Source organism: Zingiber officinale, chromosome 6A (genome assembly GCF_018446385.1).
Source record: "Zingiber officinale cultivar Zhangliang chromosome 6A, Zo_v1.1, whole genome shotgun sequence".
Taxonomy (NCBI): Eukaryota; Viridiplantae; Streptophyta; class Magnoliopsida; order Zingiberales; family Zingiberaceae; genus Zingiber; species Zingiber officinale.
Genome location: NC_055997.1, coordinates 62,272,275 through 62,344,363, shown reverse-complemented (window position 1 = coordinate 62,344,363; position 72,089 = coordinate 62,272,275). Strand labels below are relative to the sequence as shown.

General features: G+C 36.2%; 1 protein-coding gene and 1 pseudogene across 1 annotated transcript; one reads left to right on the top strand and one right to left on the bottom strand.

The window, feature by feature from the left end:
- Window positions 1–30,487: 30,487 nt before the first annotated feature.
- LOC121994006 (alpha-humulene synthase-like) lies at window positions 30,488–33,570 on the bottom strand. The gene is made up of 7 exons (XM_042548205.1): window positions 33,423–33,570; window positions 32,992–33,235; window positions 32,448–32,820; window positions 32,035–32,253; window positions 31,323–31,458; window positions 30,985–31,233; window positions 30,488–30,902 (listed from the first exon to the last, which is right to left on the bottom strand). The coding sequence occupies exons 1-7, from the start codon at window positions 33,549–33,551 to the stop codon at window positions 30,609–30,611; spliced, it is 1,644 nt and encodes a 547-aa protein (XP_042404139.1). The 5' UTR covers window positions 33,552–33,570; the 3' UTR covers window positions 30,488–30,608.
- Window positions 33,571–52,040: 18,470 nt separating this feature from the next.
- LOC121994845 lies at window positions 52,041–64,170 on the top strand (annotated as a pseudogene).
- Window positions 64,171–72,089: the final 7,919 nt, after the last annotated feature.

Here is a 72,089-nt window from a genome sequence, read left to right as displayed (position 1 = left end):
GAGTTTTAAGTACTGATAATTACATGTGAGCATCATTAGTTAAGACAAGTTAATAGCCCAGTAACGTCCCATTCTCACAGACTAGTAGAGAGTAGGGTGGGGCGTTACAAGTTCCTATAACATCGTTTCCATGCTTGCTTGGCCGGCCCCATTAGGATGGGTATAAAGGTGGGTAAGAAGTAGGTATATGGTGGGTATATTTCTCTATATACAAAAGGCTACGATAGGGACCGAGAGGAGGAATTGGTTTTGGTCTCCCGATGAAATTAAGCTTCCCGTGTTCGCCCCGAACACTCAACTTAATTTCATCAATAATAATTCATACCACTAAAGAATTATTATTGAACTATCACACTAATCCCAAATTACGTTTTGGACTCCTTCTTATTATGAGTGTGTTAGTCTCCCTATTTTTAAGATGTCGAATGTCCACTAATAAATGAATTACTGACAACTCACTTAATTAATATCTTAGTCCAAGAGTAGTAGCACTCAATTTTATCGTCATGTCGGACTAAGTCCACCTGCAGGGTTTAACATGACAATCCTTATGAGCTCCTTTTGGGGACATTCTCAACCTAGATTACTAGGACAAAGTTTCCTTCGATAATCAACAACACACACTATAAGTAATATCATTTCCCAACTTATCGGGTCTATTGATTTATCGAGCAAAATCTCACCCATTGATAAGTTAAAGAAATAAATACTAAATATATGTGCTTGTTATTATATTAGGATTAAGAGCACACACTTCCATAATAACTAAGGTCTAGTTCTTTTATTAAGTCAGTATAAAAAAAAATACTTACCTTAAATGGTCCTGCTCAATACACTCAGAGTGTACTTAGTGTAATTTATTAGTCAAGATAAACTAATACCTAATTACACTACGATTATTCCAATGGTTTGTTCCTTTCCATCTTAGTTGTGAGCTATTGTTTATAATTTATAAAGAACCGATAACATGATCTTCTATGTATGACACCGCACATCATGTTTATCTATAATATAAATTAATTGAACAACTTAGCATATAAATGTAGACATTTTTGACCGATGTGATTCTTTATTTCAAAATAAATGTTTACAAAAGCTAGGCTTTTAGTATCCATTCCAACAATCTCCCACTTATACTAAAAGACTATGCTGCCATATATCCTGTCATACATCTTGTAACGCCCCGGCCCGGGCGGGCCCCACCCGAACCGAACCAGGAACGACACCAGAATTACCTATCGGTTTGATGACTAGCTCCACAGACCACCGGAGGTCCTTTCAGCGTGCTTTGTCCTCACTCACACGCACCCTGGAAAACTTCCCAGGAGGTCACCCATCCTCAGATTTCTCCAAGCCAAGCACGCTTAACTTTGGAGTTCTTAAGTTTGGGCTTCCGAAAAGGAAGGTGCACCTTGGTGATATAGATAGTACCATCTAACCTTTTAAGTCATACTTAACCAGAATCTCAGAACCGGGGTATTACACATCTGATTCCCAACCCTTCAACATGCCCATAAAAAACTCTTGCCTTAAGGGCCTTAGTGAAAGGATCTTCCCCGTTATCACTTGATGCAATCTAGGCGGCAACAACTTCTCCTCGTTATACGATTTCTCGTATTGGGTGGTACTTGCGCTCTATTGTGTTTACTTACCTTATGGACTTATGGTTTCTTCGAGTTTGCTACTGCACCACTATTATTACAAAAATTGTAATAATTTTTGGTCTAAGTCCATCATGAAGTTTCTGAGCCATATAACTTCTATGGCTGCCTTAGAGGCTACCACATACTCAGCTTCTATGGTGGAGTCCGAAAAGCACCTATACTTAATACTCCTCCATAGTTATGGCTCCACCTCCTAAAGTAAACACAAAACTGTAACGCCCGCCCTTCTAGGGACACTCTGACTGCCCTTAGAGGGACGGGGTTACTTACATTCACCTAACATACTAATGCATATGAACTCATGGCAGCGGAAGACATGCTTAAAAAAAAATTATCATATGCATTTGATTGTCTTAAACATGGCATGTGAATCATAACTTATTAAACTTTTTACCATATCATAATAAGTCTAACATGGCAAACTATCATGAGAGCATAACATACTAGCTCAACCATCATCATAAACAAAGGGTCCAAACTTAGTTCACATGCACAATTTAGTCAATATAAATTTAACTTAATTTGATCTATCCACCATGCCACTTCCACACACATCATCATCGCCCTTCCTGCTGCGCCCCTTAGTTCATCCATTCCTTGCCCTTATCTGCAGTACAAGGAAACGTAAAACTATAAGCCCAAAGGCTTAATGAACTCCTTTCCTACTCATAAAACATAAGGCACGTAATACCACATAGCATGTAAAACATAGTATAACATGACATAGCATGGAGAATCATAACATAGAACCTAGTTGTCAAATATGAAGCATAACATAGCATAGCATAGCATGTGAGTACATATCATGGGAACATATCATATCCTGTAAGCATGTATCATAACTCATACCTGTTCATAATGATGCATAACTAATAATTCATAAAACATATGCATGTAAATGCAGGATGTAAATTTTCAAAACATGTATCATGGAATACACATACGCATCATGTCTCTTTTTAAAACATATCTTAATACATACTTGAACATAACATAATCATCATGAGGGCCCGGCTTGTACCACATACATACATAATGCGCGCAATCCCTAGGACAGGGTAGCTAGCCCCGAACCTATAACGACCCACCTTTCTACACTACTACTATTCTCTAAAGGTGGACACTACTTGACTACTAACTCTATTTAACCGGTATGATTTAAAAATCACATAGAAACTCTACCGAAAAATTTCGGCAGAGTCTCCCCTGTACCGGTGACCATATCCGTAAATACATACAGAGTATACTCAGCCATAGGCGGCTGGAACATATAATTTCACAACCACGCAGTATAATAACACAATAAAAATATGAAACTACTCTAGCAATGGCAAACAACCATATCACTCCAACAATAGGAGGAATCAACCTACAAATGCGGAAATAAACTTAATTTCAATATAACATTAAAAGAGAACTAAAAGAAAAGTCTTGACAATTTTGCAAGCTAATTCTGGATCTCTCCATAGTCCAGTCATCACACACCGTCACAGCATCTCCTTGTCGCCTTCTTCCTTATACTTTAGTTTTTCCTTTATCTGCAGTAGGAGGAAAATAGTATCTATAAGCTAAAAGCTTAGTGAGCGCTATCCTACTCACAAAACTCGATATGTATGTATATAAATAAAAACATGCTAAAACTGAATGCTAACATGTAAAGCAACTCATGCTCATAAATAGCAAAGAAATCAACTAACTGAAAAACTAACATGTATAGCTACTCATGCTCATAAATAGCAAAGAAATCAACTAACTGAAAAAAACTAAACATGTATAGCTACTCATGCTCATAAATAGCAAAGAAATCAACTAACTGAAAAAAACTAAACATGTATAGCTACTCATGCTCATAAATAGCAAAGAAAACAACTAACAGAAAAGCTAACATGTAAAGATAATCATGCTCATAAACCAATAAGGAATCATACTAACTGAAATACTAAACATGTATAGCTAATCATAGAACTATCCTGAGTATCAATAGGAAACTGAACTGATACATAAGCTGAACTAATTAATGCTAAACTGAGTCTAACTTGTATTCACCTAACTGATTTGTGAAGTTTTGAAAACTATTTACATAATAGATTAAAATAATAATCATGCTGCTGATGGGCCCGACTGTACTTGCTGTGCGTGCATCCCTAACTAAACCCGGGATTGCAAGTTCCGAGTCTAGTAGGGTTTACTAGGTTATCTAAACCTAGGGACGATTGTGGGAGCCCAACCCAATGGATATCTAATCCAGTACAGTGCAACTGAGATCATAGCTAATTTTCTTACCTTGCTTTAACTAGGTTATCTGAACCTAAAACTAGGTTATCTGAACCTAGAGGCGACTGTGGGAGCCCACCCATTGGACATCTAGTCCATAAAAGCTGTAGCAAGACTATATAAGCTGAATTAAATGCTTCTTACTGCATTCACTGTGCTATATAGATGCTTACTGTAGCATCCTACTGAGCTAAGCATTCTATCGAACACTTGGTGTGTACTAGAACACACCCTACGTACTAAAAATCTGTATACAAAGCTTAACATAAATCTGCATGCAAAGCTTAACAAAAAAATCTGCATATTAAGCTTATCCAAAATCTGCATACTAAGCTAATAAAATTCTGCATATTAAGCTAACACAATTCTGCATACTAACTTAATTAAATTCTGCATTATAACTTGCTAAAATCTGCATTACAAGTTCCACTAAAAATCTGCAAATCTAGTTAAGCTACTAGGGATCTAATTGGATCTTCCAATGCTAAACCATCAAAACTGCAATGCTAAACAAATCCATGACAACTGGTTTAACAGTATGGTAACCACATCAGTCGTTCCTACTAAAAGGTTCATTAGAAAACCAAAACTTCGTGTATGGATTAGCTACTAAGGATCCAACTGAAACTTCCCTAATTAAATCTGTTCATTGTTGTTCATTTACAAGCCGATCATGCTTAAAAGAAATAAATCTATTTAACTAACTGTTCTTAAACTAATAGCAGGTTCCAAAGGCAAGGAAGGACTAAATCCCTAGCAACCATAATCTGTTACAGCAGGTTCCAAAGGCTGTTCTTTTCAATGCATGGCACAAACAAAGCTAAAATCTGCTGAAGCTTAAAATCTAATTAAAAATCTCTTCTCCTCTTCTTTATCAAACTCACGGCAGTAACTAAATGGTTCTAAAACTGCACACTAAATCTGAAACAGGAAACACTGAAACACTTGCTGTACAGAAAAATCCAAGCATGGAACAAAGCATACTAGAATCCTGACTGTAACAAGCTCTAAGAGGGGTTGTTCTAAGCTCTAATTAAGCTGTTCATGGTTACGAAATGCAAATAAAACTGCATGTACAATCCGGAACCAACAGCAAGGGCTGTTCTTGCCCACTAGCAAACTAACAGATCCAAGGGTTTCATAGAACAAGCAAAGCCTCTTTACACATACTACAACAGAACATAAAGGAGCAAATAAAACTAAGTCCACATTCTATCAGACAAACACATTGAACCAACACGCTGTGCTACGCAGGAAATCCACAATCGTGGCAAGAAATCAAACCAATCGAAGGGAACTACTCCTACTGCAGGTGAGTAGCAACTCACCTTCGTTTCCTTGACTCACAGCCAAAGGAGAAACCTCCTAGTGCTTCTAGGGTTCGGGTGAGCTCCCAATCCCGGCTCTTCTTCGTGCTCCCGACTTCCTTCTTGACGAGAGGGGCCCGATGGTACGAAGACTCCACGGAGAGGGGTGCTCGTCGGAGAAGCTCTAGCTTCCTCGGCTTCGTTTTCGCTCACGAAGATCGCCGACGCCGTCGCCCGAACAGCGCTGTCGCGCGCGCGAGAGAGGAAAGGGCGAAGGAATTAGGTCACGGGAGAGAAAAGAAATAACTTAACCCCCTCTTAACTTGTCCTTTTATAACTTAACAATATTACATGTTCTTGTCTGTTCACGAAATAATCGCGGAACAGTTGGTCAGCCATGTTTTGACCAAATCAAAGGTCTGGGTTTCGAATCCTCAGCCGCGCATTTTTATTTCCAATTTATCTTACTGTTCCTAACTACTACTTAAATATATATCGCTCCATATATGATTAACAAAACGAGCGTAGCTCGGTTGGTCGGCTGCGTCCGGTTAAAACCTGGTTTGGGTCCGAGGTCTTGGGTTCAAAACCCGGCTTCAACATATATATTTTTTATTATTTTTTTAAACTTCTTTCTTTTGGTAAAAATATCAAACGAACTCCAAAAATAGCATAAAAATACTCTATAAATTCCTAAAAATACCTAGAATTTTTCTAAAGTATTTCTAGATTTTAATAAGGTCTTTTAGGACTCCAAATCATAAAATTTTGGGTGTTACAATCCTCCCTACCTTATAAAAAGTTCGTCCTCGAACTTAGACTAATTCTGGATATTTCTATCTTATACTATCCTTTACTTAGTGGTACTTCTTTGTGTCATAATCTCTTAACTGCTCGATCCTCTATAATTCATCTCGCATCGTATCCATTAATGGTCTTTGGAAGACTTGATATCTTCCCTATCCTTTCTAAACATACTTATGTATATGAATATAAGAGAAACAAAACTAAAATTGTCTCTATTCTTTCTAAGCATATGTATCAAAACATAGAAAATTAAAACATGAATTGTCTTCCTTCCTAAGCATATATAAGCAGGTACTCTTATACTGCAAATAATAAAGAAAGCATAAAAGGAAATTAAGAACTTTCTTACTTGAAGACGGCAAGGATGGTGCTGATGTGTGATGCTGGAGAATGGGAACTGCTCTGATACCAACTATAACGACCCACCTTTCTACACTACTACTATTCTCTAAAGGTGGACGCTACTTGACTACTAACTCTACTTAACCGGTATGATTTAAAAATCACATAGAAACTCTACCGAAAAATTTCGGCAGAGTCTCCCCTGTACCGGTGACCATATCCGTAAATACATACAGAGTATACTCAGCCACAGGCGGCTGGAACATATAATTTCACAACCACGCAGTATAATAGCACAATAAAAATATGAAACTACTCTAGCAATGGCAAACAACCATATCACTCCAACAATAGGAGGAATCAACCTACAAATGCGGAAATAAACTTAATTTCAATATAACATTAAAAGAGAACTAAAAGAAAATTCTTGACAATTTTGCCAGCTAATTCTGGATCTCTCCATAGTCCAGTCATCACACACCGTCACAGCATCTTCTTGTCGCCTTCTTCCTTATACTTTAGTTTTTCCTTTATCTGCAGTAGGAGGAAAATAGTATCTATAAGCTAAAAGCTTAGTGAGCGCTATCCTACTCACAAAACTCGATATGCATGTATATAAATAAAAACATGCTAAAACTGAATGCTAACATGTAAAGCTACTCATGCTCATAAATTGCAAAGAAATCAACGAACTGGAAAACTAACATGTATAGCTACTCATGCTCATAAATAGCAAAGAAATCAACTAACTGAAAAAACTAAACATGTATAGCTACTCATGCTCATAAATAGCAAAGAAATCAACTAACTGAAAAAAACTAAACATGTATAGCTACTCATGCTCATAAATAGCAAAGAAAACAACTAACAGAAAAGCTAACATGTAAAGATAATCATGCTCATAAACCAATAAGGAATCATACTAACTGAAATTCTAAACATGTATAGCTAATCATAGAACTATCCTGAGTATCAATAGGAAACTGAACTGATACATAAGCTGAACTAATTAATGCTAAACTGAGTCTAACTTGTATTCACCTAACTGATTTGTGAAGTTTTGAAAACTATTTACATAATAGATTAAAATAATAATCATGCTGCTGATGGGCCCGACAACTGTACTTGCTGTGTGCGCATCCCTAACTAAACCTGGGATTGCAAGTTCCGAGTCTAGTAGGGTTTACTAGGTTATCTAAACCTAGGGACGACTGTGGGAGCCCAACTCAATGGATATCTAATCCAGTACAGTGCCACTGCTGAAAATAAAATACTGATTTCATAGCTAATTTTCTTACCTTGCTTTAACTAGGTTATCTGAACCTAAAACTAGGTTATCTGAACCTAGAGGCGACTGTGGGAGCCCACCCATTGGACATCTAGTCCATAAAAGCTGTAGCAAGACTATATAAGCTGAATTAAATGCTTCTTACTGCATTCACTGTGCTATATAGATGCTTACTGTAGCATCCTACTGAGCTAAGCATTCTATCGAACACTTGGTGTGCACTAGAACACACCCTACGTACTGAAAATCTGTATACAAAGCTTAACATAAATCTGCATGCAAAGCTTAACAAAAAAATCTGCATATTAAGCTTATCCAAAATCTGCATACTAAGCTAATAAAATTCTACATATTAAGCTAACACAATTCTGCATACTAAATTAAATTCTGCATTATAACTTGCTAAAATCTGCATTACAAGTTCCACCAAAAATCTGCAAATCTAGTTAAGCTACTAGGGATCTAATTGGATCTTCCAATGCTAAACCATCAAAACTGCAATGCTAAATAAATCCATGACAACTGGTTTAACAGTATGGTAACCACATCAGTCGTTCCTACTAAAAGGTTCATTAGAAAACCAAAACTTCGTGTATGGATTAGCTACTAAGGATCCAACTGAAACTTCCCTAATTAAATCTGTTCATTGTTGTTCATTTACAAGCCGATCATGCTTAAAAGAAATAAATCTATTTAACTAACTGTTCTTAAACTAATAGCAGGTTCCAAAGGCAAGGAAGGACTAAATCCCTAGCAACCATAATCTGTTACAGCAGGTTCCAAAGGCTGTTCTTTTCAATGCATGGCACAAACAAAGCTAAAATCTGCTGAAGCTTAAAATCTAATTAAAAATCTCTTCTCCTCTTCTTTATCAAACTCACGGCAGTAACTAAATGGTTCTAAAACTGCACACTAAATCTGAAACAGGAAACACTGAAACACTTGCTGTATAGAAAAATCCAAGCATGGAATCAAAGCATACTAGAATCCTGACTGTAACAAGCTCTAAGAGGGGTTGTTCTAAGCTCTAATTAAGCTGTTCATGGTTACGAAATGCAAATAAAACTGCATGTACAATCCGGAACCAACAGCAAGGGTTGTTCTTGCCCACTAGCAAACTAACAGATCCAAGGGTTTCATAGAACAAGCAAAGCCTCTTTACACATACTACAACAGAACATAAAGGAGCAAATAAAACTAAGTCCACATTCTATCAGACAAACACATTGAACCAACACGCTGTGCTACGCAGGAAATCCACAATCGTGGCAAGAAATCAAACCAATCGAAGGGAACTACTCCTACTGCAGGTGAGTAGCAACTCACCTTCGTTTCCTTGACTCACAGCCAAAGGAGAAACCTCCTAGTGCTTCTAGGGTTCGGGTGAGCTCCCAATCCCGGGTCTTCTTCGTGCTCCCGACTTCCTTCTTGACGAGAGGGGCCCGATGGTACGAAGACTCCACGGAGAGGGGTGCTCGTCGGAGAAGCCCTAGCTTCCTCGGCTTCGTTTTCGCTCACGAAGATCGCCGACGCCGTCGCCCGAACAGCGCTGTCGCGCGCGCGAGAGAGGAAAGGGCGAAGGAATTAGGTCACGGGAGAGAAAAGAAATAACTTAACCCCCTCTTAACTTGTCCTTTTATAACTTAACAATATTACATGTTCTTGTCTGTTCACGAAATAATCGCGGAACAGTTGGTCAGCCATGTTTTGACCAAATCAAAGGTCTGGGTTTCGAATCCTCAGCCGCGCATTTTTATTTCCAATTTATCTTACTGTTCCTAACTACTACTTAAATATATATCGCTCCATATATGATTAACAAAACGAGCGTAGCTCGGCTGGTCGGCTGCGTCCGGTTAAAACCTGGTTTGGGTCCGAGGTCTTGGGTTCAAAACCCTGCTTCAACATATATATTTTTTATTATTTTTTTAAACTTCTTTCTTTTGGTAAAAATATCAAACGAACTCCAAAAATAGCATAAAAATACTCTATAAATTCCTAAAAATCTCTAGAATTTTTCTAAAGTATTTCTAGATTTTAATAAGGTCTTTTAGGACTCCAAATCATAAAATTTGGGATGTTACAGAACCTACTAGGGATCTAGGTCCGTTCATAGTCCGTCGACCTAGGGGCGTACTAAGGAGCCCATCCCTTTTTACGAGGCCTGTTTCATAGACCATCGAACTCGGGGCGCTTATGGAGCCCACCCTTGGTACGAGCCATACAAAATAAAATATCATGTCACACATATCATGTCATCATGCATATCATAGCTTATCATTCATGTCATAATTTCTTGTCATATCATGAAGAGAGCTCTTGATCCCATCTTAAGGGAAGCATCTCTTTGACATACCATGAAGAGTGCTCTTGATCCCAACTTAAGGGAAGCAACTCTTAAGCTTTTCTTCTTACATAAGCCTTTCATACATATATCATAACATGTTCATATCACAACATAAAACATATCATGTGACCTTCATAGCACTAAGCATGGCATGTCATATCATGAAGCATAGCATATCATATCATGGGCATGGCATATCATATCATAGCATAGCATATCATATCATGAGTATAGCATATCATATCATGGGCATGGCATATCATATCATAGCATAGCATATCCTATCATAAGTATAGCATATCATATCATGGAACAAAGCTTATCTCATAACATAAGGCATAACATATCATATCATAACATAACATATCTTATTATGAGTATAGCATATCATATCATGGAACAAAGCTTATCTCATAACATAAGGCATAACATATCATATCATAACATAACATATCTTATTATGAGTATAGCATATCATATCATGGAACATAGCATATCTCATAACATAAGACATAACATATTATATCATGAACATGGAACTTAAACTAATCACTTATCAAAGACCATACATCATGAGTAAACATAAGCATGCTTAGTTAGATTTACTCTAGACCTAATTATCCATCTTGGCTGAACCCTACTAATTGGGTTTCCCATTTTGTTTCCACTATAAGAAGCATGAAACTAAAGCCACCTATAGATAAGTAACCATATATCATCAATGGGCATAAACAAGCATGGTTAGTTTACAAGACATGGCTCTAGGCCTCTACACTTGCTTGGCCGAGCCCTAAAGTGAAGTGCTAGGTTCCATTTGTGTAACATGTAGCATAAAACTTATCTAACCATAAAAGATCATGATTAGATTTCAAAACTCTACCCTAAGCTTGGTATTCCTTCTTGGCCGAGACCTTCATTTAGGGTTTTAGGTTTTTTAATGCAACATGTAACATAGTCCTTTAACCTTACCATATACTAGATATCATACTTCATGAACAAGCATAAATAAGCATGATTGGGTTTCAAAACTCTACCCTAAGCTTGGTATTCCTTCTTGGCCGAGACCTTCATTTAGGGTTTTAGGTTTTCTAGTGCAACAAGTAACATAGTGCTTTAACCTTACCATATTCAAGATATCATACTTCATGAATAAGCATAAATAAGCATGATTGGGTTTCAAAACTCTACCCTAAGCTTGGTATTCCTTCTTGGCCGAGACCTTCATTTAGGGTTTTAGGTTTTCTAGTGCAACAAGTAACATAGTGCTTTAACCTTACCATATACAAGATATCATACTTCATGAATAAGCATAAATAAGCATGATTGGGTTTCAAATTTTTTGACCCTAAGCTTGGTATCATGTCTTGGCCGAAACTTTACACTAAGGTTTCCATCATTTTTGTTATCACATGAAGCATAAAACCTAAGTTATCAACATATAAAAATTTCATATATCATGAAGGAGCATAACAACATATTTCTTTTCTTCAAAATCTTGCCCTAAACTCTATGATTCATCTTGGCCGAACCATTAGATTAGGGTTTCTAATTCTTTTATTGACATATAAGGTCTTAAACTTAAACTATCAACACATGAAGGATCCTACATCATATAAGAGCATGGATAAGCATGATACCAAAAGAAACTTTGCTTTAGATCTTCCCTTTTTGTCTTGGCCGAAACTTCAAGATGTGGTGAATATATATATTTTTCTTTCTACAACATAAAGCATAACTTGTAACTTGTAAATCCTAAGTGACTACTAATCTATCTTGTCAAAAACTTTCAAGGAATTTCATAAGATTTCAAAAACGTTTTCATCCAACACAAATCGAAACTACTTGTACTGCAGTGAGGGGATACTCACATCTTTCGCTTGATTTCCTTAGGGAAGTAACCTTGATTTGTGGAGCTTTCCTAGAGGGAAGTTTTTCCTTTGCTTGGGTTTCGGCAATGAAGGTGGGGAGAAGAAGTTTGGTCACGGTGAGAAGAAAAGAGGAAGGAAGCAAAAATGAAGAGTTTCCTTCATTTTCTCCTTTTATTCCAAATGAGAAGAGGAAAGGAAAAATGGGTTTTTACCTCCTCTTTTCCTTTACTTCTCCCTTAATGAAAAGAGGAAGCAAGAGTCCTCTTCTCTTTTTGAGAGAAAGAAGGCAACTCTAACTTGTCCTTCTAAATGAAAGAAGTTCTTTCTTACTCTTAACTATGATTTCCCTCTCCTTTTTAACAATAATTACTCTTGGTCTATTGGTTAACACATACATGTATCTAGTAAGAGATTCAAGGTTCAAACCTTGGTCATCTCTTTTTGGTTCTCTTATTTTATTGTTTTTGAAATTTTACATATAAGGCCTATTTATTTTTATTCATAATAAAAATATCTAAAATCTTGCTAAGTACCCTATGGGTGTTACAAAAACTCCGAGGTCGACTTACTATTGTCCCTATCTGATTGGAAGTCAAAATCCGTGTAACCCACAGGGATCAAATTATCTACTTTGTAAGCTAGCATATAATCTCTAGTCCCTTTATATGCTTTATGGCAGTCTAGGTTCCTGGTCTTGGGTTACTTCGACATCTACTAACTATGCCTTGAGTAAAACAGATATCCGGTCTCGTGCACAACATAGCATACATTAGGCTTTCGACAGCCATAGCATAAGGAACTGCCTTCATGTCCTCTATCTCCTTTCATGTCTTTGGAGACATCTCTTTTGATAAAGTTACTCCATGCCTGAAAGGTAGAAAATCTTTCTTGGAGTTTTGCATGCTAAAATGAACTAGGAACATATATGAAGTTCGGGATAAGCACAACATTCTTTTCTTGTGATCTTTGATCCCGAGAATATGTGTGCATTCTCCCAAGTCTTTCAAATCAGATTGCTTGGACAACCATACCCTTACTTACGACAACACTTTGATATTGTTTCCAACTACCAAAAATGCTATCTACGTATAGTACAAGAAAAACCACCACATTTCCATCACACTTCTTGTCTACACAACACTCATCCGGACACTGAATAAATCCATAGGTCTGGATTGCTTCATTAAATTAGATGTTCCAAGACTTTGAAGCTATTGCTTCAGTCCATAAATAGACCGATTGAGCTTACTTACTAGATGCTCTTTGCCCTTTCCAATGAACCCCTCTGGTTGCTTTATATGGATGCTTCTTCAAGACTTCCTTTAAGGAAAACCGTCTTGACATCCACTCGCCAAATCTCATAATCCATATGAGTAGCAAAAGAATCCGGATAGACTTAAGCATGGTTACCGGTGAAAAGGTTTCCTCGTAATTGAGACCCTTTTCAACAAGCCTTGCTTTGAAAGTTTTCACCTTCCCGTCTGTCCTTCCTTTTCTATTGTAGACCTATTTAAACCTAATGAGTTTTACACTATTTTGTAGTTCTACAAGCTCCCAGACTTTATTAGAATACATAGATCCTAATTCTGTATTCATTGCTCTTTGCAAAGATGCTGCATCTTTATCTTGGAGCGCTTCGTCATATGTCTGGGAATCAGGTTCATGTTCACCAAGGATCAAGTCCAAAAACTCTCCCTAAACATGAATCTTTTCAGGTTGCCAAACAATCCTCCCATTATGACAAGACACTGTCTGTAATTGTGCATCATTTGTGACATGTGTTGCAATTTCTTGTGGTATCACATCTTGTACAGTTGGTACTAGTTTAAACGTGTCTTCTCTAATTTTCTTAAGAATAATTTTACTCATGGGCTTGTGGTTCATAACATAATCCTCTTCTAAAATCAGGCATTTGTGCTAACAATGACCTTATGATTTTAAGGACTATAAACCTTCTTCCGTTTCTCTAGGATAATGCACAAACAAATGAACTCTTATTCCAACTTATCAATGTCTCCCTTCAGCACATGTGTTGGACTACCCCAAATCTGAATATGCTTTAGACTAGGCTTACGCCCATTCTACAATTCTATGGGAGTAGAGGATTCTGACTTAGAAGGTACTATGTTCACTTCCGTTTCTAGAGTATATCCCTAAAACGAATTTGGTAATTCTGAATAACTCATCATTAATCTAACTATTTCCATAAGAGACCTATTCCTTCGTTCTACTACATAATTCTATTGGGGTATACCAGGTGCAATTAGTTGGGATCGAATCCCGACTTCTGATAAGTGATTCTTAAACTCTCCTAAGAGGTACTTGTCACTACGATCTTACTGTAGTATCTTGATACTTTTACGTTGACGTTTCTCCACATCAGTCTTGTACTCTTTGAACTTATCAACACACTTAGACTTGTGGCGCATCAAGTAAATGTACCCGTGTCTCAAATAGTCGTCTATAAAAGAGACAAAATATTCGAGACAACCTCTTACCTGGATAGTCAAAGGTCCACACAAATCAGAATGAACCAATTCTAACATACCTTTAGCTCCATACCCCTTAGACTTAAAAGTTTCTTGGTTATTTTTTCCTTCTAAGTAAGACTCGCAGGTTGAAAAGATTTCCACTACCAATGAACCCAAGAGTTCATTGGTTATTATCCTTTGAATCCTACTCAAGTTAATATAACCTAGTTTTAGATGCCAAAGATAAGATTGGTTCATCTCCAAAGGTTGATTTCTCTTATTAAAGTTAGAAGATGTGTTATTAATTTCCATTAATTGTATCGTGGGAGTTATTGAATTATAAATTATCAACCAACGCACCAGAATAGATAACTTCCCTATTTTTCTTGATAACAAGTTTATTATCAAAATAGACAGAATATCTATTCTTTGATAGTTTAGAAATCAAAATCGAGTTCTTTCTAAACTTGGTACGTAAAAACAATTTCTCAAAATCCAATTTTTATTCCTATCATAGGATAAACATCTCCCACTGCAATAGCTACTACTTTTGCAGCAGTGCCCATGTAGTCGGTGATTTTCCCTTCATATAGTTGTCGGGTTTCCTGGAACCCCTGCAATAAATTGCAGACATGATCAGTGGCTCCCGTATCTACACATCAAGTACCGGTAGATAACACCACTAAATATGTTTCAACAACTAATGAATAAATACACCTATATTGTTCTCAGTTCTGAGAGGACAGTCCACCTTAATGTCTAAGTTTTGTTTCCAATCATTATTCGGACTCCTAAGTCTATTCTATAGTATAACAACTAGGGGATTGACAAACATGTGAAATCCTAAGAATCACAAAATATTTGGTCAAGACCAACACCTCAAAAATTCTCATGAATTTTGTATGCCACGATAGTGTGCACGTATACAAATTCAAAGAGGAGATTTTATCTATTAATTTTATTATCTTGTCAACCTAACTTTATGACAAATAAAATTAATAGTTGGTTTATCTTTGATCAAATATTTGGTCAAAATTTTGAATTTAAAATAATATTGATTCCTCAAATAATATCATTTAAATTCACCAACACCTCTTTCACCGGGAATTTTACATGCCACGATAGTGTGGACGTATATGTAACACCCACAAAATTATAAGATAAGTATATGGGTGTTAGTTGCTTTAGAGCATAAAGGTTAGAAGAATCAAAAAGAAAAAGAAATAAGAGAAATAAAAGAAGAGGTGAAGGTTTGAACCTTGAACCTCTCACAAAGGATAGAAATAAAATTATGTATGATAACCACTAGGATAATGAATAACATATGAATGGGAAATGATGGAAATTGTAGTTAAAGGTAAAGATATAATTAAGTGAGGGAACAAGAGAAAATCAAGTAACTTTCTTCCCCTTGTTTACCTCTTGGTTAAGAAAAAGGAGTAGCAAAAGACAAGTTGTCTTTCTTCCTTTTTCTTCTCTATTTTCCTGGAGTTTAAGAGAACAATGAAGAGAAGAGTTAAGGGGAAGGAATGAGGACATATTCTCATTAGAAAAATACATGCATGAATTAAGGAGGAAAGGAAGCAAAGTTCATCTTTGTAACTTCCACCCACTTAGCATAAAAAGGAAAGGAACTAAAGGATTCCATTTTTTTTCATTCTCCCTCACCCTTGCCGAAACTAGAAGCCTCCTCCCTCATTTCCACAAGCCAAGTTTAGGTTTCTCCCTAAGATAAAACTAAACTACAAGAAGGAGCCTTCAAGGTGTACCCTTCCAAGCAAGAGAAATCAAAAGGAGTGCTAGAAGAAGAAGCTCCCTTCTTCCTCTTCACCAAGGGTACCAATTCTTTAAAGATTTATAAGTGAACACTAGGTAAGCTTCCCCTCACCTGTGGTACAATAGTTTATATGGTTTTCCATGAAGATAGATCGCTTAAAAACCTAGGACTTGCTTTATGAAAAATTCGGCCAAAACAAGAAGAAGAGCCTAAGAAATTTGTAACTAGATATGCTCATTATTTTTCTTGTGACATGTATTTTTATGTAAGAGGTTAATCTAAGGTTTCCACGCTAGAATAAATAATAAACACTTAGATCCATAAGCCTTAGACTCTCGGCCAAGCATGAACAAGAAGACTAGGTAAGTTTAAGACTCAAACTAAGCATGTTTCCTTATTCTTGTGTTACGTACCCTATGATAATGAGGTTGTTAACTTTTTCTCTTACTTGTATGTTGTTTGAAACTCCATTTCCATGCTCATGAATATTTGGCCATGGAAGAAGTAAAGGCCTAGGAGAGTTTTAAACCTAAAACTAAGCATGCTAAGATTTCTCCTAAGACAAGACATGAAGCTAAAATGTTATGCCATGATTGTATGTTAGTTATGAATCTTATTTCATGCTTATGAAGATTCGGTTATGATGAGATTTGAAGTCTAGGAAAGTTTAAACCAAGGCTAGGAGGCTCATGACCTTCTTGATAAATGATATGAAACTAGTTGATGTTTTTATGGTTGCTTGTTACATAGAATTTTGGTTACATGTAACTTTCGGCCACACTAAGTTTTAAAGCTAGGATGTGTAGATTTTTAACTAAGTTTACTCATGTTGTTCCTTGTTATGATGCCATGAGAATTGGGTAGGGTTTCCATGCTTTTAGGCCATATGAAAAACAAAACCAAGCTCACATGTTTCGGCCACCTTTAGATTAAAGGCCTAGGAAAACTTAGAACCCAACTTACATATGTTCATGATGTTTCTTGTGATAAGTACTATGAAATGTTGTTGTGGTTTCCATGCTCTTATGCCACTAGAAACTTAGTTTCATGCTTGATAGGTTTCGGCCAATACTAGTGTAAAGGTCTAGAGAAATTTTGAAACCAACTTATATATGTTCATGATGTTTCTTGTGATAAGTACTATGAAATGTAGTTGTGGTTTCCATGCTCTTATGCCACTAGAAACTTAGTCCCATGCTTGATGTGTTTCGGCCACTACAAGTTTAAAGGCCTAGAGAAAATTTAGAACCCAACTTATATATGCTTATGATGTCTTGTGATGCATGCTTTGAAATATAGTTGTGTTTTCCATGCTCTTATGCCACTAAAAACCTAGTTCCATGATAGGTATGGTTCGGCCACTACAAGTTAATGGGTCTAGGAAGTTTGAAATTTAAAACAAATGTGCTTATGTTGTTCCTCATGAAATGTATAAGATATTGGCTTAAGGTTCAACACTTCCATGCTACTTGTAACCTAGAATGAGACATGCTAGGGTTCGACCATGATAAGATTAGGAGCTTAAGGAACTTAGAACCCAAACTAAATATGCTTAAGTAGTTCCTTATGAAATATGATATGATATGGGTTAGGGTTTACATGTTTGCATGTTGCTTAGAACTTGATTTCTCTTCATGAAAGGTTTCGGCCATGAAAGAATTGGAAACCTAGGAGGGCTTAAAAATTTAGGTTAACATGCTTATGACCTTTCTTATGCTAGTATGTGAAGATAGCATGAGATTTTTATGTTTGTATGTTGTCTAGAGATCATGCCTCTACTCATGACTTTCGGCCATATGGGTTTATTGACCTAGATGTACCTCACATGCTATGAATGAATCAAGAGATGTTATTTAATGATTCCATGAATGGTTATGTCTTTTTATGATAAGTGATATGCTCTTTTATGTATGCTTATGATCCATGTATGTGCTATGTGTTCAATCATGCATGCTTTAGGATATGATAAAATGATATGTTCATTATGCAAGCTTATGATTCATGCATGTGCTGTGTGCCTAAATATGCATGCTTTATGATATGATAAGTGATATGTTCATGTTGTATGCTATGATTCATGCATGTGCTGTGTGCCCAAAAAAATGCATGTTTTATGATATGTCAAGAAACATGATATGCATGAAAGAATAAGAATTATGATATGTATGACATGCTACTTTACTTTATGTATGGCTTGTACCAAGGGTGGGCTCCATAAGCACCCCGGGGTCGATGGACTAAGAAACGGGCCTCGTTAGGGATGAGCTCCTAAGTGCCCCTAGGTCGATGGACTATGAAACGGGCCTAGTATGTATGCCTTGTAAGGTTCAAGACTTGCTACCTTGGACCTACATAGGACGTGCGCATTTATGTATGTGGTACAAGCCGGGGCCCCAATCATGTTGAGATTATGTTTAAGTATGTATTGTATAAGTTTTCAAAAGACATGTTGCATATGTTGTATGATATATGTTAGGAGTTTACCATGCTTATACTTTATGATTATGCCATGATAGTTATGATGATGTTATGCTATGACAGGATACGTTTGATGATTATGTTATGTTATGCCATGATACTTTATGTTATGTTACGATATGCCATGATATGCTCTTGACATGATACATTTGTCTTTATGCCTTATGACATGTGATTTTAATATGCTTTATGGTTCTTGTGAGTAGAAAAGGAACTTACTGAGCCATGAGTGCTCACAACTTACTTTCTTGTACCACAGATAAAGGCAAGGAATGGATGTACTAGGGGAGCAGCGGGAGGGGCTAGAAGGATGTGTGCGGTAGTGGACTGGCTAAAGGAAAAGACCTGCTTTTGTTTAATAAGAAATATGCCATGTTGATGTTTTCATTTTATGACTCCATGACCTTAAGTATGTGTTTGGGTATCAAGACTCAAAAAAATTATGATAGGTATGCTATGTGGTTTCTTTATGTCTATGGTGATTTTTAAGTAAGAAAAGGTTTTTTTAAATTCTCTAAGTAAGACTTCCGCTGTGTTAAGTATGTATGTGTCGCAAGTAACCCCCCGTCGCCTTAGCAGGAGGGGCGGGGAGTTACAGTATACAAATTCAAACATTTGTAAGAGGAGGTTTTACCCATTAATTATCTTGTCAACCTTTCTTTATGAAAAATAAAATTACCTCAAACACCGTGAATTTTGTATGCCACGATAGTGTGGACGTATACAAATCCAAACATTTGTAAGAGGAGTATTCACCCATTAATTTTATTATCTTGTCAACCTGACAAATAAAATTATCTCAAACACTGTGAATTTTGTATGTCACGATAGTGTGGACGTATACAAAATCAAACATTTGTAAGAGGGGGTTTTAATTTTATTATCTTGTCAACCTATCTTTATGACAAATTAATAGTTGGTTTTCCTTTGGTCTCACAAATAATAGCAGTGACTCCGATAGGGAGGATACTATTAAATACGCCTAAGTGTATACCATTACTTGATACTTAGTCAATTAAATAAGATTATGCCCCTTCCGATGGGGAAGATCACACGCTCTTAATTAATTTCCTATAACCATCCAAAATGGAAGTTTGATCTAGTGATCCATAAATAAACTCACCTAAAATGGAGGAAGGCACTTAAAGCCAACGCGCAAGTTTGTTTGCATCACTAACAAACTAGTAATGGAGACCATGGAATTTATCTACTAATCACTCTCCCACTTAGTTATTTAGGTTGAGGAATTTTAACTATGCAAGCAAACAACACATGCATACATACATAACAGTAAATAAAGCAATAAATATGAAAATTAATTTTCCAACTATTATGGCTTCTTCCATCACTGTCCTTCATGTGCTGCCAACCCTAGGGTTCATGCCGTCGGGTCCATTGAGCTTCCTTTTTCCACTGCACCTCTGGTCCCACTTAGTTATTTAGGTTGAGGAATTTTAACTATGCAAGCAAACAACACATGCATACACACATTACAGTAAATAAAGCAATAAATATGAAAATTAATTTTCCAACTATTATGGCTTCTTCCATCACTGTCCTTCACGTGCTGCCAACCCTAGGGTTCATGCCGTCGGGTCCATTGAGCTTCCTTTTTCTGCTGCACCTCTGGTCCTCCAATAGCACCACACCTCGCAAGGATATGATCCGCGATAAAAAAAAAATAAAATAAAATTTTACATACATCGATCCTATATTCCCGAGGGAATGTACATCAAGTCTAGATCGAACATAAATGTAAAATCCTAGGGCTAATACAACTCCTGCTGTATTAGTTAAATATAATCATGCACATACAATAAAATGCCCTTGACATGTCCAACGGTCCAATCACACACAAAAAATCATAAGCCATAATAGTTGGAGCCTGCAACCAAAGAGTTAGCATATCCTACTATTATCCTGCCTAAATTATGTATGACATGTGCATAATTAAATTGAAACCCAAACACACAGAGGCAAACCTTAGCTCTGATACCAATTGTTGGTTGGTCCTAGGAAGATCGTACCGATTCCATTGTACAAAATTTTATACAAGTGTCAAACCTTTCCTAAACAACCTATTGTGTTCTTTAGAAATTAAATTAGGAATCACAAACGGAACTTAATATTATTGATTCCAAATTTAACTTATCTGTTCTTAATGGTTTAGATTTAGATCGCAAGTGGAACTTAACACTATTGATCCAAATCCACCTATGTTATAAATTCAATTAAATATTAATTTCCAAAATTAGCTTCCAGGACTACATGGCAAGACACATGACATTCTTGGGTATAGGAGCATCGACCACTGCCTAGACAAAGCCTTTTAGGGAAAGCTAATATTTAATTTCCTTGTATAACTCTAAGTTTAATCAAAAGGAACAATCAAATCACAAATTCAAAAAATAAAAAAAAAACACAAACTTGAATAACAAATTCGAACAACCAAAATCTAATGCCTCTTGTGTTTGGAATTCTTACAAAGAAAAACTAATTTAATGCGGAAAATAATTACTAGTTATACCTTCCTTTGTATGTAACGACCTCTTGATCTTCTACCGTATTCCTCTTCTTTTTCGGACGTTGTGTGGGCAACGATTTACCGAGATGAGAACCACCCAAGCCCTTTTTCTTCCTCCTTGCAAATTTCGGCTAAATCATTCTCCTTGAGATGATGAGTTTCGGCCACCACAACCAAGCTCCAAGGGATACTAGAAACAAAGCCTCCATTCTCTCCTTCTTCTCCAAGCAAGATCCGGCCACCACCATAAAGCTCCAAGGGATGATGCCGCCGGCCACCAAAGAAGAAAAGAAGAGGAGAAGCAAAGGAGAAGGGTCGACCACCACCAAGGAAGAGACTAGAGGGAGGAAAAATAGAGTAGAGTTATATCTCATGAAGGCACCCCTACCCCCTCTTTTATATTCCTTGGTTTTGGCAAATAAGGAAAATTTAAATAAAACGTTACTTAATTTCTTTGCCATGAAAAGGAAAATTTAATTGATTTAAAATCAATTTCCTTTTCTTAAACAACATGGCCGACCACAACCAAATCTCCAAGCAAGGAAGGTTTTAAACACAAATTAAAACTTCCTTATTTGTTTCCGGAAATTTTAAAAATAAAATTTCTCTAATAATTTATCCCTTCATGGTTTGTTATAAAAGGAAATTTTATAAATTAAAATCTTTCTTTTAAACATGTGGATGATTTCTAAAAAGAAAAGTTTTCTCTAAAATTAAAATCTTCCTTTCAATCTACAAATAAAGAAAAATATCAAATCTTTTCTTAATCTTTTGTAAAAACTTATAAAAGGAAATATTTAATTTTAAAACTCTCTTTTTAAATCATGAACATGATTACAAAAAAGGAAAGTTTTCTCAAAATTAAAATCTTCCTATCAATCTACAAATAAGGAAAGATATTAAATCTTTTCTTAATCCTTTGTAGAAAGCTATAAAAGGAAAGATTTAAATTTTAAACTCTCTTTTTAAACCATGGAATCCACATAAGAAAAGATTTTAAATAAAATAAAATCCTTTTAATTTGATGTGGCCGTCAACACCAAGATTGGGTTCAAGCTAGGGCCGACCACACCATCTTACTCATCCTAATTGATTTGGCCGGCCCAAGCTTGGGTTCCAAGCTTGCATGGCCAGCCCCATTAGGATGGGTATAAAGGTGGGTAAAAAGTGGGCATGTGGTGGGTATAATTCTCTATATACAAGAGGCTACGATAGGGACCGAGAGGAGGAATTGGTTTTGGTCTCTCGATGAAATTAAGCTTCCCGTGTTCGCCCCGAACACTCAACTTAATTTCATCAATAATAATTCATACTACCAAAGAATTATTATTGAACTACCGCACCAATCCTAAATTACGTTTTGGGCTCCTTCTTATTATGAGTGTGTTAGTCTCCTTGTGTTTAAGATGTCAAATACCCACTAATTAAATGAATTACTGACAACTCACTTAATTAATATCTTAGTCCAAGAGTAGTATCACTCAACCTTATCGTCATGTCGGACTAAGTCCACCTGCAGGGTTTACATGACAATCCTTATGAGCTCCTATGGGGGACATTCTCAACCTAGATTACTAGGACACAGTTTCCTTCTATAATCAACAACACACACTATAAGTAATATCATTTCCCAACTTATCAGGCCTATTGATTTATCGAGCTAAATCTCACTCATTGATAAGTTAAAGAAATAAATACTAAATATATGTGCTTGTTATTATATTAGGATTAAGAGCACACACTTTCATAATAACTAAGGTCTAGTTCTTTTATTAAGTCAGTATAAAAAAAAATTACCTTAAATGGTCCTGCTCAATACACTCAGAGTGTACTTAGTATAATTTATTAGTCAAGATAAACTAATACCTTATTACACTAAAGAACCGATAACATGATCTTCTGTGTGTGACACCACACACCATGTTTATCTACAATATAAATTAATTGAACAACTTAGCATATAAATGTAGACATTTTTGACCGATGTGATTCTTTATTTCAAAATAAATATTTGCAAAAGCTAGGCTTTTAGTATACATTTCAACAATTTTGTGCAAGATAGGCGAATATCAAGATGCCAAGGAGTTATGGAATAAGTTGGCCAAGCTCCACGAAGATTCACCCAATGTAAATGAAAAAGGAAAAGAGGGAAACTCTTTATTTCAAATACAAGAGGATTCAGAAGTTGAGAGATGCTCAACATTCGAGGAGAAACTTAAAGAAGCATCCACCTTAAAGATTTAGGGAGAGAGGTCATTGACATTGAAATGAGAAAAAGTCTCTACATACAAAACCATTGAAGAAGGATCTTGTGTCACCTCATAAGTAAAGAAGGCATATCATATGCTTTGAGTGTAGAGAAAAAGAAGAAGCCAAGAGAAGGCAGCTTCTTATTATGTGAAAACACCATTTTTTACACATTATTTCAACCTTATTTTCCACATTTTAATCCTCTCATATAGTTAATTATTGATTTATATCATATTATTTAGTTCGATTCATTTTAGGGCTTTGGTATAATTCTTCCTATTTTTATAGATTTTTTATATACATTTGTGCAATATTATTTGTAGAGAATCAAGACGACAATTTGATTGAACCCAAATTAGGCTTAAAGCTGAGCACAAGAGAGAGTCAAATATGATTTAATCTAAGTCATTGGATCAAATCTAAAGCCAATTGATCAAGAGAACAAGACCTACTCGATCTTAGCCATTCTTCAAGATGTGATTGATTATGTTCCATTTGATTAGAAATGGGATGATCTGAGTCATCTACTGAGATCCGGCCATCTTGACCTTCCATGGGGACTTGCTTGATCTGGGCCATTCATTTAGATTGAAACTCATCCACTCGATTAGATATGAAGTAATCGAAGTCGTTCAATCAGATATAGAACAAATTTAAAAGAAACGGAAAGTAATAGTGTTCATGATCGTGATTTTGGGCGACGAAGTTGATGAAACACAGTGACAAGGCACGCGAGAGCAGAGGAGGGGGGCGATCCGATCATCTTCACTGTCGCCGGAGCTCCATCCACCGTCGGGGATTAAGGGTTTGCCTTTCCAATCCACTCCATCCAGCTCTGATGATCCATCTCCCATTCCATTCCATCCGTAGACATCATAGCTCCGCCCAACTCGATTGTTGTCCACCACCATCCATTGCGAAAGAAGGAGGATTTTCCTTTCATCTTCAGCATGATTCATGATTGCATCCTTCTTCTTTTCCATTGATTCCATTTCTGACATACATCCTATCCACATCAGATTGCCACCGATTTCCTCTGTTCTACCTCTCTATAGATCTGATCCGAAACAAGCTCAGGAATGCCCTAGTTTGGTTTGTGAGCACCTTCTTTATTTAGATCTTCTCTTGTTATGATGTGTAGATCATTTTCTATGAGATTGAGTTGTTGAACATGCTTAGTTAAATTCCCTTACACACTTTTATTTGAATTCAAATTCAATTCTAGTTTAGTTACTTGTATTTGATATTTGGTTGTGTTGTTGCTCTTGTTTTATTCCCATTCAATAGTAGATTTGGCTAGTTTAGTTTACTTGCTCTTTAACTTCATGAGTTGATTTGAATTCTTAGTATAGTTTGTTTTTAATCTTTTGTCAAGTTTATGATCTTTAGTTCCTTGATTAATACTTTCGGGAATTGTTTTACAATATAGTTTATCAAGTCTCAATTTCATTAGTTGCATTGCTTTGTGCTTCCATTATGTTCTTCGTGATCTTAGTTTAGTGAATTCCCATTTTGATCAATTTCTTTTATGTCCACTCTTAGTTCTTAGGTTTAGCACCTTAAAACCCAACCCCCAAACCAATAAGAACTCAATCCTAAGATTCATCATACATTGATTACATTGGTTGGGAGATGATCCGTGCTACTCCCTATGCTATCTTAGTGTAGAGAGGGTTTAGTACTTAATTAATTTTGATACACCCATAGTTGCGACATACGAGTGTTTATCAATGTGAAGGGGAAAAGAGCACATTGTGTGCTTCTTATGCTCCAACAAAGGATACTATCAAAATCAATGTCCAACAAGGAGGCTCTCAAGCAAGAACAAAGGAGAAAGTTCAATTCAAGGGGGAACTTCTAAAAATAAAACTAAGATATCATTAGTTAATGATTATTCTTTATATTATGATAACAAGCATACTAGAAATAAATGTTATTATTTTACTGCTATTTATCATGAAAATACAAAATATGACAATCCTAAGGAGTTATAAATCATATCATGCTAAACTACCTTACCTAAGGATAGGAAGGTAGAAAATAATCTAGGCAAGAACCATAAGGAAGTTAGACCCATTCTTAGAAAAAGAAATGTCCAAAAGAAAAATGAAAAATCAAAGTTTAAGGACTTAAGGTTTGAAAATCAAGTCTTGAGGTCAAGACTTGATAAATTGGAGGAGAAAATGACAAATAATGTCAAAGGGTCTAAGAAGTAAAGCTTAGGGTTAGGAAGATAAGAACCATTTATGGACAAAAAAGATTTGGGATAAAAATCTAAGTCGAATGACAATGTGTTCTCATACGAAAGTTGCATATAGCCATGAAACTAACCATAGGTCTAAGAGTTAAGCTAATGTTACAAGGAAAGTTATTCTTAGAGTTGACATTAATTAAGAAGACTAGTATGACTAAAGCTTCTAAGAAGTCTAGGAAAGTCATTAGAAAGACATTTAGGGAAGTAATCCCTAGTAAGTACCTAGTACACCCAAGGAGTATCAATAGATATTAGATTCCTAAGTGTGATTTCTTCACATTAAATGGGTTTAGAGTATGTCAACTCAAATTGGAAGGGTAGTTAACTCAATCATGGTAAAGTTGACACTTTAGGACATTTTCAAGGTATTATGACACCTAAAATTAAGAACTTGATTTTCACTCTTAAGGAGTTTGAAATGTGCCAATAAGAAACTTGAAGTTTTGATCTTAAACAAATTGGTACAAATATAATAGAATTCAAAGGAATGTTAAATTGGGATTTTTGGTATTTTCTAGGGAGCTAGGGCCATCTATGTCTAATTATTAATTTGGCCTAACAATTAGTTATTGAAACTTAGATAGCAAATCTAGGTATTGTTCTTTGTGTTAGGTATTTTCTCTTGTGTTAGAACTACCATATTTATGTGCCCTATCACATACCATGACATCCTATCATACACTCATATTGTTATGAAAAATGTTACATGCCATATTATACATGCATCATTTGAATATAATAAATTTTCTTTTGAAAAGTTGTGTATTGGATATATGACATACTCATTTACATGCATAAACTTTGAATTCCTTATAATTAAGAATAATGATATTAATTGACATCCTAGATAGCATGATCAAAATTAAAATATCTAGATAGAAATGTATGATCTCTTAGTTTAGGGAAACCCAATTTTTATATTTTCACAAGACCATAAGATGACTTGTATATGTATTAAGACACATTAGATAGAAGTGAGATGTTAGGAGGATGAACAAAACTCAAGATATTAATTTAGTACATCTATTTGAGTTTTAATTTCATCAAAACACATAGATTTTGTGAAGTCTAATCATGGAAAAAGCTAATGTGTAAGTCATGCGCATTTAGCCTAAAGATAGTTGTAGGATATTATTTTTGAAAATTATTTCAAATTATTTTAAAAAATCTTGGTGAAATATATTTATTGATAGAAATTACCAAAAATTAGTTAGATGCAAAGTTAGAGTGAAATATTAACATTTTCAATGGTTTCCAATTTTGTATCATTATTTGAAAATGAGATATATTTTTATAGAAAACTATTTTTTTCTGATAGTATATGACATAAATAATGTCTATATGAAATTTCATGATTTTTAGAAAATCATAGAATTATTTATGGATTTCTGAATTTTGGTCTGAAATTGAAATCAGAATTCAGATATAGCAATCGATTGGGTTAATTGATTGCTACACACCAATCAATTGGGTCAATCAATTAATGGTGAATTTCCACGAGTACAGAAATTTATGGAATCAATCAGTATTCGACACCAATCAATTGGCATAGGCGGAAATTGATTGGTAACTGAAACCAATTGATTAGCTGTGACTGATTTATGTCGAAATGGATTTATTTCATTTGATTAAGCCACATTTAGGTTATTTAACTATTCCTAACAATATGAAATGCTTGGACAAGTATTTGTGGGTATTTTCTTGATAACAATGAGAAAGGAATGGTTAAAGAGGACTAATGTGGAGTTAAGGAGGAGGCTTCAATTCAAGGTTGAATGTTTAACCTTATGACTTCAATTTTGGGTATCCTAAAGGTTTAGGGACTTCACATCATTTTTGGTGCAATGATGAGGATGGAGCATGTTTTGAGGGGGAGGTCTCTCAAAAAGACATGATTTGAGTATGGAAGGGGAAATTTTGAAGGAAAATAGTTGAATGCTTAAGGTAGAGCATTAAACACAATGAAAGGCGTGAGACTTTCATTGAGATGGTTGGAAGTTAAGAGGAATGAATCTTGGAAGAAGATTTTTGATGTGTGTCAAAGGGGAGAATGTAGAATTTAAATTAGAAGAAAACCTTCATTCATGCTTTAGCATGGAAAGAAGATGGAAGTTAGACTAATGGGTCAGCCTAAATTGAATATATTGTCAAACATAAAAAATAGAGAGATTGTTGGTATAATCATCCTCGAGTCAAGGTTAAATAGTTTGACTAATCTTGGGTTGGCTTGAGTTTGAGTTTCGATATTTGATAATATGTGAGAGAAAGTCAAGTAAGTCAAGGGAGGACCGAATACTTGATTGAGAAAGTCCTAACTTGGTGTTAGGCAATGAAAAGTCATAATTGGAAGTTAGTCAACAAGAAGTCTTAATTGGAGGTTAGGTAAGCGAGAAGTCTATCGAGTGACTAGTCCTAACTAAGATTAATTAGGCAAAGGAAAAGTCTTAACTTGAGGTTAGGTAACGAGAAGTCCTAACTGGAGATTAGGCAGGTGAGAAGTCTACCAAGTGACTAGTCATAACTACAGGTTAGGTAAGGGAAAGTCCAACAGGAAGGTTGGAAAGAGAAAAGTTAAAGTCGGTAAAGGAGGACTGGACACTTAGTGATCGAAAGTCTAACGAGAAGTTGGCAAATGAAAATCCAAGTGGATTAAAGGTTGACCAGACACTTGGTACGAGATGGAAAGTCCAAGTGAGTCAAGGAGGACCAGACGCTTGGTGAGGAAGCCTTGGTAGGCCAAGGTTGGTCGGATGCTAGACAACGAGAAGTCTCAATAGGTCACGGATGATTGGATGTTGAGAAGAGGAAGTCCTGGTAGGTTAAGGTCAACTAGATACCATGCAAGACGTGGATTCAACCTTGAAAAGGTTGAAATTAGGGTTAACAATCGATTTGTAGGCTACACCAATTGATTGACAAACCCTAAATCCAAACTCTTGGGTTTTGCTGCTCAAATTGATTAACTTAATCTATTGAGCAGCACCAATCAATTAGTGAGGGAGGTTAATTTATGAAAACAAAATGCTTGAAATTGATTAGGGCAATCGATTAAGGGTCAAAGTAATCGATTAGATTAATTGATTGGTAGGTTTTCACGAGTGCACAGTAGGTGCTGAAATCGATTAAGACATTCAATTGGTAGGAGTTTCGCAAGGAAATAGAAATCTACTGAATCGATTAGCCTAATCAATTCAGCCTTGTCAATCGATTAGACTAATCGATTGGTAGTGTTTCGAGAGAACAAGGGTTTCAGAATCGATTGACTTAATCGATTAGAAGCCAGTAATCGATTGGTATGACTCACCAATATATTGGTTGGGCGAAAAGAGTCATTCTACAAGTTTGAATGGTTGGATCTTACATGACAATCGACTGAGACTAAGACCAATCAATTGGGAGACTTGAGAGAAACCTTAGACAAGGGGGTTTCATGATGTTTTCAAGCAATTTATTCTTAAGGTTTTGTCAATAAGTGTCGTTGCACTTTCGAAGCATCAAGAGGCTAACCAAAGCAAGAAAAGAACAAATAAAGCGAGGTTCATTGTTGTAAAGTCATTTTCAATTTCATTTGTAATATTATTTGTATTTCTTGTTGTATTTTCTGGTTGTACGAGGCTTTTCCGCCTCCGGGAAAGAAATTTTCATAATGAAGATGTGAGAGAGAGAGAGATGAGCCCTTAGATTAGTCACTTCAAGAAAATGGATACCAAGTAAATTGAAAATGTTAGCATTTTAGTGAATCTTCACTTCAAGGTTTCCACTGCAACTCAAGTTTAAAGAAGCGATCGAGGCTATTGGCCCCCTCTAGTTTATAAGTGTCTTAACATTGTGAACCCTCATTGACGTGGCTTACATGCTTATTAACCTACACATAGTATCAAAATAAAATTGAGGTGCCAACTACAATCGGGAATATAAGTTCCCATGTTTTAGTTGCACTGAGCATGGCACATGGTCGTGCCTAGCATGCCCACATGGTCATAAGTACAATCCAAACAAATCAACCCACTTTTCAAATGATTACAACCTTTATAATTTGACTAAAATACCTTTTAAAACTTTTAAAATAATAGCTAATTTAAATGTATTTTGGTCAAATTAATCTAATCCTTTTTAAAAATCTAAAATTCTTAAAATTTTATTTTATTTATAAAGTTCTTGGTTCTTAAATTATTTTTTACATTTAGTTTATTAATTAACGGACTATGAGCACAAATTGGCTTGTGCTTATGTTGAATAGGACAAAGCCTTTCTCAAGAATTGTAGATTAATTAATCTCTAATTATGCAAAATCAATTTTAAAAATTAACCTCAAGCATTTGGATTGTGAATTTAATATAGAAAGATTTTATGAATGATGAATAACTTTGAAAGTCATGATGATAAATTCCAAAAACCTTAAAAAATTGGTATATCTTAAGTCGTGTGAATTTTAAAAATTAACCTAGAGCATGATGATTGAGCTTTATATTGATTTGTAAGGATATCAAGAAGGACATTTTAGAAAACCAAATACCTTATTGTCATTCAATAAAATTAGATTTAATTTCTATCATTTTCCAAAGTTATTTGGTCACAAATAACTTCTCTTTTTTTTTACTCTCAATTCTTCCATTTCCAAACCAAAATATACAAATTATATCAACTGAACGATATATAAATACTACATAAATTTAAGTCTAGCTCTCTAAATAATTCTTGATTTTTAGATTGACAATAAAATAAAATTATTATAGACTATGATAATCAAGCACTTAATTATTTTATTTAATACAATGTTACATGCATGTTACAATATAAGCCTTATACTTAAGGCATTCCAGTACTTCAATAACATACTATAAATCATCCAAACTCGATTTTCACTTTATTCAAATGCAGATTAAATGGCCTTAAATTGTGATTGGTCTGGCCTCTGATTATCGTCACTGGCTAGGATTTGTAGGGTGTGACGCTCTTAAATAAGAACAGATTCAACCAACAATATATTGACATTATCTTTCGTTGTAGTTTTGGAATAGGTGTATGTGTCAATGTACTTGTAAAATTCTTCTATTACTCTTGAAAAGTTTACTATTTTTTCAATTAAAAGTCGAGGTACTTGTATTGGATTGAGGCATTCTTTGTTGTGATCCTTCCATGCATCCTCCACCATCTCCATAAGATTCTTATAAGCCTCTTTTTTATCTGTGGCAAACTCTTTCATATAACATTCTACAGTTGAAGCTGCATGTCCTCTTTGTTGCTCAAGCTGCAAAATTCCAAAAGAAAATCATATATATATATATATATATGAACATCTACCAAATAAATTAATTATCTGAAATAATCACCTCATGTGAAGTTACATCATCCATGAGTCTACCAATCATAGAGCTGACTTTAATGATTTTGGGGAAGCTAGCAACCCACTCAAATATCTCCTTTGATGCCACCTGATCCATGCCTACATAAGATGCACATATAAGGAAACGATATGCAGCGGTGACTAGTGAGTTACTTAGATGCTCCTCTAGTGGGGGCACATATTTTTCAATGCCCCATTTGGCTTCTATGAAGTAAGACCTTGATAAAGCTTTTATCTATATAAAAGGAAATGATAAACTTAATTAGTTTATATTTGACAAGTTAAAAGAGACATTAATCATTTTTACACTGTACTTAAATATACCTCATCTTGGAGAAATGATATGCGGTATTTCTCATCACTTTCTAGTTCATTTTCAAATTCTTTGAAAGTCCTTAGTAACTTGAGATAGAAATCCTTTAAGTATTCTGGTACTTCATCAATGGCTTGAGGTTCCCACCTGAAATGAGCAAACTTAACATTGCATAATTGACTAACTATATTGTGACGATATCTTAAAGCTTTATAAAGAATATCAAAATTAGTTTGAAATAAATTATAAATAATAACTATATACTTATTTGATGTTATATTGTTACATGTTTGTTGTTGATATCTAAACTTTAGATAATGATCAAAATATTAGTTGACTTACAGGTATTTTAAAATTGTTTTGACAAGACAGAAGATGTGTTCATATCTCCTTTAATTGAGAAATAAAGTAGGTGCTAATGTGTTTTTTTAATCAGAAGTAGTCTTCATTGTTTTTTATTTTAAAGGAACATCAAGAATGCATTTTGCTATTTGTTATAATAACTTACAATATTTAGCTCATAATTTTTTTTCCTTTTCTTATGTTTTTAATTATTCTTTTATAATTAGATCAGTAATTTATCATTTTATAACTTTCAGTTTTTTGTTGATTTTGAGTTGAATTTATTTTTTCTATGATTCTTTATCATCTATGTAGACTACTCAACTAATTGCAATATTAAGCAAAATAGAAATGTAGCAAAGTAATGAATACAATAGGTACCTTTGAATTGCCTCAGTTAATAATTGGCTCTCTTGCAGTGTGCTATAATTATCATATATGTCATCCAAAAGTGACAAGAATGAAATAACCTTGGTACAAATTAATCTTGCACGAGAATAGTGAGGCTCAAAGTGCACAGTATGCATCCAATAATAACATTCCACAATTCGATCACGGGCAAAGTTTAGTGATTTAGCAAGTGCTAGATCATTCCACCATCTTCAAAAGATAGATAAGGCAATTAGTTTAAACCACAATAAAACATTTATTTAGACAAATAAATCATGTGAATTACTATAATATGTGAGTTTGAAATCATTTATTCAACTTCTTTGTCACTCACACAATTAATTCATGTAAAAAGATTTAAGTACTCTAATATTTCTTTATAAAAGAAACTTCAATGTACTTACATTGACATTTCCTTTAGTTCCTCTTGATGAAGAGATTGTAGTAGATTAAAATCCAACTTTGCAAACTCTAATATTGCATCATTTCTCCTTTCCTCCTCTTGATAAATAGGGATATATTTTCTTGCCAAGAGCCGTTTATTTCTCCGGCATAGTGGTGTTTCAAGGAAAAGAGACACCAATATCACTAAAGGCTGTTTAAGTTCGTCCAACAATGACACTAGTTTATTCTTTGTAAACAATATGGCTTCATCAAGTATATACTCCCCGTGTATCCTAAGGTAAGCTGCATTGTATAAGCTTAATAATCCCTTCACATCTTCATTCAAGGTTGACATGAAGTTTCCTTCCTCATCCTTGAACTTGTTAAAAACATCTACAATAGTGAGAAAATACTAATAATTATCTCACAACAAATCAAATAGTACATTGTAATATAGACCAAACTATTTGATTAGTTTTTTTTCATGAGCTTGTATTAGGATAATATATATATATATATATACATATAGTGTAATAATTTTTGTTTATTTATATTGTTAACTACCTGGAGGCACATAGAAACCATGTTGCCTAAGTAATCGAAACCATAGAGAAGTTTCATAAAGTTCATAGTTCTTAGCATCATGCTTAGAAATTAAACTCAGCGCCGCATCTATTTCTTTCTCAAAGTGATAATCCAATCCGAGCAACTGAATTGCATCAATCAAATTCATAATTTGCAATATGTCACTGGTTTCTCGAAACAAGTTCTTTATTTGCTCCTTTAGCTCTTCCGCTCTAACCGACACCTACATCATGAAACATGAAACATGAAATTCAACAACTATATATATTACCTTTAAATAACTAAAACAAATAATTCAATGCTTTTCAATTTCCTTTAAGACGATTATATATTTTATGAATAGGTGTTTATTAATGAAAAAATTTGAGTGAGAAATAATGATTAAATGTGGAGAGAAGTTAATAAAATACCTCTGTGAGAGCAGGAGAAGTAGTGTGGTGGATGAAATAATCGCCCCAAATAGTCGGATGATATTTTGATGTTTTACGAATTACTATATCTTCATTGCTAGTAACCGGGGTGGTTGATTGCTTCTCCATCTTAATTAGAAACTTAGGAAGATCAACTGATCAAGAGGTTTGTGGCTGATGCATAGCTTTCTCTTGCTATTTATAAGCTTACTTAATGCACGTGGAAAATTTTTTAAAGCTGGTGCAAGAGCTATTTAATTAATTAATTAATTGCTTTATAAGTTAAATTCTTTGACGATTTACCCATATAAAAAATATTATATTTCATATATAGACGGATTGGACACAGCAAATGACATAATAAACTGGCCGGATTGAGTTAATGATACATTTATAATGAAAACGGCATAATAAAAATGATCAATGGCTATGGTTATAATGCATGATCCATATTCACATAAATAAATATTAAATAATCTATACGGTGTCCAGTTGATTATAGGGTTATAGATTTACTATAATGAGACAAAGATCCATTTTTTATCGATATATGTCCTTGGAAAAAAAATTCCTCCCATTCGTTAACTATTTGACGGTCGGCTATAAATTGATCATGTGATTTACTTGTCTTTATATAATCTAGAGATAAACTGTGGGAGATGTTTGAGATGAAGATAAGCACTTTCTTTATTATGATAAATAAACATTAAATGGGTTGTTCCTTCTACAGGAATGAAGTCCTTTGAAGCCCTAACTTTAATTAATCAAATTGTTCCTTCTACAGGAATGAAGTCCTTTGGAGCCCTAACTTTAATTAATGAAATATTTTTCTAAATGTTTTTTCTATGCATATGATATCATAATCATTTGTTAAACATTAGTGTGACGCATGTGGGAGAGCTATTTAATTAATTATTTAAGTTGGTACCTTTTTCATAAATGTCTTTTTAAGAATTTATAATATTAGAACCATTTGTTAATAATTGTCGGGATGCCTGTGTGAGGGTTTTTTTTTTTTAAGAGAAATGTGTGAGAACTATTTAATTAATCAAGTATTTAAGTTATTGTTTTGTCATGAAGGAGCAAAGAAGTTAATCGTTCAAATATTTATGTGATCACTTGTTTTTATTAGAATCTTCGATAGTGATTATTATGATATATCTCCTCCTTAAGATAGTTTGAACATGAAAATATTATATTCATAAAATACCATTAGACTCGAGAAAAAAAATTAACATAATGCAAATGACAGATTGACATAATAAAACTTGATATATATATATGCGTGTGGTTATTTTAATAAATTTTAAGATCAATTTTCAACTAATAAAAAATACCTTATTAGATGTCTAATTTTTTCATACAAAGAATCATTGTGATAGGATAAAATACTTTCTATAATTTATCTATCTATACCTAACTAGACGATATACTAAACTATCTCAGATGAATATTATCACTATTTGCTCCAATAAAATGCATTTACAATATTAAATATATGATGATAATTTTTTTAAAGCACGTAAGGATATTAAATTGTTTATATTATGATTTTTGTAAATTAAATTTAATTTATTTACTCCCTAAATATTTTAAATGCAAAATATCACTAGATTTAAGCAGTTACAACATTCGTCAAATAATATTAGAACTAAGTGTTCCTCGTAGCCATCTATATCGAGTAGGTAATGCCTATTTAAATTTTAAAAAATTATTTTTTAAAAAAATTGGTATATAAAAAACTTTAATTATTGTTGCTGATATTAAATATGTGATATGTTTAATTTGATAAATACAAAGAGGTTGATTTGTTGTTTGTAATAGATAAAATTAACTATAGGTTTCTAAATTAATTATTATATTTAATATTTTCTAATACATGCATGTTCTCTTTTTTCTAAGATCATCTGCCAAGTAATATTATTCAAACAACTTTTTTTTATTTAGAAATTGAATTGAATAATCTTAATTATTTCTTTTAAAAATTAATTGAATAAGCTTATAATGTCATAATACTAGAGGGAAGGACAGTAATTATCCTATGGACTGATGAGAAAGTAGAATTGAGGAGAATATAAGTGAAGAACGTAACATGGAGAAAATAAAGAGAAGATTTGCCAAAAAAAAAAACAAAAGGAAAAAAAATCTCAATATATAAAAGTCATTTCCTATATTATACAGAAAGAAAAGAAATCCTTTCATAAAAATAAATTTTTTAATAGAAATCTAAATTAATAAAATATGAAACTAAATATTTAAATTATCCCAAATACCATAAAAAATGAAAATGACTAAAAATAGCAAAAAAAAAATCCTCAGAGACTCTAAAAAGGACCTAAACGTTACTTTTTAGACTCGAAATTTAACGGTTATGAGTTCCACTGTAATAAAATAAATCATAAAATTTTACATACGTGACCACTAACAGAGTCTAATTCAAATCCCGAGTTAAAAATTATGATCATTTTAAATTTAAAGAATCATATTAGATTGATCGTCCTGCATCACATAAAGAATATTGTTAAGGTAGTCTCACATACTCCACATATACAAGAAAATAAATTAAAAGAATTGATTCCTTGACATATAAGAATTTGAATAGAAAGTATGGATATCTATTTATTCATTTGAGATAAGATTATACGCGCGATGCTTTGTGTATAGAAGAAAGGCTCGCGTGAGCATCAAAATGTATCTAAAATATTCATAAAAAATTAATATTTAAAAATAAATACTTTTGGTATATTTATATCTTAAAATTGTGCTATGAAGTTTTAGCATATCCCTAATGTTGTACATGAGTCGACAAATGTGTCAAACAAAACACCGAATACTGAGGGGAATTCTCTTTCTTCATAGCACATCTCTCATATTGAATTTACTATAAAGCATAATAACTTACCAACAAATACAACATTGGTTGGCCATCAAAATAGCAATAAAAATATTCCGTCACAAATTTCATTATCAATCAGCATCAAAATTTAAAATCTTTTGCAATATTTACAAACTCTGTGACAAAACAGAGTTCATCGTAGATGCATGAGACATGATGCAGCCAATGCTACAACGAAACCCTAGATTCGTCGCAAATTGGCGATGAATCCATAGATTCATTGTAAATTGGCACAAAAATTAAGAATAAAAATAAATGTGTCCAAAATTCGGTATATGGACCTAAAGAACTCAGAATGATATGAAATCAATTTTTCTGTGTTCTTATCGATCTCCTAATAACATAAATGATCTCAAATATTAATTTCACCCAATATATTAAGATTAGTAATTATTTTAATAATAAATAGATTTTTCAAACTCATTCATGTTATAAAAATTATAGAAAAAAATATATTGGGTGGAATTGATATTTGAGGTGATTTATATCATTAGGAGATCGTGAAATTTATTTTATGTCATTCTAAGATCTCTAGGTCTATCTTCCCGATTTCGTAAGTATTTATTTGTATTTTAAAAAATTAAACTTTTGTGACGAATCTATAAATTCATCGCCAATTGGCGACAAATTTATAGATTCATCGTAAATTGGTAAAATTTTAAAAATACAAATAAATGTGTCTTAAATTCAAAAGATAAATCTAGAGATCTTGTAATGACATAAAACTAGTTCCTATGTATTTGTATTGATCTCTTGATGATATAAATGAACTCAAACGTGAATTTCACCCAATATACTAGGATCAATGATTGTTTAATATCAAAATGACCTTAACATTTTCAAACAATAACTTTTTCCACTAAGTCATTTGATTTATAAAGTCATCTAATTGATTTAACTATGAAAAAATATATATTAGGTGGAATTGATATTTGAGACGATTTATATCATTAGTTGATCAATGTGAATAGATAAGAACTTGTTCATGTCATTCAGAGATTTTAGGTCAAACATTGCCTAAAAACATATATAACCTACACATATCACATCCTCAAACTTAAACCTTTGCTTCTCGTCAAGAAAACACTGCAATAGATGTTTGTGGTTAAATAGTACATCGTAATCTCTAGCGAATTAGTTTAGTCCTATCAATAAAAAATTTATTTGAGTATGACCTAAGTAATAGTTCTCCATGCTCAGTGCAATAGCAACCTAAATTTATTAAGTTTCAATTCATAAGCCTAGTTAAGTCGTCTTAAGACCGTGTTTCTTGTGATCCCAGCGATAGACACTTACTTGCCACTCACATGGTTCATCTTTCTCAATCTACTAAGGGTCTCAAAGGCGTGCTCGATATCAAGATAAACATAGTAGTTATTTTTCCAATAACCTAACTCGATCTCAAAGGGATAACTCACTAGTTTCCACTCAAGATAACTAATTTTTTTTTAATCTCTTATTCATTTTTTCATATATTTTTTCTCTCTAAGTGATTGCTAGGTGCAACACTTGAACACAAATGCACATGAATGTAAATGTAGAGATATTTTGATTTTTTTCAAATGAGCTGACAAGATTCGAGCCTCATCTAGTAATCAAAATGTAGTTTGAGAAATCACCACAGAGACACTAGTACTAATCAAGTTCTATGAATCATGACTATTTTCAGAGTCATTAAAACACATAGGAGCAAGTTTAAGTATAGGGAGATCCTAAAATAAGGCCAGTACTTAAACTTTTATAGTAAAAACATTGCTCACTTCATACTAACATGGATAAAAAAAGATAGATCACTAAACATATTAGCACTATAAGTAACAATAAACCACATTGAATCTAGAACAAGCATGCTAGAATTTTGAAGTGAGGAACAAACAATCATGATGTGATGTATGGTGTAACTAGAAAAATTTTATTATGTGAAAAAATAAAAGAAATATGAAAAAACTAATCTAAACCCCAAAACAATACTAATCTAAACCTAATACATCCCCCATACTTAAATATTTCATTATCTCAATGAAAATAAGAAATATAGTATGGAGGAGGTTTTGAAATAAGTGAAGTTACCAAGTGATGAGCTATAAATGGATGAGTCATTCATATGCTTAAGATACCTCTCTATCTGGCATTAGTATTCCTCCACAACATTGAATCCTATAAAAAGAAGATAAACAAGAAAATTTATCTAATGGATTTGGGTTATTTATGAAGAAAGAAAAGAAACTAGAAAGAAACTAAAAAATTAAATGAAAATAAGAAAGAACTTGGTTTGCCTCCCAAGAAGTACTTGTTTTAGGTCATTAACTTGACCCCTTATTTGGTTTTTTCTAAATCTTGCTTTGGCCGGAGTAAGATACTTTCAAACTTTTATTCCAATGACCCATATTATTATGAAGACAGTTGTCATCATAAGAATAATATAGTGCAGTATCACTCTCTCCATCTTCATCTCCTTGAAAGTTTTGTCTGGTAATCGGATATAGCTCAAATTGAACTTCCAATTTCCTGCCTTATGAAAACCTGCACACCCAAAAGAAAATCACACCTCCCACAGGCATGTTATATAAGATAGAACTATAATCATTTTGAATTTGACAGAGAATGTATCAACAAATGAATCACACCCAACAAAATTAATTACAGATACCTCTATAAAATTTTTTAAAAGATCACAAGAAATACTAACTTTGCATTGCTGAAAGGTACCTGAAAATTCTAAACAAGCGGATGAGTCTTCTTCTAGATCAAATAATGGTCCTAGCTCTGGCTCAGGTGGTAGTACAACTAAAAGTGATATTCTTAGGGTTCTATCATCTCTGTATAAGTCCCTACACTTTTATCCACAAATTGTTCAATTCTTGCCACTCTCATAGTATCAAGGGGTTGTGGGAACAAAAAAAAGTGATTCTTAAGATACTGCTTTCACAATACAACTCCTTACACTTCCTTCTAAAACATTAACATCATCATATACATCAAAGAATATATCAATATCAATATCATTAGCAAGAGAGTCAACAACTTGACTGACAGTTTTGAAATTATCATTCTCAACACACTCATCATCAAAAAATTTTATTTCATTGTAACAACCTTTAACCCCAATAGGTAAGTCTAAAAATTTATAATCAATTCCATCATCACAATCATCATTAGAAAAATCTACATTTTCAAGTACGTCAACAAATTTGCATTCAACTAAATTATTATCACAGAATTTGGAAAAATCTTTATCGTTATTGGCCCCCACTAACCTTTGTGGAAAAGAAATATTTAGGGTTTTTATGTTTGTGACAGAGATTCAAATTGCTTGTCCAATGTTGGTGTGATCAACTATTGAGGGAAAGGTACACATGGCCTATAGACACTTACTAGAGTATTGGAGTTGAGTTTTTGTAGTCCTCCTTTGTTCTTCTCCTTACTTCTATATACATCTTTCTCCAGAAGTTCATTAAGATTCTTGTCATTTCTCAACTTGATAACATTATATTCTGCATTGGACTTCTCTATTCTTTTCGACTCCTCATTTTGTGATTTGATGAAATTTCTGTGAGTTGATAAAGTTTCATCTCTGTTCATGGGAAGTGGTACAAACTCTTGTATGATAGTTGTTATTTCATCCTTAGCTTACAAATCAGGAATTAAGGGAGGAGATTCCATCCAATTTTTGTCTGACAATTCTTTGAGATTTAGTGCCACTTGCTCAATTAAAATGCATGCTTCAACTATTATTCCCAACATATTATGCTTTGAGGACAAAGAAAATAAAACCAAGTACTTGCTCAATCCTTGGTACTAAAAAAAATGTCATCAACTGAATGACATCCACTGAGACTACCTCATAATTCACCATGTTACAAAGTCCTCGGAATGTCTCAAGGTGTAGTTTGTAAGTACCCCAGGTTTATTTTGATGTGGTCAACTGAGTTAAGTTAGGTATTACAGTTTTGATACCTTATGTCTGAGTGTATAGGAACTTAGGAATACAAGAAGTTGAGCAAAAGGAACAGCTAGCGAGAATGATGACATGAGAATCGAGTCAACGGGCTCGGTGCATCCGAGGGACGGGGTACTATAGAAGAGTACACCAGTGAATAAGAAGGATGCGAACAACATTTTCTGGGGATGAGAATCTAGGGAGGAAAACTGTTCGAGGAGAAGACCGGAGATGGGTTCGGGTGAACTCAACTTTGGATAGCTAGAGAATCACCCAAGCGACTGAAAAAGCAATCGAACAAGTTAATGTGATGTTGATTTTATCCAGGTGTCTGAACCAAGTTTAGGTACCTAGAGTCTAGGAATTCGAACTAGGTCTGGGCGCTCAAATCCATTCAGGCCAAGTTAGGCGCCTATTTGAGCTGTTGTAGCAAGGATCAACTTTAGAGTGTACGACAACAAGACTCTAGGTGCCTGGTCCGGGTCCAAGTGCCCGAATACCGATAAGTCATTGATGAAAAATCGTGACGAAGTTGATTTAGGCCACCACAACCAGGCCCTCGAACTGGGTCCAAGCGCCCGGGAGCTGGCACATCAGGAAACGATTATTTTTTATTAGTGGGTTATAAATAGTGCCCAGGTCCTCATAGTTCAGTATAACATACACTGTATTTGAAATTCCTTTCTATTTTTATTCATGCTTTAATCTGTGTACGAGGCTGCTCCGCCTACAATGAAGGAGAATCTTAGTGAGCTATTATTTTACTTAGATTAACAACCTTCTTGGTTGTAACCAAGTAAATTTCGCTGTCTGTTACTCTTTTTTTTGCATGTTATATTTGTCTAATTAATGTGTGTTTGATCTTGCTAATTAAGTAGTAAGAGATTAGTTTTAAATTTATATTGCAAGCTATTCCCCCCCCCCCCCCCCCTCCCCCTCTAGCTAGCCTACCAGGACCTACAAATAATATCAGTGTGAGGTGTGCCTTCGAAGGACTAACTACCAACTAATGCAAAAGAAAGATGACCGAATCTAGTATTTACCCGCCAAAATTTGAGGGAGAGTTCGTGCTATGGAAGCAAAAAAATGAAGGTATACGTTAAAACTAATTTTTGATATTTTACTAACTATGAAATATGGTTTTGAATTGCTTGTAGATGAGAATGGAGAAGAAAAGGAAGAGCATCTCTGGAACAAAAAGTAGCAGACCAAGTTCATGGCAAATGGTAAGGCCAAATTCCACCTTCTAAGCGTACTACCACCTCAAGATGTCAACTAAATCGACACTTACAACTCAGCAAAAAAATTCTGGGAAAAATTCCTAGAGTTGAATGAAGGAACCTCAGAAACCAAGTTATCAAAAGAGATGTGCTCCACAACAAGCTCAGCAATTTGTCGATCTTTGACTGGAAATGGAGAGGTAGTCATTCAACTGCATTCGAAGCTTAAAGAGTTGATCATCGAACTAACCAATTTCAGAGAAATGGTAACAAATAGAGATTCTCTAAGGTATACTCTAAACACATTTCCAAGGACCCCGGACTAGACATCGATAGTCAATTCCAACTATATTTTTAAGGATCTTGAGGTAAGTACCTTAGAAAGTATATTTTCTACATTAAAAATTCATGAATCTCGATGTGTAGGACTAAGAAAGGAGCCAAATCAAAATCTAGTACTGAAACCCAAGAATGACAAATCATATTCCAACACATCCCTCGACGAAGATGAAAGAGCATACATGGTAAGAAAATTATCAAAATTATTTAAGTCTAACTGTAAAATATCGGAAAAATGGTGAATAAAGATAAGGGAATTTTTCAAAATTTTTTGGAAATTTTTCGGAGCTCGTATGAACGAGTTTACGGGGATAAAAACAGGGCCCCGGGAAGGCCTGTTTAGGCTACCCATTTAAGTGAAGGAAAAGTTTTATTTTTTTTTCTTTTCCTTTTCTTTTTTCTTTTTCTTCTTTCTCTTATTTTCTTCCACGGTGCCGAGTCTTCTTCCCTGCCGAAGTCTTCCCGTGCCCTAACTGCCACTCGGCGGTTTCCTCCTCTCCTCCTACTTCTTCTCCCAAAATTCGACTCCGCTTTCCTCTTCTTCTCCTCTGCCACCACTCCGATCCGGATCCGAGCTCTGCTCGGAGCTACTACCGACCGAGCCCCATCCCGATCCTCTCCTCCGCCGACGCCGAGCAGTGCCGGCCTTCTTTCCTCTTCCTCCTTCCCGAGTCGCCACCACCGCCGACACCGCACGAGCAGTGCCGATCAAGCCGACCCTTGTGCCCTAATCACTGACGCCGACGCCTTCCTCCTCTCCTCAGCCCTAGCCGACTGCCACTGCGCGCTGTCTAGTTGACCGTCGTCGATTCCCTGGTGCTACCGTGCCCTAGATTTTCTTTTGCTAACAGGATCCGAACAAAACAGCAGTGAGCAATTGCCTATTCCCGCAGCCCTGAGTCCACCAGGTATTCTTGCTTCCAGCAGCTGCTCACCTTGTGTCCGACAACGAGCAACCGCTAATTGTGCAGCAACTCTTCGTCCAGCAGCAATTTGTCCAACAACAACCCTTGAGTTCTAGCAGCGGCTGAATTAAGGTAAGGACTAGGTGATTGATTATGTAGATGTGTAATCATGTGTAAATGGAATTAAGTTTGGATTCTTGATCCATTGGTGGATTGTGGATTAGGTTTATGCTATTGTGTTAATTAGGGTTTGCCCCTAAATTAGTGTAAGAGATTTTTATTTAGCTATTTATAGGAATTAGCTGAATAAAATGTATATGTATTGGTGACACAGGACTTTGACGCGAGACGAGTATCTCGACGTCGGATTTGGACATGATACGATCCTTTCTATTGGAGGCGGGTACTTTTGACTTTATGTCTTTGATATGCATAGTAGTGAATTTAACAAGTAGCAATAATTATGTTCTCTTATTTGGTTCGGTTAATCACTACCCGATACCTGTTACATGATTGGTTGATTGCTTGTTTTGCATCTCATGTATTCCTTACATGTTGATACATGCTTATAGGGGTAGTGATATACCATACTTCACCATGTTCATGACCTAAGTTTTATACCTTTAGTGTACCTTTGATTTGATTCGTTGACCTATGGTGCACTTTTATATATATATGGATTAGCTCAGGATATTTTGTGGTTAGTGCCATGCACCATTTGCATGATTGCATGCTGTGTGATAGTCCGCTCCATTATTATTGAGCACATCGCCAGTTACATGGATCTGCACACACCACCACTCATGGGTTAATGGTCGATTCAGGCAGTGTGTGTTGCAGCAGGGTCATGGGTTTGGCTCCGTTGGTCCGCTCATGGGTAGCGTGATGCAACGTGTTAGCCGGCAGGGATTTCTCCCCGTCATCGTGTACCGGGAGTTGAGAGCATTGCGCTCCCCCATTTATGATTTGGAGTAGGAGGATAGGTGTACTCCGACAGCATCCCGTCCACTCGGTCACTCATCAGGAGTAGTGATGACAGAGTGCACGGTTGTCACAGCCCTACCCACTCGGCTTCACTATTGTGTGTGAGATGATCGCTTGGTGTCAGGGGTGACCAGGACGCATCATTGGCATCATATGCATGATGCATTTATATACTGTATATTGTTTGGATGCCTATGTTTGACATGCATACAGGATTTCTATGTCACTCGGACTGTTTGTCCTTATATCCAGGTCCTGGTTAGTACAGTTTTTCTCTTGTTTACTTCAGTTGCATTTCATCCTTTTATATCAGGAGACTGTACGCATGATTAGTGCTAGATGTTATTTCCCTACTTTGCATATCAGTTGTACCTGCTGAGTGTTAGACTCACCCCGCCTCCATTGTTGTTATTTTTCAGGTTGATGTTGTCAGGAGAGAGTTCCAGTTGCTGGTAGACCACGAGGACTTGTTGACTTTTTGTTTTTAGTTTTTCTTCTTATTTGACTATGTTTAGACTTGGTTTGTTTAATACTTGGATATTGTATGGATTCTTATGATTGATGAATTTTCGTATGGTTTGGATTTGTTTTACTACATGCCTGCCTAGACGGTAGAAGAGGTAAGTTGATTTGATCGTCGGATTTGTGTTTTATGGGTGTAGTGGAGTAGGGTTGATTTCGTGTCATCGTATTTTTATTCTAGCTTGTTATCTATTTAACTGCGTGGATGGTTGTGTGATGTATTTTTACTATTGTTATTATTTCAGCCGCATGTGGCTGAGGTATATGGTGGTGTAGAAAGTTTCAGATTGTCCGCCGTACAGGGGAGATGCTGCCAAAATTTTTCGGACAGGGACTCCTCCGGGGTGTGACAATTTAGTGGTATCAGAGCTTAAGTTTTACGATCTTTGTTTTCATATTTTGGATATTTATGATAACCTGATACCAATTTATATGGTATCAGAGCGCCAAAGTTTGGCGATACTTGTTTTGATTTTCGTGTTACGGATTTTCGAGATTTATCTGATACCAATTTATTGGTATCAGAGCAGGGTGTGATACCTGCTTTTAGTATTCTGGATATTTTGTGCTAGCCCAAGTTTGCGAGTCAAACTGGGTAGTTATTTTGGTTGCACGGGTTTTCCATTAGGTATATGTTTTAGACTTCCGTTTCGGATTTATATGGATTTCCGATGATTTTCATGTTCGGAATTTTAAGGTCAGAAGATGGGGACTGGACAGCGATGGAACATCTCCAGACGGCATATATGTATGATGTTTAATTTTATAGTTTATGACATGTATTAACATTCTTTATTTAGTACCTGTCTGGTTGTTGTAACACATATTACATGTGATGGGTTAGCCATTGAGCATGATTAACCTTAATTGAGATTAAGGATTATAGTCTCTGGAGATTTTTCATATCATACCATCAGTAGTTTTAGCTTTTGTTACTACTAGTAGGAGATGGAGGCACATACCAGCCTCTGCTATTGTTAGCTGGGTAATGGATGATACCTACATATTCCTGTTGACTTAGCCAGTAGAGTTTTTATATTCATGTCTTTTGGATATTAGGGTACCTGATACGATGAAAATTGGTCATTGGGGAGTTATCATGTTTGATCATTGTTGAGAATGATCTATTATTTGGGTTGTCGTTGATGGTGACATAGTGAGTGTCATGTATGATATTCACAGGTTTGATGATTATAGTTGGTGATCAGATTATAAATCGGGTGCTAGAGAGTTTACGGTTGAGTGTGCCTATGAGATTTTAATAAATCTGGTTAGTTGTGGTTAGTTAATAGGATGATAAAATTGATATTTGCTTCTTCTGATATTGGACTATGTGGATAAATAATGATTTGATGTTTTGAATGCTAACTTGCTCTCATAGGGAGTAGAGACTTATTCATCTGATATTATGTAGGCTGATATTTTTGAGGATAAAAAATGAGAGTGTCTTGATGTTCTTGAATTCTGACTTTTTCTTTTGGGTCGTACACATTTATACATATGATTATTGTGGGTTTCTAGTAGATTATACCTGAGTGGTTAGATATACATGTCTGATTGTTTATTGGAGGTATTTTGTCAATTAAAAACTATGTTGTGAAATATGCACATATGTTTGAGTGTTTTATTGGGTGTATCTTATCGATTTAATCTGAGTTGTGATATGTGCAGATGTGTTCGGTGTAATATTTGAGGTATCTTGTTTATTATATGATTGTTCTGAGTGTATACTCGTGTCGATTATGATTTGTTGGAAGTATTACGTTGGTTATACTCTTGGCATAAGTGTATATATGTCATGTGAGTGTTGTTGAGGTGTATTGTTGATTATACCTATGTTGATATATGCACACGGGTTCGGTATGCATTGTTGGAGGTATCACGATGAATTATACCTATGTTGTGAGTATGTATGGTGTGTACAAATTGGAGGATTATGTCGATCATACATATGATATGTGAGCACGTGTGCTAGGTGTATTGTTGGTAGCCGCATGATGATTCTACTTATGTTGAATGCAGGATGTGGAGTGTCTGCATTATGTCATTTGTTGGATTACCCTGTCAACCCATTTTCTTATCAGTGGGCGACTCACTACGATGTTGATAGATTTGACGATGAGTTTGATTTGATTGCTGGATTGTTATACCTTTGGTTGAGTGATCTCGTGCAGCCTCTAGTTGAATAGTTAGGTGCCTTGGACACTTATGGATCGTTTGTGGTGGAGCGGAGCTCCCACATATTATTGTTGGTTTGTGGTAAAGCGTTGCTCTTACATATTTTGGATTGTTTGTGGTAGAGCGTTGCTCCCACATATGTGGTATTTCTTGTGATGGAGCGTTGCTCTCACACTGGAGCATTTATTCTTTGGTGATTTATGTTGTTGGTGATCAGATTTCCGACTTATTATCGGAGATCTTATGGTTAGGAATGTCTGTGGTACAAACATTATGTATTTTGGTTTTACCATTAGGGCTTGCAGAGCCTTAGATGTTTTCAGGGGCTCGATGATTCTGGTATTTTGAGGATGTTTGGATTGGTTTTCATTGTCTTTATTGACGATGTTATGATCTATTTCGGATCCGCGGTGAGTCACGTACACCATCTTCGCATAGTTCTAGAGATGTTTCGACGGAAACGTCTATATGTGAAGTTCAGTAGTGCGTATTTTGATTGTCTTCTGTGAGATATTTGAGACCCACGGTCACCAGTAGGAGTATATCGTGGTTCCACAGGAGATCGAGGTTGTTACCGTTGGGAGTAGACGGAGTCTATAGAAGAGGCTCGCAACTTCCTTTGTTTGGCTCGATATTTCCGGAGATACATTAAGGGTTTCTCACGGATTACTATGCTACTTACACGCCTGACCAGGAAAGGCATGAAGTTCACTTAGACTGAGGATTGTAGGACCAGCTTCCAGGAGCTGAAGCGGAGACTAGTGTCCACTCCGATTTTTGGTTTTACCTTCTGGAGAGGACGGATATGTCCTCTACACCGACGCATCTATTCAGGATTTGAGCGTTGTTCTGATGCAGCACGATATGGTAGCCTCCTATGCTTCTCGTTGGTTGAAGGAGCATGAGAAGAACTACCTTGTACATGATCTGGAGCTAGTCGCCATTATTTTTGCCATGAAGATTTGGCGACATTATTTATATGGTGTTACATTTGAGATTCTCTCTGACCATAAGAGTCTCAAATATCTGTTTACTTAGAAGGAACTTAATCTCTGACAGAGGAGATGGATGAAGTTCCTGAAGGATTATGATTGTACCATTATCTATCACCCGGGGATAACTAATGTGGTTGCGATGAGCTTAGCAGGAAGTCCGGAGGGACTTTAGCTTGCCACCGAGTTGTGGTCACAGACTTGATTTAAGGTTTCTCCGATTTGGGCCTTGAGGGGTAAGGACAGACAGAGGAGGGTACTCTGGTTACCATGGTTGCTCAGTCGTCGATCAGGACGAGGATCCGAGAGCCCTAGGTTGCTGATCAGTATTTGCAGTTTATTTGCAGCCAGATAGCTTCCGGGCAGCAGACCGAGTTCACACGAGACGAGAAGGGTATTATACACTTCCGAGGCAGATTATGCGTACTTCAGTCTCAACCGGTCTTATAGGAGTTACTTACGGAGGCTCATCGTTCATGATTTGCTGTCCACCCAGGCGGTACCCGTGTGTACCAAGATTTGAGGTGTTTTTATTGGTGGAACGACCTGAAGGAAGACATCGCGGATTTGTAGCTAGATGTCTTGTCTGTCAGCAAGTGAAGGCCGAGCACCTGCCGGGTTACTTCAGTAGATTTCTATTCCTGAGTGGAAATGAGAACACATTACTATGGACTTTGTGGTGGGTTTACCGAGGACATGACGAGGCCATGATGTGATTTGGGTAATCGTTGGTCAATTAACCAAATCCGCACATTTCTTAGCGATCCGGAAGACTGATTTCCTGGATCGATTGGCAGATCTGTATTGCCTGGAGATCATCAGATTGCATGGTGTCCCTTTGACTATTATTTCAGATAGAGACCCCAGTCACGTCTCGTTTTTGACAGAGTCTGCAGCAGGCCTTGGGCACGCAGCTCTGTTTCAATACAACTTTCCATCCGTAGACAGATGGACCGTTAGAGCGGACCATTCAGACTTTAGAGGATCTGCTGAGGTCATGTGTTATGGATTTCGGAGGTAGTTGGGAGGACCATCTGCCGTTGGTAGAGTTTGCCTACAACAATAGCTTTCATTCGGCTATCCAGATGGCACCATTTTGAGGCGTTGTATGGTAGGCCTTGTCGGACACCTGTCCTCTAGGATGAGGTTGGAGAGACCCAGATATTGGGACCTCAGAGAGCTCAGCAGGATGCAGGGTTGGTCCGTACTATCAGACGGAGGATGTCAGAGGCGCAGGACCGTCAGAAGAGTTATGCTGATCGGAGACGCAGACCACTAGAGTTCTCTGTTGGCGACCATGTATTTCTGCGAGTTTCACCCACGAAAGGGGTGAAGAGATTTGGCCTCAGAGGTAAGCTAGCTCCGCGGTACATTGGTCCTTTCGAGATCTTGGAGAGGATCGGAGCGGTAGCTTACCGACTGGCACTACCACCGTCCCTGTCAGGCGTCCACGATGTATTCCATGTATCTATGCTGAGGAGATATGTACCTGACCCGACATGTGTTCTGGTAGATATCCCAGTTCCAGTTCAGCCTGACATTACTTATGAGGAGGTTCCGGTATGGATTCTCGACCGGAAAGAGCGTCAGTTGCGGAACAAGACTATCCGGCTAGTTAAAGTAGGATGACAACATCATTCGGACGAGGAGGCTACTTAGGAGCTCGAGGATATGATCCGAGCTCGATATCCCCATTTTTTCACTTGAGGTATGTGATTTAATTTACCGTTCAACGCATTTATAATTGTTATCTGTTGTTAGTATTTGCTGATGGTAGATAACGAAATTTGGGGACCAAATTTTTATTAGTGGGGGAAAATGTAAAATACTGGAAAAATGGCGAATAAAGATAAGGGAATTTTCCAGAATTTTTGGAAATTTTTCGAAAATTTTTCGGAGCTCGTATGAACGAGTTTACGGGAATAAAAACAGGGCCCCGGGAAGGCCTGTTTAGGCTGCCCATTTAAGTGAAGGAAAAGTTTTATTTTTTTTCTTTTTCTTTTCTTTTTTCTTTTTCTTCTTTCTCTTATTTTCTTCCACGACGCCGAGTCTTCTTCCCCGCCGAAGTCTTCCCATGCCCTAACTGCTACTCGACGGTTTCCTCCTCTCCTCCTACTTCTTCTCCCAAAATCCGACTCCGCTTTCCTCTTCTTCTCCTCTGCCACCACTCCGATCCGGATCCGAGCTCTGCTCAGAGCCACTGCCGACCGAGCCCCATCCCGATCCTCTCCTCCGCCGACGCTGAGCAGTGCCAGCCTTCTTTCCTCTTCCTCCTTCCCGAGTCGCCACCACCGCCGACACTACACAAGCAGTGCCGATCAAGCCGACCCCTTGTGCCCTAATCACTGACGCAGACGCCTTCCTCCTCTCCTCAGCCCTAGCCGACCACCAATGTGCACTGTCTTGTTGACCGTCGCCGATTCCCTGGTGCTACCGTGCCCTAGATTTCCTTTTGCTGACAGGATCCGAACAAAACAGCAATGAGCAATTGCCTATTCCCGCAGCCCTGAGTCCAGCAGGTATTCTTGCTTCCAGCAGCTGCTCACCTCATGTCCGGCAATGAGCAGCCGCTAATTGTGCAGCAACTCTTCGTCCAGCAGCACTCTGTCCAACAACAACCCTTGAGTTCTAGAAGCGGCTGAATTAAGGTAAGGACTAGGTGATTGATTATGTAGATGTGTAATCATGTGTAAATGGCATTAAGTTTGGATTCTTGATGCATTGGTGGATTGTGGATTAGGTTTATGCTATTGTGTTAATTAGGGTTTGCCCCTAAATTAGTGTAAGAGATTTTTATTTAGCTATTTATAGGAATTAGCTGAATAAAATGTATATGTATTGGTGACACAGGACTTTGACGTGAGACGAGTATCTCGACGTCGGATTTGTACCTGATACGATCCTTTCTATTGGAGGTGGGTACTTTTGACTTTATATCTTTGATATGCATAGTAGTGAATTTAACAAGTAGCAATAATTATGTTCTCTTATTTGTTTCGGTTAATCACTACCCGATACCTGTTACATGATTGGTTGATTGCTTGTTTTGCATCTCATGTATTCCTTACATGTTGATACATGCTTATAGGGGTAGTGATATATCATGCTTCACCATGTTCAGGACCTAGGTTTTATAACTTTAGTGTACATTTGATTTGATTCGTTGACCTATGATACACTTTTATATATATATGGATTAGCTCAGGATATTTTGTGGTTAGTGCCATGCACCATTTGCATGATTGCATGCTGTGCGATAGTCCGCTCCATTATTGTTGAGCACATCTCCAGTTACATGGATCTGCACACACCACCACTCTTGGGTTAGTGGTCGATTCAGGCAGTGTGTGTTGCAGCAGGGACTTTGTTTGGCTCCGTTGGTCCGCTCATGGGTAGCGTGATGCAACGTGTTAGCCGGCAGGGATTCCTCCCCGTCATCGTGTACCGCAAGTTGAGAGCATTTCGCTCCCCCATTTATGATTTGGGGTAGGAGGATAGGTGTACTCCGACAGCATCCCGTCAACTTGGTCACTCATCAAGAGTAGTGACAACAGAGTGCACGGTTGTCACAACCCTACCCACTCGGCCTCACTATTGTGTGTGAGATGATCGACTGACGTCAGGGGTTACCAGGACGCATCATTGGCATCATATGCATGATGCATTTATTGCTTGTGTTTGTGCTTGCTGCATTTATATGCTGTATATTGTTTGGATGCCTATGTTTGACATGTATACAGGATTTCTATGCCACTCGGACTGTTTGTCCTTATACCCAGGTCCTGATTAGTACAGTTTTTCTCTTGTTTACTTCAGTTGCATTACATCCTTTTATATCAGGAGACTGTACGCATGATTAGTGCTAGATGTTATTTCCCTACTTTGCATATCAGTTGTACCTGCTGAGTGTTGGACTCACCCCGCCTCCATTGTTGTTATTTTTCAGGTTGATGTTGTTAGGAGAGAGTTCCAGTTGCTAGTCCCCTGCAGACCACGAGGACTTGTTGACTTTTTGTTTTTAGTTTTTCTTCTTATTTGACTATGTTTAGACTTGGTTTGTTTGATACTTGGATATTGTATGGATTCTTATGATTGATGAATTTTCGTATGGTTTGGATTTGTTTTACTACATGTCTGCCTAGACGGCAGAAGAGGTAAGTTGATTTGATCGTCGGATTTGTGCTTTATGGGTGTAGTGGAGTTGGGTTGATTTCAAGTCATCGTATTTTTATTCTAGTTTGTTATCTATTTAACTGCGTGGATGGCTGTGTGATGTATTTTTATTATTGTTATTATTCCAGCCGCATGTGGCTGAGGTATATGGTGGTGTAGAAAGTTTCAGATTGTCCGTCGTATAGGGGAGATGCTGCCGAAATTTCTTCGGACAGGGACTCCTCCGGGGCGTGACACTAACAAGTTTAACAATTTGCAGGCCAAGAAGCTTCTTTAAGGAAAAAGGAAAATAAGGTGCTACAATTGCAATCAAAAAGGACATGTAAATGCCAACTACTCGAAGCTGAAGAAAAGGGAGAAAGAGAAGATCAAAGGGGCAAACCTGTCAAAGCATAAGAACCTCAAGGCGACTTGGGATGAAACGTCATCATTTGAATCTGAGATAGAGCAATATGCCAAACTAGCATGAATGACGACTTACCAAAATGAAGACAACAAAAGTTCAGCTGACATGAGCATCAAGAGAACCAATAAAGAAGGAGCATCGAACTACGAGTCTGACACGGTAAGTGAGGTATGTAACCTCTCATTTGAGCAATTATATGAAGTTGTGGAAATGCTAAGTAGATCCTTATGGAAAAATAGAACGAAATATATAAATGGAATGAAGAAAAATGCATGTTTATTAGAAGATCTTAATAAACTTAAAATTGAAAATACATAGTTAAGAGGTAAATTAGAATTATTCAAAAATTCTGCATGCTTAATTCCAAACATTATTCGTAGTACAGATTTTAGAAATTATAATAATGGACTTAATTGGTATTTGAAAAATCATAGGGTCAAATTATGAAAATAGCTAGAAATAATATTTTTAGAAAATATTTGATAAATCCAGTAAATAAGAACTTATTTTGGATACCAAAATCTATACTAAGTTGTTAAATTCATTTCATGTGTATGACATATTCTTGAAAATCTATTTAAAACCCTAAGAATATTTCCCAATATTATTATTATTATTATTTCATATGTTTCATAATATTTATTTGATGTGATCAATGGGGGGAGAGGGAATAAGCTAAGGAGGAGATACACTTAGTATAAGATTTTATGTTCTATACTTGTATTTACTTATGTTTATTGCAAATTTAAAATGTTTTATTATTTTTTTACCGTTACTTAACTTGGGTTGATTATGTCAAAAAGGAGGAGATTGTAAATATTCTAGATTAGTTTTGATGTGGTTAATCGAGTTAAGTTAGGTCATACTGTTTTGATGCCTTATGTGTAAGTGTGCAGAAATTTAGGAATACAAGAAGTCGGGCAGAAGATGCAGCTAGCAAGAAAAATGACATGAGAATTAAGTCGACGAGATCAATGCATCCTAGGGATGAGGTGCTGTGGAAGAGTACACCAGTGGATGAGAAGGAAGCGTACAGTGTTTCCGAGGGACCAGAAGTCGAGGAGGAACACTACTCGAGGAGAAGGCTGAAGTTAGGTTCGGGTGAAATCAACTCTGGATGGCTGGCCTAAGTGACTGAAGAAGCAGTCAAACAAGTCAACACAGAGTTGACTTTGTCTAGGTACTTGGACCAGGTCCAGACGCCTAGAGTCTAGGTACTCAGACCAGGTCTAGGCATTTGGATCAGTTCGGGCCAAGTCAGGCACCTGTTCAAGCCGTTACAGTGAGGATCAACTTCGGAGTCTACATCAATAAGACTCCAGGTGCCCGGACTAGGTCCAGGCACCCAAACACTAATAAGTCATTGACAAAAAGTCATTGTAGAGTGTATTGAGGTGACCACATCTAGGCACCAGCACTGGGTCCAGCGACCGGGAGCTGCCACGTTAGCAAATGGCAATTTTCAATCAGTGGGTTATAAATAGTGCCCTGGTCCTCATAGATCAGTATAGCACACACTGTATTCAAAATTCCTTTATGTTTTTCTTCATTCTTTAATCTGTGTAAGAGGCTGCTCTGCCTACAATGAAGGAGAATCTTAGTGAGTTATTATTTACCTTGGATTAATAACCTTCCCGATTGTAACTAAGTAAAATAATGTTTAAAGTTAAAAAAAAAGTTTAAAGTCTAAATAATACTTTTTAAAGATAAAATAATCTAAAAAAATATTTTTTTTAATTTAAAAAAAATTTATTAAAGTGAAAAATAATATTTAAAAGAATTTTTCAAAATGATTTAAAGTTTTTTTTAAAAATAATTTTTAAGAAAGTTTTTAAAACCATTTTTAAAAGAGTTTGAGAAATGATTTTTAAAAGGGTTTAAAATACTTTTCAAAAGAGTTTTTAAATAATTTAAAGTATCTTTAAAATAATTTTAAAAGAGTTTTTAGATAATTTTTAAAAGAATTTTTAAATACTTTTTAAAATGATTTTTAAAATAATTTTTAAAAGAATAATTTTTAAAAGTTTTTAAAATGATTTTTAAAAGAGTTTTTTAAAAATAAATTTTAAAAGATTTTTTTAAAATAATTTTTAAAATAATTTTTAAATAATTTTTAAAAGATTTTAAAATAATTTTTAAATGTTTTTAAAATGATTTTAAAATAATTTTTAAAAGAATTTAATGATTTTTTAAAAATTTTTAAAAGATTTTAATAGTGATTTTTAAATAATTTTTAAAAGAATTTTTAAGTTTAAAATGATTTTTTAAAATAATTTTTAAAAGATTTTAAAATGATTCTTAAAAGATTTTTAAAAGAATTTTTAAAAGTATTTTAAAATTATTTTTAAAAGGATTTTTAAATTATTTTTAAAAGGATTTTTAAAATGTTTTTAAAAATAATTTTTAAAATGATTTTTAAAAGATTTTTAAAAGGATTTTTTAAATGATTTTTAAAAGTTTTTTAATATAATTTTTAAAAGGATTTTTAAAATGATTTTTAAATGATTTTAAAAGGATTTTTAAAATGATTTTTAAAATAATTTTTATAAGTATTTTAAAAATATTTTTTAAATAATTTTTAAAAGTTTTAAAAATAATTTTTAAATGGATTTTTTTTAAAATAATTTTTAAAATGATTTTTAAAATTTTTTAAAATGATTTTTAAAATTTTTTAAAATGATTTTTAAAATTTTTTAAAATAATTTTTAAAAGGATTTTTAAAACGATTTTTAAAATAATTTTTAAAATAATTTTTAAGTTTAAAATGAATTTTTAAAGTTAATTTTTTTTTGCGTTAAAAATGAATTTTTTAAAGTTAATTTTTGACATACTTTTTAAGTTTAAAATTAATTTTTAATATTAATAAAAATGATATAATTTTAATTAAAAAAATTAAAATTTTAAATTTAATTTTAATTCAAAATATAATTTAATTTAATTTAATTTGATTTAACTTTGTTTTTAAATTTGATTCTTTAATCATCTCACCCGATTTAAATTATCAATCAGGGATTTCTATGATTTTGTGAGTTTAATTAGATTCAATTATTGGTTTTGGTTTAACTTTGTGTTAGATTCAGGTTTAGCTTTGGGTTCAACAAATAGACATTTTCGGATAAACTTCTGGGCTATGGTGAGTCACGTGGGTATCATTAGAGTAATCATGCCTTCGAGATTTTCCAAATAGTCCTATCCACGAAACTTAGTACAAAACCTTCGTCTAACTAGTTAGAATCCGTAAGGGGTAGCTTCGGCTAGTTCCACTTAGCCAAATGCACCAGGTCGAAACCATATCTTCCTAGACATGCATAGACTAAGCTTCCCTAACGTACTATCATCCAAAACTTTACCAGTACCGTGGGTCAAGTTAAACTCGGTCCCTTTTTAACTAGTCCTAATTACCCTGTCGAGTAGGTTTGTTTGGATTACCCTGTCGGGTAGGTTAGTTTTGGAGGTGCCAACTATTCTGGAGACTACCCCTGAATTATTGGCTTTCCTTTTAAGATTTTTGTATGATTGAAGTTAGTTTCAGTTAAGATTTAATATTTAATTTGTAATTTAAATTTTTAATTTTGAATCAATTAAATTGGTCAAATTATCTTTCTTTAAACGAGTATATTTAATATTTAAATTTTCTTTCAATTTTAATTTTATTAAGTTAATTGAATTATCTTTCTTTAATAGATTATTGTTAATGTTTAAGTTTTTATTAATTTTTAAAATTTGAATTAATTAAATTATTATATTTTCTTAAAGGTTTATCTTTTATCCTTTCATTAATTGTAAACTGACTAGCTCTTTTCTTGAGTACTCGTACTTACTCCTTGTCAGTGGGTAGAGTACCCTGTTATAAGAATAAGATGATTGATATTCTCCAGTTACTTTATAGCTCCAGGTCAGCCTGTCGCTCAATGCAAGCTACTAATAATGGTTCCTCCATAGGCTTTTCCAAATTCTAGGGAATTATAGCATAAGCGAATTTGGCGAACTCATCTGCTATTCGATTATCTAATAGGGAAATCTTCTGTATGCTCACTTCCTGGAATTTAGCTTTTAATTTGTCAAAGGCTTCTGCATATAACTTAAGCCGCTCATTGTTAATCTCAAAGTTGCTAGACAATTGTTGAGTCATCAACTGAGAATTTGAGTAGATTAAAACCCGGGCGGCTCCAACGTGCCACACAACCTACAGTCCTGCTATCAAAGCCTCATATTTTGCTTCATTATTGGTTGCTCAATAATTTAATCGAACAAATAATTGCATTTGATCCTCTCTGGGCAATATAACAAGAATATCTATTCCACTACCCTGCCGAGTAGAGGATTCATCTACATATATCTTTTACATTTTCTCAGGACCTTGTACTTCTGTTATGAAGTCAGCTAAGGCTTGAACTTTGATGGTTATACGAGGTTGGTATTGTTGGTTGCTACTCGGAATATCGTACTGGTTCCCCTGTACAAAAATTTTGTATAAGTTCTGAACCATTCCTAACAACCTATTGTGTTCTTTAAAAATTAAATTTGGAATCGTAAACAGAACTTTACATTATTGATTCCAAATTCAACTTATCTGTTCTTAGAGGTTTAGACTTGGATCGCAAACGATGCTTAACATTATTAATCCAAATCCACCTATGTTACAAATTCAATTAAATATTAATTTCAGAGATCGGCTTCCAGGTTAAACATGGCGAGGCACTAGGCCTTCTTGGGTATGGGAGCATCCACCACTTCCTAGACAAAACCTTTCAACGAAATTCAATATTTAATTTCCTTATAGTAACCCTAGGTTTAACCAAAAAGAACAATCGAATCACAAGTTCGAAAAACAAAAGAAACACAAAATTGAAAACATAAATTTGATTACCTAGATTCATTAGCCTCTTGTGTTTGGTATTTCAAGATCTAAATAAAAGGATGAACTAGTTATGATGCGGAAACTAATAACTAGTTATACCTTTTATAGCTTATAGACCTCATGATCTTCTGCCCTATTTCTCTTCTTATCTCGGGCGTCGTGTGGGCAACGATTACCGAGACGAGAATCCACCCAAGCCTCCTTCTTCTCCTTGCAAGTTTCGGCCACTAGGAATCTCCTAGAGATGAAGGTCTTCGGCCACCAACCAAGCTCCATGGGATGCTAGGAAACAATGTCTCCTATCCCTTCTTCTTCTATAAGAAAAATCCGACCACCAAGATCTCTCCAAGAAGATGATGTCGCCGACCACTTAAGAAGAAGAATAGGGGAAGAGGAAGAAGAGAGGGTCGGCCACCACCAAGGAAGAGAGGAATAATAGAAGATATGTTATGAGGTGAGACACCTCTACCCTCTCTTTTATATTCCTTGGTCTTGGCAAATAAGGAAAGTTTTAATAAAAACTTCCTTATTTTCCTTGCCAATGAAAGGAAAATTTAATTAATTAAAAAAAATCCTTTTAAACCTTTCAATGGTCGGCCACATCATGTCTTCCAAACAAGGAAAATTTTAAACACAAAATTAAAACTTCCTAATTTGTTTCCGGAAATTTTTTAAAATAAAAATTTCTCTTTAAAAATTCCCTTCATGGTTGGTCATAAAAGGAAACTTTTATAAATTAAAATCTCTCTATTAAAACATGTGGATGATTTACAAAAAGGAAAGTTTTATCTAAAATTAAAATCTTCCTTTTAACTATAAATATTCAAAGATATCAAATCTTTCTCTTAATCTTTTGTAGAAAACTATAAAAGGAAAGATTTATAATTTTAAAACTCTCTTTTAAAATCATGAGAATGGTTACAAAAAGAGAAAGTTTTATCAAAAATTAAAATCTTCCTTTTAACTACAAATAAGGAAAGATATCAAACATTTCTCTTAATCTTTTGTAGAAAGCTATAAAAGGAAAGATTTAAATTTTAAACTCTCTTTTAAAACTATGACTTCCACATTAGGAAAGATTTTAAATAAACTCCTTTTATTTAATTTTGGCCGACCACCTAAGCTTGGGTTCAAGCTAGGGCCGACCACCTACTTGACCCATCCAACCTTAGTTTGGTCGGCCCTAGCTTGGGCTTCAAGCTAAGCTTGGATGGCCACCTTAAATTGGGTAAGAAGGTGGGTATGAGTGGGTATATGACTTTATAAATAAGAGGTTATGACAGGGATCGAGAGGAGGAATTGGTTTTGGTCTCCCGATGAACTTGAGCTTCCCGTGTTCACCCTGAACACCCAACTCGAGTTCATTAATAATATCTCATTCCACTAAAGAGTTATTATTGAACTACCGCATCAATCTCATATTACTATTTGAGCTTTTTCTTATTATGAGTGTGTTAATCTCCCTGTGTTTAAGATATAGAATGCCCACTAATTAAATGAGTTACTGACAGCTAACTTAATTAATATCTAGCTCCAAGAGTAGTACCACTCACTTTTATTGTCATGTCGGACTAAGTCCACCTGTAGGGTTTACAAGACAATCCTTATGAGCTCATCTTGGGGACATCATCAACCTAGATTACTAGGACACAGTTTCATTTTATAATCAACAACACACCATATAAACAATACCATTTCCTAACTTATCGGGCCTCTCGATTTATCGAACTAAATCTCACCCATTGATAAGTCAAAGAAATAAATACTAGATATATGTGTTTGTTATTATATCAGGATTAAGGGCACATACTTCCATAATAATAAAAGTCTTGTTCTTTCAGTCAGTATAAAAAGAACTTACCTTAAATGGTCATGCTTAATACACTCAGAGTGTACTAGTGTAATTTTATAGTTAAGATAAACTAATACAAAATTACACTACGACTATTCCAATGATTTGTTCCTTTCCATCTTAGTCGTGAGCTACTATTTATAATTTATAAGAAATTGATAACATGATCTTCTGTGTGTGACACCACACATCATGTTATCTACAATATAAATTAATTGAACAACTACACTTAGCATACAAATGTAGACATTTGACCAATGTGATTCTTTATTTCAAAATAAATGTTTAAAAAAGCTAGGATTTTAGTATATACACTCTAACAGGTATTGTATATCATACTTACTAAGCCAGTTGTCCATTTGATCAATCTTCTAGACGCCTTAGGGTTAACAGCCACTCGGCCTAAAGTGCCTAACAGTATGATGATTGAATGCGACAAAAAATAAGGACGCAACCTTGAGCAGCCAAGACCAATCTATACACCAATTTCTCGAGTACGGTGTAGCGGGACTCTACTCCCTTTAATAAATGATTCAAAAAATATACAGGTTGTTGCTCTTTTCCCTCCTATCTCACCTACACTGAACTAATAACATGTTCATTAGTTGACAATTAAACCTATCAAGTTTCACCCACTATTAGCTTAGCTAGGATGGACAGATCTGACAAATAATTCTTCAGCTCCTCGAACACCTTTTCGCAGTCGGCATCCCACTAGAATTTGATTGCTCGACGAAATATTTTAAAGAAAGGCAGACTTCGATCAGTCAATTGGGAGATGAAGCGAGATAGCGTAGTAATTTGGCCAGCCAATCTTGGTTCTCTTTCAGGATGCGTGGGGGAGCCATGTTTTGTAGAGCTTGTACTTTACTAGGATTGGCGTCGATCCCTCGCTCTGTGACTATGTAGCCCAAAAATCTTTCATTTCTAGCTCCGAATAAACATTTGCAAAGGTTGAGCTTGAGCCCATATTGCCTCAAGGTTCTGTAGGTTTCTTCTATGTCTTTGATCAAATCTGCAGCCTGAAGAGATTTGATGAGGATATCATCCATGTAGACTTCCATGTTCCGCCCAATTTGCTTTTGATGGACCATGTTCATAAGTCTTTGATCTGGGATGAAGCTCCTCAATGATCCTGTGCACTACTAGACGATCCAACGAAGCGTTAGTGACCAAAGACCAGGAAAGGGGTCCCTGGCAAGACCCTCCGATGCTCAAATCAGTACAATTCCTTGCAAATGGAAGAAGAACAGTAGTGGATGTGTGAATGAAGGTCTTAAATGCGAAAATTGCATACCTTGATAATGGAGAGGACCCCACCTTTTTATACCACCTCCCACGATCTCCATGACCATGAGGTGTCTTTATGCGTCAGAGTTTGTTAGGTAGTTCCTCGAAGAGCTTCCAAGGAATTTTTTTGTACTCGTAGATGCACCTCTTTTATTGTTTATAACTAAACCTTTTCTGAAGTCATTAGAGGGAGATGTCATTATAGATGAATCACCAATGAGAAACCAGATTCACTCCGGAGGAGCTTCCAAAGGAATATTCCCCAACAATTATGTCAGGCTGTTAAAATGTTGTTGATTGTTTGTTTGCTGAATATATCTTGGTCGGTTCGTAAGGTCGGCCATATTACTTGACATTGTATTCTGTCATAGTATCTCGGCCGGTCCATAAGGCCAGCCACATTGCTTGCTATTGTATTAATCTACTTTGTCATATGTTGAGTACTACAAAGATCTGTTCAGAGACTAATATAGTGGCCACAGTATGTCAAAACTTCATTCAAGAAGTCATATGTTAAATTATATATATTAGAGCTTTATTTTAGAGATAATGTGACATTAGTTAACTTAAACTTGGTAGACCCGTGCTCGACTGAGTGAATATATAGAGTTTCCTAAGGATACATGTCTTTAAACTCATCCGGTCTTTTGCCCAATCAAACCTGCCCAGTCTTTACCAGACCGGGCGTACACAGACAACTTTATGTTCGATCGGCCTTCATCCGGACGATCTTATATTAAGACTTTTATGAGGCCAAGTGTCTTTAAGTCTGCCCGATTTTTACCTGACCGGGAGTATACAGATAGCCTTGTGTTCTATCGACCTTCATCGAGCTGATCTTATACTAAGACTTCTATGAGGTAAAGTATCTTTAAGCCTGTCCGAGCTTTACTCGGCCGAGTATACATGGAGCGCCTTATGTTCGATCGGCCTCTATCCAGTCAGTTTTATGGTAAGGGGTTTTCAGAAAGTTTAAACGCTTAGAGCTTGGTCAGATTTTCACCTGGTCAAGCTCCCTTACATTCGGCCGGCTACTTGAGTAATCAGGTATATTATTTCTTGATTTTCAGAGTAAGACGTTAGGGCCCTTATATCCAATCGGCTTTATGGGCAGTCGGCTTTATTCGATCGGGCGTCTATAGACAGCCTTGTGTTCGATCGACCTTCATTCGACTGATCTTATACTAAGACTTTTATAAGGCCAAGTGTCTTTAAGCCCGCCTGGTCTTTACCTGACCGGGCGTACACAGACAGCCTTATGTTCGATTGACCTTCATCCGGTTGATCTTATACTAAGACTTTTATGAGGCCAAGTGTCTTTAAGCTCGCCCAATTTTTACCTGGCGGGGCGTATACAGATAATCTTGTGTTCTATTGGCCTTTATCCGACCGATCTTATACTAAGACTTTTATGAGGTCAAATATTTTTAAGCCTGTCTGAGCTTTACTCGTCGGGGCATACATAGAGAGTCTTATGTTCGATCGACCTCTATCCAGTTTTATGGTAAGGGGTTTTCAGAAAGTTTAAATGCTTAGAGCTTGGTCAGATTTTCACCTGGTCAAGCTCCCTTACATTCAGTTGGCTACTTGACTAATCAGGTATATTATTTCCTGATTTTCAGAGTAAGACGTTAGAGTCCTTATATCCGACCGGCTTTATGGCCAGTTGGCTTTATTCGAGCGCCCTACTTTGTAGCCACTCGGTTAAGACCCTAAAGTTTTATCATGGGGCGATCGACAGAGTCATATGAGAAGTGCTCCCTCATTCTGATTTTGATCCCCACCTTACCTAACTTTGATCACCACGTTATTAGATCTGTTTGTCATAACCCGTATCAATCTAATTGCACTTACCTAGCATCTTAGGTTGTGAACATAAATGGTGCTTTAAGATTCATGCAAGAATTCCCTTTAAGACATGCGTAAACATAGTGGGTAGCCTTCACGGCCAGTCTAACTCCCTTTTTAAGAAAAATCTGTGGATATGTTTGTCTCCTAATTAAAATTGTGATATTTATTAAGTTTTTCTCACGCACGATATGATTTTACACAGGATTTGCAGATTAAGCAGAAGCATCTTGTAACTTTTTCTGTTGGATATGACATGAGAATGAATATTGATATTGCAATTAAAAAGTTAGTAAAGGGCCTTTAAATATACTCCCCTTGTTATGTTAGATTGAAAATTAGACATCTTATTCCACTCATTTACACTCATGTAATTCACTCAATCTATTTTTTTTTTCTCAAGGAACTTTTATCAGATTTTGATAGTAACTAATGAGCGTTTCTATTTCTACTGTTCTCTAATTTTTAACTGTCAAAAAGATTTTTCTTAGTGTATCTAAGATTTCATTGTCACAGTTCTCAGAAAATTTTACAATCTTGTTGTTCCACTACGACGGTCGCACAAGTGAATGGGACGAATTAGAATGGTCCAAGAAGGCTATTCATGTCAGTGCCATAAAACAGACTAAATGGTGTGTGGATCCTGATTCCATTTCTCAGCACTTGCTCTTTGTTTGATAATCCAGCAGTTAACAATTCTTATCCTCCTAATTGATACTTAAAGGTGGTTCGCAAAACGATTTTTGCATCACGACATTGTTGCTCCATACGAGTACATATTCATTTAGGATGAAGATCTGGATCTTACTCATCTTGATGGAGAAGAGTAAGTTTTTTTTACTTGTTCATGCCTGCATTCAAACCCTCATGTTAATTTGGTAAAAAGGCATGGGCTGGAGATCTCCCAACCTGGTGCTATGCCAGGTAATAGAAGTTTGGTATGGCGAATGACAATAAGGCAAACAGGAAGTGAAGTCCATAAGTGAGTTTCAAGTTGGCTTATCTGTTTAGCTTCTGGTTTTCTTTAATTTGAATGCATTAACAACCAAAGGTTTCGATAACAGGATTGGCAACGATGTCAGTCATCACTGTCCATTCCATGATGTTCCACTGTAACACTGTCTAGTCGATGGCATCGTCCAAATTTTTTTCTTCCATTAACCATTCGACCATTGGACCCTAAGTAGCATGAGTTTCTACCTTTATAAACGATAGAAAAGAATACTTAGCTAGGAAGCCTTGCATTTTCAGACTCAACCTACGAGACAAACTGTGCACGTCGAGCCAAAGTTCAGATGAGAAAAACAAAATTGTGTAGTTGGCCTAGACATTCAACATCAAAATTTAAGCTTAGTAGTTTTATCTGTTCTTTCTTTCTTAACTCATTACTAAGACTGTGTAGTTGGCCTAGACATTCAACATCAAAATTTAAGCTTAGTAGTTTTATCTGTTCTTTCTTTCTTAACTCATTACTAAGACTAAATGTGTTTTTCATGCTGTTTCTGTTCTTTATCTCTCAAGTAAATTTTAAATAACTTAAGTATATGCGATTCGGATTAAACAGAGAAACAAAGGAGGCACATGGCAGATGCTCCGATCCTCATCTTCCTCCGTGTGCTGCGTATATACCTTCCTTTCCGTACCATCTCTTTGCGAATCACACCTTAGTTTCATCAGCAACACTTTTTACTTCTGATACAGTTTCATTGAGATGGCACCTGGCATTGCATATGGCACATGATTCAGGTATGCTTGTTTACTTCATGTTCCTTACTGTGTCGATTCTGCATCTTCGAACAGATCCAAAGTTGTCACCATTGCTGCAGAATGACTTGGTTGATGGATGGGGTCTCGACTTCTCACTCAGAAGATGTGTGGAGGTACTTGTGGCAGTTTGTTGCTTCTCCAATTTTTAAAGTAGTTTTGATGATTTCTGTTTACTGATTAAAGGAGGCTCATGAGAGAATGGGACTGGTGGATTCTCAATGCATCATTCATCGAGAAGTTCCTTCATTGAAAAATCAGGTTGGAGATTTTTTTTGAATCTTTAATGAAGTTGGACTTGGTTCTTGTGGCAGTTCTTGATGAATCTTTTGTTCATCATGAAGCAATTTCTCATTTGTAATGATTCTTTCTAACATTTTATTGCCTGATAGGTGCTCGCTCGATGTAAAGCTGAGCAAGAACAGATGGTAGCTCGGGTATTGCCGCGCCCCCATTTGGTCGGTATGGTCCACACAATCTACTCGGCGCGCCTCGGTCTGCTCTTCTGGTCCCACTCGATCTACCCTGTCTGGTTCGCCAAGTATGCCGGAGCTGCTCTGCCAGTCAAGTTCAGTTAGTTCACCTAACCCATCAAGTTCACTTCGCCTAACCAATCCACCTAGTTAGTCTTGCCCACCTGATTCATCAAATTAGTTCGGTCTATTTGGTTCTACAGGCCCATCAAGCCCACTTGGGTGAACCAAATTCCTAGATTTGCGCAATTGATTGGGTTTGCCCAACTGATTAAGCACGACCGGTCCATCGAGCCCAACTTGTGTAAGGAATCTAACACTATATTTTATTTTTAATATATCCATGATATTATTTTTTACACCATCTATCTTTCAACTCATTAAATAGCACTCGGATCTATATTGTTCCATATATGTATGCGTGTCTAAATGCATTTAAAATATCCTTTTTAAATTATTTGATGGCATCCAAGGTATAGTTTTATTGATACAGTAAGATTTACAATATAATTTGATATTATTTATAATAAAATTTAAGGGGGAAAACATTATAGGAATGCCTTTCATTTCCGAATCATAAAAGTAGCGGCACATTTTAATGTTAGTATAAAAAAAAAAGGCATCCATCTTTTTATAAAATGACATGGATACCTTCTAACACATGTATGTGTAAAATACCAGAAAAATGACGATTAATAATAAAGGAATTTTCCGGAATTTTTGGACATTTTCGGGAATTTTTCGGAGCTCATATAGACGAGTTAACGGGGATAAAAACGGGGCCCGGAAAAGTCTGTTTAGACTACTCGATTTAAGCGAGGAAAAGTTTATATTGATATATATATCATTTTTCCTTTTTATTTCTTTATTTCTTTTCCTTTGCTTTTGCCGCACGAACCCGAGCCTCTTCTTCCTTTTCTCCCCGACGTCGCCGTGCCTCTCCTTGCCCTAACCGCAGGTCCGGCGGTTTCTTCCTCGCCGGCCACCCACTTCTTCTTCATCTCCTTCTAGTTTCTTCTTCTCACTACCTCTTGTGGTGCCCTAGCCGAGCACATCGACGCCACTGCCGACACACCGCAAGCGCGTCTGTGCCCCAGTGCCGGCGCCACCGTGGACCACTCGGTGCCCTAGCCTCCCGGCGCCGCCCGACCACCTTCTTCTCTTCTCCTTTCCCCTGCCCTCGGGCCCGAGCACTGCCGACGCAGAAGTTCGTTGTGCCCTAGATTTGCAGCGCTGCCAGCCACCGAGACTCCCTCTCTTCTCCTCTGGTCCGACAAGCCACCGCCGGACACCCTTGCTCTCGGCCTTATCACGGTGATCAGTAGCCACTGCCTACAGCCGACCCTCTCCTTGTTGCCACTCTAGGTCACAGATTTGGTGGGGTTTTTGTGCTTTGAGGGGTGTTTCTAATTGCCGGCAGCCTTCAAATCAGCATCATCAGTGGCTTTGGATCAAGAACAGAGGATTGGAGATTGAGGTATGTGTAGGGTGATTGATACCTGATGTGTAGTAAGTTTGATACCAATTGGTTAAGTTGAATTAGGCTTGTGTGTAGGTATTTGATCTTGGTTGTGGATCATAGTATCATTTTGAATTCATGATCATATGTAGGTTTTTGATTACATGATCATGTGTAGCATTGAATTAGGGTTATGTTTAAATTGAATTAGATAATTAATCCTTTATGTAGATCATGATTGGATTTGATTATTTTAGATGGATGATCATGTGCAGGTTTGATTGAAGGTTTAGTTAGATAAGTTGGATTGTGGTGATTAGGGTTTTGTCCTAATTCAGTTTTGGGAATTTTATTTAGCTATTTCATTTGGATTTAGCTAAATAAAATATATATACTGTTTTGACGCAGGACTCTGATTCGAGACGGGCGTCTCGACTTGGATTTGCTAGATTGGACCTTTCTATTTTCGGAGGCGGGTACTTTTGACTATTTGTCTTTGATATGCTTAGTAATGAAAATAATAAGTTGCATTAATTGTGTTTCATATTTGTTTCGGTTAATCACTGCCCAATACATGTTACCTGTTTGATTGATTGTTTGATTGCATCTCGTATTGATCTTGTACCCGATCTATCATGCTTATGGGTAGTGATATAACCATGTTTCACATGTTCAGGACCTAGGTTTGATACCTTATTGATCAGTATATCTTGATATGATCTATTCATTATGGTGCCTTTATTATATGTCCAGAGGTTGGTTTAGTATATTACCATGCTTAGTGACATGCACCATTTGCATGATCGCATGCTGTGCGATAGATTGCTCCATTATTGTCGAGCACATTGCCAGTTTCATCACTGTTCGGTGCTCCGTTGTGACGCTCATGGGTAGCGAGATACAGCGTGGTAGCACGTCAGTTTGACTCTTCCGGTGCTCCGTTGATCCACTCAGGGGTAGTGTGACGCAGCTTGTAGCACGCTAGAGATTCCTCCCCGTCATAGCGTACCGGGAGATGAGAGCATTGCACTCCCCCATTTATGATTTGGGGTAGGAGTATGTATGTACTCTGACAGCATCTCGTCCACTCGATCACTCATCAGGAGTAGTGTTGCTGAGTGCACGGTTGTCACAGCCCTACCCACTTGGTCCCACTTTTGTTGTGAGTTGGCTGACTGGCGTCAGGGGTGACCATGACATTGGCATCATATGCATGATGCATTATTTGTATGTGATTGTGTTTGCTGCATTTATATGCTACATATTGTTTGGATACCTATGTTTGACATGCATACAGGTCTTCTATACCTTTCGGACTATTTATCCTTATACCGGGTCCTGGTTAGTACAGATTCTCTCCTGTCTTCTTCGGTTTGCATTTACCTTTATCTTTATCAGAAGACTGTATGCATGATTAGTGCTAGGTGTTATTTCTTTACTTTGCATATCAACTGTACCTGCTGAGTGTTGGACTCACCCCGCCTCCATTGTTGTTATTTTCAGGTTGAAGCTGTCAGGAGAGAGTTCCAGTCGCTAGTCCCCACAGCACGTAGTGCTAGATCTCTGCAGACCTCGGTGGTTTATATATCGTTTAGTTTTGTTTTGCATTTACTGATTATGTGTGGACTTGGTTTGTTTGGATACTTGGTTGTTATATGGATTTTTGTGATGCGATGGATTTGGATTTGGATTTTATTCTACTACATGCCTGCCTGGATGGCAGTAGAGGTGAGTTCGTCGGATTTGAGCTTTACGGGTGTAGTGGAGTAGGGTGGATTTCGAGTCAGAGTGTTATTTTACTGTTTAATTATCTTAACTGCGTGGTTGTGACAGCCAGAGGCTGAATAGATTATATATAACTGCGTGGTGATGTTTTATTTTGTTGTTATTATTCCAGCCGCCTGTGGCTGAGGTATTTGTGAGATGTAGAAAAGTTTCAGATTGTCCACCGTTCAGGGGAGATGCTGCCGAAATTTTCTTGGACAGGGACTCCTCTGGGGCGTGATAATTTAGTGGTATCAGAGCACAGGTATACGATCTTTTGTTTTCATATTTTTGATGTTTGGGATAACCTGATACCAATTTATTTACTTGGTATCCGAGCGCCAAGTTTGGCGATACTTGTTGGATTTTTGTATTTTGGATTTTCAAGATTTATCTGATACCAATTTATTGGTATCAGAGCAGGTTATGGATACCTGCTTTTGGTGTTCTGGAGATTTATCGGATACCTGTTGTTGGTATTCTGGGTATTTGGTTAGCTAGGTTTGCGAGTCAAACTGGGCATTTATTCTGGATTTATACGGATTTCTGTTGTTGTTATATTCGGATTTTCGTTTCGGATTTATTTGGATTTCCGACGATTTTCTCGTTCAGAATTTTGAGGTCAGATGTTGGGGACTGGACAGCGACGGAACATCTCCAGACGACATATAGGTATGATGTTTAATTTGATAGTTATGACATATATTAGCACTTTATCTTTAGTACCTGTCTGGTTGTTGTAGCCCATATTACATATGATGGGTTAACCACTGATCTTGGTCGACCCTAATAAAGATCAAGGATTATAGTCTCTGGTGATTTTATATATCTTAACACCAGTAGTTTTAGCTTCTGTTACTACTATTAGGAGATGGAGGCACATATCAGCCTCTGCTATTATTAGCTGGGTAATGGATGATACCTATATATTCCTGTGGACTTAGCCAGTAGAGTTTTTATACTCGTATCTTTTGGATATTAGGGTATCCGATACGATGAAAAATTGGTCATTGGAGAGTTATCATGTTTGATCATTGTTGAGAATGATTTGAGGTTGAGGGATATTGGGAGATCAGATATTGTGATGTGTTGATTTTTAATAAATTATGAGAGTAAATGTTATGTGGATAACTATTTTGATGATTTATTATTTGGGTTGTTGTTGATGGTGACATAGTGAGTGTCATGTATGATATTCACAAGTTTGATGTTTATAGTTGGTGATCAGATTATAAATCGGGTGTTAGAGAGTTTATGGTTTAGTGTACCTATGAATTTTAATAAATCTGGTTAGTTGTGGTTAGATAACAGGATGATAAAATTGATATTTGCTTCCTCTGATATTGGACTATGTGGATAAATAATGATTTGATGTTTGAATGTTAACTTGCTTTCATGGGGAATAGAGACTGATTCATCTGATATTATGTGGGCTGATATTTTTGAGGATAAAAACGAGAGTGTCTTGATGTTCTTGAAATCTGATTTTATCTTTTGGGTCGTACACATTTATACATATGATTATTATGGGTTTCTAGTAGATTATACCTGAGTGGTTAGACATACATGTCTGATTATTTATTGGAGGTATTTGTCAATTAAAAACTATGTTGCGGAATGTGCACATATGTTTGAGTGTTTTATTGGATGTATCTTATCGATTAATCTGAGTTATGATATGTGCGGATGTGTTCGGTGTAATATTTGAGGTATCTTGTTTAATATATGATTGTTCTGAGTGTATACTCGTGTCGATTATGATTTGTTGGAAGTAATACTGGGCATAGGTATATATATGTCATGTGAGTGTTGTTGAGGAGTATTGTTGATTTTACTTATGTTTATATATGCACACGGGTTCGGTATGCATTGTTGGAGGTAGCACGATGATTTATGCTTATGTTGTGAGTATGTTTGGTGTGTACTAATTGGAGGATTATGTCGATCATACTTATGTTGTGTGTGCATGTGTGCCAGGTGTATGGTGGGTAGCATCATGATGATTCTACAAATGTTGAATGTAGAATGCTGAGTGTCTACATTATATTATTGGTTGTATAACCCTGTCAACTAATTCTCCTATTAGTGGATGACCAACCCGCTAGGATGATGATAGAGTTGACTATGGATTTGATTTGTTTATTAGGTTGTTGATACCTTTGGCTGCCCACAGTAATATGTGGTGGAGTGGTCTCTTGCAGCCTTTAGATGGATAGTTAGGTGCCTTGGACACTTATGGATCGTTTGTGGTGGAGCGGAGCTCCCACATATACATGTTTCGGATTGCTTGTAGCGAAGCATTGCTCCCATATCTATTGCAGATACATGTTATGGATTATTTGTAGTGGAGTGTTACTCCTACATATTGAGGATTTCTTGTGGTAGAGCGTTTCTCCCACATATGTGGTGTTTTCTGTGATGGAGCGTTGCTCTCACACGGGCGGATCTATTCTTGGTAATTTGTATTGTTGGTGATTATATTTCAGACTTATTGTCAGAGATCTTATGGTTAGAAATGTTTGTGATACGGACATTATGGGTCATGATTTTACCATTAGGGTTTGGGAACCCTTAGATGTTTTCAGAGACTTGATGATTTTTGGTATTCCCAAGATGTTTGGATCGGTTTGCATTGTCTTTGTTGATGATGTTGTGATCTATTTCGGAGTTACAGTGAGTCACGCACATTAGTTTTGCATAGTTCCAGAGATGTTTCGATGAAAACGTCTATATGTGAAGTTCAGTAGTGTGTATTTTGGTTGTCTTCTGTGAGATGTTTGAGACACACGGTCACCAGTAGGAGTATACCGTGGTTTCACAGGTGATTGAGGTTGTTACCGTTGGAAGTAGACGGAGTCTATAGAAGAGGCTCGCAACTTCCTTTGTTTGGCTCGATATTTCCGGAGATACGTTGAGGGTTTCTCTTGGATAGCTATGTCACTGACACGTCTGACCTAGAAAGGCGTGAAGTTCACTTGGACTAAGGATGACAAGACCAACTTCTAGGAGTTGAAGCGGAGACTAGTGTCGGCTCCGATTTTGGTTTTATCTTCTGGAGAGGACGGATATGTCCTCTGCACCGACGCATCTATTCAGGGTTTGAGCGCTGTTCTGATGCAGCACGATATGGTAGTCTCCTATCCTTCTCGTCGATTGAAGGAACATGAGAAGAACTACCCTGTACATGATCTGGAGCAAGTCGTCATTATTTTTGCCATGAAGATTTGGCGATATTATTTATATGGCGTTACATTTGAGATTCTCACTGACCATAAGAGTCTCAAATATCTGTTTACTTGGAAGGAACTTAATCTCCGACGGAGAAGATGGATGGAGTTCCTGAAGGATTATGATTGTACCATTAGCTATCACCCGGGGAGAGCTAATGTGGTTGCCGATGCGCTTAGCAGGAAGTCCGGAGGGACTTTAGCTTGCCACCGAGTTGTGGACACAGACTTGATTTAAGGTTCTTCCGATTTGGGCTTTGAGGGGTAAGGACAGACAGATCAGGGTACTCTGGTTACCATGGGTGCTCAGTCGTTGATCAGGACGAGGATACGAGAGCCCTAGGCTGCTGATCAGTATTTGCAATTTATTTGCAGCCAGATAGCTTCTGGGCAGCAGACCGAGTTCACACAAGACGAGGAGGGTGTTATACACTGCCGAGGCAGATTATGCGTACCTCAGTCTCCTCCGGTCCTACAGGAGCTACTTCAGGAGGCTCATCACTCTCGATTTGCGATTCATCCAGGTGGGACCCGTATTTATCGAGACTTGAGACGTTCCTACTGGTGGAACGGCATGAAGAAAGACATCGCGGATTTCATAGCTAGATGTCTTGTCTGTCAGCAGGTGAAGGCTGAGCACCAGAGACCTGCAGGTTTACTTCAGCGGATTCCTATTCCTGAGTGGAAGTGGGATCACATTACCATGGATTTTGTGGTAGGTTTGCAGAGGACACGACGAGGCCATGACGCGATTTGGATAATCGTTGATCGATTAATCAAATCCGCGCATTTCTTAGCGATCCGGAGGACTGATTCCCTGGATCGATTGGCAGATTTGTACTGCCGAGAGATCATCAGATTACATGGTGTTCCTTTGAGTATCATTTCAGATAGAGATCCACGATTTACGTCTCGTTTCTGGCAGAGTCTGCAGCAGGCCTTGGGCACACAACTACGTTTCAGTACAACTTTCCATCCTCAGACTGACGGATAGTCAGAGCGGACTATTCAGACTCTTGAGGATCTGCTGAGGTTTTGTGTTATGGATTTTGGAGGCAGTTGGGAGGACCATCTGCCGTTGGTTGAGTTTGCCTACAACAACAGCTTTCATTCGGCTATCCAGATGGCACCGTTTGAAGCGTTGTATGGTAGACCTTGTCGGACACCCACTCTCTGGGATAAGGTTGGAGAGGCCCAGCTGTTGAGACCTCATAGAGCTCAGCAGGACGCAGAGTTAGTCCGTACTATCAGACGAAGGATGTCAGAGGCGCAGGACCGCCAGAAGAGTTATGCTGATTGGAGACGCAGACCACTAGAGTTCTCTGTTGGCGACCATGTATTTCTATGAGTTTCACCTACAAAAGGGGTGAAGAGATTTGGCCTCAGAGGTAAGCTAGCTCCGCGGTACATTGGTCCTTTCGAGATCTTGGAGAGGATCGGAGCGGTAGCTTACAGACTGGCACTACCACCGTCCCTGTCAGGCGTGCACGATGTATTTCACGTATCGATGCTGAGGAGATACGTGCCCGATCCGACGCATGTGCTGACAGATATTCCAGTTCACCTTCAGCCTG

Bases quoted from the DNA above. Each gene is read 5' to 3' on its own strand.
- LOC121994006 (XM_042548205.1), bottom strand. From the start codon at position 33,551: ATGGAGAAGCAATCAACCACCCCGGTTACTAGCAATGAAGATATAGTA. The intron at 32,254-32,447 runs GTAAGTACATTG...TATCTTTTGAAG, and splicing joins GAACTAAAGGAAATGTCAAT to ATGGTGGAATGATCTAGCAC. The intron at 31,459-32,034 runs GTACCTATTGTA...TGCTCATTTCAG, and splicing joins TTAACTGAGGCAATTCAAAG to GTGGGAACCTCAAGCCATTG.